The sequence below is a fragment of the Pongo abelii genome, chromosome 13 (genome assembly GCF_028885655.2).
Source record: "Pongo abelii isolate AG06213 chromosome 13, NHGRI_mPonAbe1-v2.0_pri, whole genome shotgun sequence".
Lineage (NCBI taxonomy): Eukaryota > Metazoa > Chordata > Mammalia > Primates > Hominidae > Pongo > Pongo abelii.
This window is the reverse complement of record NC_071998.2, coordinates 26,550,192-26,622,280: the sequence shown is the minus strand read 5'-3', so window position 1 is coordinate 26,622,280 and position 72,089 is coordinate 26,550,192. Positions and strand designations below refer to the sequence as shown.

The 72,089-nt window shown below is 34.5% G+C and overlaps 1 long non-coding RNA gene across 1 annotated transcript; it reads right to left on the bottom strand.

Annotated features, from left to right (window-relative positions):
* Window positions 1–24,029: 24,029 nt before the first annotated feature.
* Window positions 24,030–33,594, bottom strand: LOC112134882 (uncharacterized). The gene is made up of 2 exons (XR_002916219.2): window positions 33,463–33,594; window positions 24,030–24,617 (listed from the first exon to the last, which is right to left on the bottom strand). It is a non-coding gene; the product is annotated as an uncharacterized LOC112134882 (long non-coding RNA).
* Between the last annotated feature and the right edge of the window lie 38,495 nt (window positions 33,595–72,089).

The window sequence follows — 72,089 nt, the reverse complement described above, 5'->3', positions numbered from 1 at the left end:
CTCCTAACATGGAAAAATATTTGACATTACCTCAGAAGACTGATACTCTGTTTTAATTTTTTCTTTTATTTATAAATTAATCTATGCTCACTCTATACTTTGTATAGTTTTATTAATGTATCTTAAATTCTCTAAGCCATTTTTTCTTCTGTGACAAGTCTGATGTTACCCTATCCGAGCAACACTATTTAAGATTTTAAAAAATTCTTAGTTGAAGAAAATACATTTGGTTCTTTTATAAAATTTTAAAATTTCTGTGAAAATAATAATCTCCTATTCTCAGCCATCTGTTAAAATGACCAATACTTTCATTGATTTTGTCCACTTTTCTCTCTGATTTTTCTATCTTATTTGTAATTATTTTTATAAAGCGTTTTTTCTAACACTTAGGTCATTTGCTGTTCTGTTCCCATTTTCTTATTTAACTGTTGAATATGAATATAAATTTTATGGTTTTTTGCCCCTTATGTAAATGTTTTTTATATACCAAATATTGTGTTCAAAACACATTGTAATACGACCAAATACTATTATATTTTTCTCCTTTGATATACATTTACACGCAGGGGACAATAGTTTAATCCTTTCAGGGCTGAGCTGAGTTGTTTGGCCTGTTTGTTTTTGATGCTGAGTTAGTTTCAGTTTCCTTTTAGCTTCATGTTCTTAAGAATAACATGTGGTTCCGTACATCTAGCAGGATGTTGTGATATAAGTACAGCAGGACTTCAAAGACTTATTTCTGCTTTTCGATCCATCCTCCAGCCTTCAATTCTATTATGCTTTCAGAAAATGTCCTGTAAAAAAGAACTGGCAGGCAGGAAAAACTTAGCTGTGTATTTGGGATCCCACATACTTGAATCTATCACATCAGCTCAAATGGTTGCTATCCATTCCGCTGGTTTCTCCTTATCCCATAACAGTCCCTTTAAGTTTGGCAGGCTTGATCCTCTACCCACCCATGGCCAAGGATTAACATATGCCTGAGAGAAGGAAGAGGTCACTGGTTTCTGTTTTTCTAGAAACTTCTGGTACTTCTCTGGAACATAATCGTTAAGAGTCTTTTGAATCACCAACACTTTTTGCCTTTAAAAACATAGGACTTTTAATTTATCTAGGAAACAATTTCCAAAAAATGGAAACAATTTTTTCTTATGAATTCTACATTCTAGCTACAGCAGGATATCTGGAGACAAAGAGCTTTAGTTCAGTATAATAGTGATGACTGTTAATGTTTATTGAATACTGCTGGTTGTAAAGTTCGACACTAATCACTTTAAATACAGTATCTCACTTAATACTTGAATGTATTTAGTTATCTCATTTTAAATCAAGGAAAAAAAGAATCATAGATGTTAATATTTTTCTGAATATCAAATGTTGAAAAAGGTGTGCCACAATGAACTTTGAATTTGGATGTAATTCCCTCAAGAGATGACATATTATGTTGGCTTTGCTTGATGTAGACAACATATAGCATAGTGACTTCAACCTGGAACCTATTAAAAAAAACTTATGGGGAGAGTATAGTACTACATAGGCTTGGAGAGGGACAGCTGTTGGTTAGTATTCATGTAAACACACATACACTGCCTCCTGGCACACCTGAGATGGGAAAGCCAACTGTCTTAAAGTTTCAGTGATGCTGAAAGCATTCTCAGTGTTCTGATGAGAATAATATTCACTGAATCAGAAGTCAAAGAAATCAACTTCACATGCTATAAGCTTTTACCCCCTGCAGCTAGACAGATAAGAGACAGACAGTGATGGTCAAAAGATGCTGAAAATTAACGATTGATTCTAGCATTCTACAGATGATTACTAATTTGTGAGTGTTAAAGAAGTATACTGATTTACCTTTTAGAGGTCAGTATTAAAAGTGTGGAAAAAACCTTCCACAGGATCTAAAGATTACAGCAACAATTGAGAGGCACTTTGAAATTTGTCAAAATGGGAAAGGATATAAGCATTTAGTTTGGTAAAATAGATTCAATCCAAACAACCGTGCTATCATTATAAACATGAAACAATGTAATAATCTGAATAAGAAGACTCTGTTTTAAAAAACAGTTGCTAAAGTGTTATGATAACCTCAGAAATATCCCAAGAGGAATGAAACTCTAAAAAGAAAACAGGAATTCAAATATTTTTCTCTGAATCGATATTTTATAGTGGGAGAATGATACTTCTCCAAATTGACATTCAGATTTTCAAACTAAAATGTTAATCTTTACCTTTCTGTCATTCATTATCTCTTCTCTGAGCCAAACTCATAAAGACAAAGGTAACATATGTTAGAAATGGAAATGATCATTCGGGCAATGCTTACAATATCCTGCAGCTCAAGTAAAATTATTTCAGTTTTAGTTGTTTTACTCACATTGGTGTAAATCCTCCCAGGGTGGGGAGAGTGGAAAGCATATTACTTCAAATCTTCAAGAAGATTTTCTTTAAACTAAGACAATTTGCACACACATTGTTTCCTAAGTGGGAGCTGAACATTTTTACACATGGACAAGAAGATGGGAACAATACACACTGGGGGCTACTGGGGTTGGGGGAAGAAAGGGGAGGGTTGAGGGTTGAAAAACTACCTATTGGATATATACTCACTACCTGAGTGATGGAATCATTCATATCCCAAGTCTCAGTGTCACACAACATACTCATGTAACAAACCTGCACACGCAACCCCTGAATCTAAAATAAAAGTTGAAATAAATTGGACTATAAATTTCTCATTTTAATTATAAACCAATTCCAATTTATTTATTTCTCAATTTGCTGTTAGTATTTAATTAGTAACTGTGATGAACCAAAATATAAACATTTTACACTAAAAATTATACAGCAAATATTAGTTGACTTAACCACTATGTCCTTAAGTTCCCCTTTATCCACTCTTCTATTCCACTATCTCTGTTTCAATAATGTCAAGATCCTCCAGATGTGCTTCTTCATTCCTGCCAGTATGAGACGTGTAACTTATGTTTAAGTAACAATTTAAATGAGTGAACTACTTCTTACAATAGCAAGGAATGTACTACTCCTGGCTTTCAAATTATGATGTAAAGCAATTGTAGTCATTGATCCGCAGGGACAAGGATAGAGATGGTGCCTTATCTTGTGAACCCTGTTTGTGAGCTCCGTAACTTAGGGGAGGTTCTTACAGACTCTGTGGGCCAGGGGAGGCTGATTTCACCCTGACAAAAGGGAGGAAACTGCACTTTCTATCCTGTAAAGTCAGAAAGAATCCAGTGTTTAGAGATTTTTCAGGTTTTTCTGCCAAAATGGCTATACTCTAGGTCATAAAATCCCATTCTTTCTCTACCAGGGTGCTGAAATTGGCCAAGAACACCTGTGGAGACCATGCCTTCAGTCTCCTCTGAAACTGTGCCCTGCAGTTACAGAAGAAAAGGTGCTCTTTGTACACTGCCATGGAGCGCCTTGAGTTAATAGTTGATTAACGTAAACTTATTTTTTCTTTTTCAAGGCTTCAAAGACTGCTAACTAAATCCAGCTAACTCCACAGTCCTTAAAAATACCATTGCCTGCTTTAAAATGTATTAGGAGAATAGGCTGGGCACAGTGGCTCATGCCTGTAATCCCAGCACTTTAGGAGGCAGAGGCGAGCGGGTCACTGGAGGTCAGGAGTTCAAGACCAGCCTGGCCAACATGGTGAAACCCCATCTCTACTAAAAATACAAAAATTAGCTGGGTGTTGTGGTGGGTGCCTATAATCCCGGCCACTCAGGAGGCTGAGGCAGGAGAATTGCTTGAACCCAGGAGGGTTGCAGTGAGTGGAGATCTTGCCACTGCACTCCAGCCTAGGCAACAGAGCAAGATTGCATCTTAAAAAAAAATAAAATAGATAAAATATATTAGGAGGATAGGTTAAATGAAAACTGATCTTACCTCGGGTGAGGAATAGGAGGCATAAAAGAGGAAAGGATAGTTTTAGTGATGATAGATATGTTTAGTATATTGATTGTGGTGGTTGTATAATGAGTGTATACATAAATCCATATACATTAAATGTAGACATTAAATATGCACATTTTTGTATATAAACTATGCCACAATAAAGCTACAAAAATACCATTGCTCAATATTTCAGTGCCACCACTATTACAGAAGCCAGAGTTTCAGATTTCACCTATGCAGGATTCCAATCTACCACAAATGATTCTCAATAATATTACAACTTTATAGAGACTTTTTAATGCTGCCTTAGGTCAGGGGTTGTCACCTTCCCACTTTCCAGATACAGAGTTGTTATCAATGTGACCAAGGAAAGGTTCAGATCCTGAATCCCATCCTGATGGTTTGCTTTCTATGGCCTTTACCCACATTCTCTTAACCTGGACTTTCCTAAAAAGGTGAGATTTAGACAAGTACTTGCAGGCAGATTGCTTATCTTGGGAACTGATCCCTAAGAATAAAAATCAATGGACACTAAAAGAGTGAGTTAAAGGGAGGAAAGCAAAATCAAGCTGTGTTATTGAATGTATTATGATTGCAGGAAAATCGGGCATGATTCCACTCAAGACACTCTTAAGAGCACTGGAAAATTAACCTGAAGTCTTAATCTGAGACAAAAAGAGGAGAATATTTTACCCACCAACATTCATATACCACTAATTAAGTCTTACCTTAAAAAATATCAGGTTTGTGCATGTATCAAAATCACTTGGTAGAGTCCCACAATTATTACAAAAGCAGAAACAGAATATTTCCAGTGCAAAAGAGAGATGAAAGTCCCACTGGAATGAGATGCTATCAGGTTACAGCTGCATATGGCTGATTCCTGCATCAATGGCTGGAGCTTAATAATAATGGGAAGGTGACTCGAGTCTTGAGGCAGTTTATTGAAGGTATATATTTTATACTCCATAAATCCAATATGAGTGTCAGGGGCTGAATTAAGTGGTTTAAACTACACTGACTATCTATCTTCATTTTTGGATTAATAATAGTTAGCTTGTTATTTCTGCTTCTTAAGCTCAATTAAAACAACAAACAAAAGCAAAAAATATTTTCTATTCAGGTACTTCTTGCCAGTTACTTCTTTTTCCAGGTACTATGTCAGGTGCCAGAAGTCTGAGATATATTACTGCAAGCCTCTTCTATGGAGGATATTACAACTGAACTAGAAGAAAGGCATGTACTCAAATTGAAATCATAATGCAGAAAGAGTACAGAGTTTGACACCATTTAAGCTTAAAGAGTGTCAACATCTATATTTAGATTGTTTCATAGTGATTAAAAATTATATGAGCATTTTAAAAATGAAAAATACTATTTTATAATGAACAAAATTAGTTGTAAAATATTTTAACAGAGCAGAAGAAAGAAAACCTGTTTTCTTATACCAAGTGTCAAGTATTTCTCTGGATGGTTGTCATACATTATAATATTTCATTCTTACATGAGAATATCAAACTATCAAAATAAGTATAATGGTATGCATGCTGTCTTCTAAGTGAGGAAACAGATCAATATCATTTGGTCAGGTTGTTAGAAGCCACACAATTATTATGTGGTATTTTTTTTTTCAGTGTATCATGTTTCCAACATACTAAACAATCTATTACTTTTCTATTTTTTGACTTTCTACTGTCAACTACTGGAGAGTACATTTATATACTATTATGGCTATTACTTTTGCTACTCCTACTATTACTTTCTATTTGTTTCTATTGCTCTCCTACTGCTTCCATTTGTCTTGTTATTGCTGCCATTACTACTACTATGAAAACTAGCACCGTCACAAAACAAGCAACTGCAATTTTTCACTGAGCACGTAATGAATTTGTCATATCTAAATGTTTACATCTACCTCCTGTAATCCATATGACACTGTTGTTCAAAATATATATTAATAAACATAAGTGAGACAGGTCAGGCTTAAATCCTGGTTGTGTTGCATATTTATTTATTTTTGCCTTTGAAAGGTATTACCTTATAATAATCCACAAAATTACGTGAAGAAAATCTGCTCATAAAATACATACAATTTCATCATTTAGAGATATATGTGTTAATATCCTTATGTATTTATTCATTTTCTTCCTGGTATGTGTGTTAAGAAAATGGTATCTTGCTGTAAAGATGTAAAGGTAATTCTTGTATTTGTGCTCCTTCCTTCCTCCCTCCCTCCCTCCTAACTTTCCTTCCTTCCTTCCTTCCTTCCTTCCCTCCTTCCTTCCTTCTTCTTGACAGAGTTTCGCGCTTATCACCCAGGCTGGAATGCAGCGGTGCGATCTTGGCTCACTGCAACATCCCTTTCCTGAGTCCAGGCGATTCTCCTGCCTCAGCCTCCCAAGTAGCTGGGACTATAGATGTGTGCCACCACACCCGGCTAATTTTTTGTATTTTTAGTGGAGACAGGTTTTCATCATGTTGGCCAGGGTGGTCTTAAACTCCTGACTTCAGGTAATCCGCCTACCTCAACTTCCCAAAGTGTTGGAATTACAGGCGTGACCACGGTGCCTGGCCAGCATATTTATTTATATATTTGCCTAGAGTATCATTGTTTCCTACGTTGTAAAATTGATTAAAAGTAACATACCTTATATTTATTTAACATGTCTTCAAATATTACAAAGTTCAAATATGTTTCAGTTAAATTTCTTTGACAATTTGTTTATATGTTTGTTTGTCATTAATATATTATTTTCTAATTTTCACATTTTATTCTTAATATTGTAAAAATGCTTTTATTGTTATGATATTGACCCTTATTTTTCTAATACCCTGGAGACGTTTATTTTCATTTGTCTTCTCTTTCATTTGATTTCGATGTTTGCTGTTTTCTTTGTTCACATCAGTTTTATTGTTTTTATGATTTCTTACATAACTTTTATGGTTATAAATCCTTTGCCTTTTTATTTTTAATTAATATTTATTTATATGTTGCTCTAGTTGTTAGAAGATTTTATTAGTAAAACATAATATTTGGAATCCTTGAGTTTATTATCTGGTGCATATTGTGAGAACAGAAAATAATATTTTATTACTGTTTTTCTAAATCACCACTTGGCCTAAAAATATTATTCTTTTTCAGATGAGTTCATGTTCTTTAAAGGGACATGGATGAAGCTGGAAACCATCATTCTCAGCAAACTATCACAAGGTCAGAAAACCAAACACCACATGTTGTCACTCATAAGTGGGAGTTGAACAATGAGAACACATGGACACAGGGAGGGGAACATCACATGCCGGGGCCTGTCAGGGGATGCGGGGGTAGTGGAAGGATAACATTAGGAGAAATACCTAATGTAGGTGACTGGTTGATTGGTGCAGCAAACCACCATGGCACGTGTATACTTATGTAACAAAGATGCACGTTCTGCACATGTAACCCAGAACTTAAAGTATAATAAAACAAAACAAAACAAAACAAAACAAGCTAAAAACAGGAAAAAAAAAGAATATTCTTCCTTTTCTACATGAAAAATCCCACCTTAATTATATGGTAATTATTCTTACATTAGTATATTCAGATTTACTTCCAAGATTTCAATTAGCCTGTCTATACAGGATAACAGATATTGAAATAATTACTTAATATATTTTATTTAGTTTTAATATAATTATGTTATTCTCACTCACTCCTCTTTTTCTCCCAAAATGTTCATAGATATCAATATTTTAAATTAATGGATGGAGTCATCATCAATTTACTAGACTTCCTCTTCCAATTCATTGAGAATAGGGTTCTTATGAGGACAGACCATTAACTTTGTGACCCTAGGCAATTGATACAGCTTTTCTAATTCTTTTTTCATCTGCAAAAATAGGTAATACTTAGTATTTCTTTAATGGTGTTGATGTCAATACTTCATTAGATAAAACATGGAGGTACTTTAAATAGTGCTTGAGATGACCTTGGAGCCAACTATTACATTTTCTATGATTATCATAATGATGATGAATATCCAGCTTTCACATGCTAGCAAAGCCCATTACCTTTAAAACAACTTTCATTTCTGTCTCTTTTGCCAGCAAACATGCAACGACCAATTAAAGTGCTCTTGAATTCTATACTCTTTTCTCTGAGTCTCAAAACTGGCACTTCCCAACAAATTAAACGCAAACTTATTATTTTTTCCTACTAATCAGACATTCATTCTGCTGTTTACGATTACCCCCACTTATTTCCTTTTCTATGTGGAAAGGCTGAAGCCTTTTTTCAGCATTCCTCAAATCCTATCCAGGTTTAATGAATTCCCACAACCAGAATTCCATTTTTACATTAGCCTTTTGTTCAGATTTACTACATTCTTAGGATCATTGCAGACAACATAGTGATTCCATACATATTGTTTACAATTAGTCACTGAAATATGTCCATTCTTCTTATAAACTCATTACCTATTTGAGAGGAAGTAAAACAATGTTCATCTTTTCTCAATATTGCTTATCATGGTAGACAGAAACAAATTCCTATCTATGAAAGACAGAGAAATTACTCTAGCTCTGACAGATGAGTTGCACAACTTCTAAGATGAGATAACTACTCTTAATATGTTCTCTTGCTATCTCATAATTTCTAGTGACTACTATAGGAGAGTAAATATTTTAATTGAATAAAAACAATTTCTTCAAAGATTGTCATTTCCATTGGAAAGCAAAGATAGAGAGAGCAAATAGTAAAATTAAAGGATTTCATAATAGCTGGTGTTCTTTAATTTAAATGAGAATTCTCCAAATTGATTCGTGTTGGGTAGACTACATTCTACACAATCTACCTAAACATTATCTGTAGTTTTAAAAAGGTTTTTGGCACATAAAAGCATTCCACCGAGGCAGTGAAGCAATTAAAGGAATAATTCAAAGGCAGATCCAAGAGAATACAGAGAATAAGAGCACCACGTTAAATATCTTTTTTTACATTAATGGTTTGATACTAGTATTTTAAGTAAAAGAAAAGTAGCTATTCAATCAACATAAACAACATCTACATTCCTTTTTTATGCTCTCCATTAATAATGTCATGTTTCATCATTACTTTCCTTGACCACAGGTGTGAAATTAGTGGAATGTTATTGTGTTTACAAATTATAAAGAGAGTTATATCTGCAAATACTATTTTATTAGACAAAGAATTTCAGAAATGTATCCAGTGAAGGTCACTATTTACACAGATGTATTCATTTGCAAGAACACACATAACAAATCTGTTCCATTGTGTATTAACAAAGTAATTTCATGGTTGAATGAATTTATGTAATTAGGTATCATGTTTTAGCATAATAGTGCCATTATACTTAGTGGTGAGTCATATTTAAATGGATAATTCTGATATGCAGCCTACAAATAACACAGTAGCAAGTGTTTCTTATTAATAGTAAGATGTCTGTATACCACATTGTGGTTTACAAGGCACTTTCACATGTATTATCTAACTTCAAAATGTTCAGAAAATCATGTATTTAGGGTGGGAGTTCTATTGCTAATAAACAGATGAAGAAAATGAATAGGAATATGAACGACATATTTCCTCAAAGTCACTATTTGCAGGATTAGAACTACAACACACTTATCCTGATTCCTAATTCCTAAAAGTATGTTACTTTTCTTACCAAGTATTTTTTTTCTTTTTTATGCCCTAGGTTTTATTAACTACAATACATAATAAATCCAATAGCACTCTGACTTATTTTCTGTCTTGTGAATAAAGTGAAACCCCCTCCTCACCATTGTACATCCTTATTTAGAATTCTAAACTGTCCACTGTTTTAAATCCTATCCAAAAGTTTTGGATTACATTGACTCCATTCAACAACAGTGTCTAGTTTCAATAAATATTATTGATATTGTTGGTTGTTTAAATTATGTTGGGATTTAATTCTTACATATCCAAATGTGGCTCCCTGCTTTGCCTCTAAAAATCTAGTAAATATGACAAGAGTGAGCAATACCTTTTGCCATATTTGCTGTTGTAGTGTTAATTTGTCTGCTGTGTTTATAAAAGCTCTTCTTTCTGCAGTGATAATGATATATTATACAATAAGAATTTTTCTACTTGTCACGTAAACCTGAAATAATACTTTCAGTCTCAAATTGAAAGTATTAACTCATTTAGAAGATTTTATTGTAAAAATGGCAACATCATTACCATTTTAGGCATTATCTCATCTCCTGTCAATAAAAATAATGTTTAGGTATAAAAGTTAAATTACATTCATTACTATCATAATAATGGTACAACTTTGTACTAAAAACTTTAGCAGGTTTATGTTTGTTACTAAGCAACAACAAGTAGGTAAGCCTAATACTTTTCAATGAATATGTGGTCAAATACAAGGTATAAGGCATGTTAAGGGACAGATTACTTGTCCAGAAGAGGGTTGTGTTCAGAGGGCCAGGTGATTTTTGTTGCTTTGATTTATTTGGTCATTGATGTTATGCCTATTAATCTATTTGATTAATTTAATTTTAAGCAATGTATCTTTGAAGTTACATATGGTAAATGTACTGACTATGAGAAGTCTGATAATTTTTAATATTTAAGAATTATTTACCTATGTATGCTTACATAGAGAACATACCATACATATGGTAAATATACTGACCATGAAAAGTCTAATAATTTTTAATACTTAAGAGTTATTTACTTATGTATGCTTACATAGAGAACATGCTAACCAATTTTTAAATATTATGTGCAATTGCATTATACCTATCATTTAAATTATCTGTAAAAACAAGTTAGAATCCATCTTGAAAGACATTAGACTAGACATGATCATATGATCATTATATGGTGGGCGTGAACAATATGAAGCATTAACTCTTTTTCTACTAAATAGAGTAGATTCATAAAAAATTGATGTTTTAATATATTACCTTTGAAAATGTTTCAGATAAACAAAAATTGGCTTTATTTATTTTATGTTCGTATATTGCCTGCTACAATCATCACTAATGTGTAAAAGAGAATCGATCCATATATGTGAAAACATCTACACATAATGCAAGGAGTAATTCTAGTATTAATAATGATAAAAATAATGGTAATCAAGATTCGAATTCAACTATCCTGATGTGTTTTACACTAATTAGCCTTTCCCTCTTATAAATCTTCCTTATTAAAATACTTAAAACACACAATATTAATTGCTTTTTGAAATGGGCTTTTGATGTATAGAGAGAAATAATATGGAAGAAGTATAAAATTTTATAGTGTCTCACCTGAAAAATGTATATCTTTTATACCACTACCCCTGTATTAGTCTGTTTTCATGCTGCTGATAAAGACATACCCGAGACTGGGCAGTTTAAAAAAGAAAGAGGTTTAATTGGACTTACAGTTCCAAGTGGCTGGGGAAGCCTCACAATCATGGTGAAGGCAAGGAAGAGCAAATCACGTATTACATGAATGGCAGCAGGCAAAGAGAGCTTGTGCAGGAAAACTCCCCCTTATAATAACCATCAGATGTCGTGAGACTTACTCACTATCACGAGAACAGCCAGAAAAGATCTGCCCCCGTGATTCAATTATGTCCCACCATGTCCCTCCCACAACACGTGGGAATTCAAGATGAGATTTGGGTGGGGATACAGCCAAACCATATCAACCCCTTTCAATCCTTTATTCTTCAACTCTCCTTGGAGAAGTTTGGCATTTTGTTTTCTATTTCAAAGCAAATGCTAAAGCAGCCTCCCTCTACTAGCCTTCTTCCTTTGAACTTGTTAAAAATCCAGGATTATGATCTCTTTCTTTACTACATATCATTTTTCACACTATCCAGCAATCTCCAAGCCACTCTAACATTGACCCACAAAGATTTTAGCACATGACTCAAAGTTCTTTTTTCTCTGGACAATACACTTGTATCTTCTGAGTAGATTTTCTCATTCACATAGTCTCTGTTTTAGTGACCTAGTCCACTTTTAATGGCTTTGTGACCCTTATGTCCTCAGAAGATCAGCAAATAACTCCCATAGTACCCTCTTTAAAGTTACCAGTTTCAAGAGGCAACGTGATTTTTGGAAGATGGATTTTGAAGGTACAAGGTCTCGTTCTGATCACTAGTCTTACATTAGTTAGTTTACATTAATTGGTTATTGACAATGTATGTAAGGATAAATAGGGCTTTCACATTTTCCTATAAAATGGAAATACAGCTAACATCCAGAGATGATGGAAGAAGTGAGTCAATGCACACACAAAGTATCAGATGAAATAGATCATGATCAATCCTTGACTCAAAAAAGGTTTGCAAAATATGGAGACAAAATTCAATAATATTTTTTTCTGATGCTATTTTCTAATTCTGGGAAGTAATTCTTCCTATTGTCTTTCTTTTGGAACTGAAATCCTACTCATGGGTATCTTTCCTATGAGAATTATTTCCTGTTCCTCTGAGCCATAAACAATGGTTTCTACTTCAGTACTTTAGGCCTGTTTCATTACTTAAAACTGCATTATATTTACTTTACTTTATGCTACTGTATTAAGAATCTTAAAATCAGTGGTTATGTTTCATTTACTTATAAATCTCCCATACAGATTTTTCATTTCTCACTTAAATGATAGGTGCCCAAAGAGTGAGCCTTTCTTAAATAAATACATGAATGATGGATTTAGCAAAGCTTTCCTAGTTGTTTGGAAAGAGGAGGGTTGGAAAATAGCATCAGTTAAAAAATATATACCTAATTGAAAATATACTTAGTGTCCCTGGTGAGACCAAATGGCATGAATGCTATTTTTATTATCTTGCCTGCCTACTGTTTACCCAGATTATATTTAGAGTTCAATGCTCCCTGAATCACAGAATATGGAGAACCAGCTTGTGTAGGAAAACAAAACAATACAAAAGGAAAGAACTTCCTCTACCTTATGTTTAGATAGACACATAATCTAGTATCTCCAAAGGCAAGAAAGAATTATTTTATTTACTGAACCCAAAGTGCATAGTTGGGAATGTAAAATTCACACCTTTGATGTTAGATTTCCATTCTTTCATTTTCATGTTAAAAGTTGGAGTATGAGAGGGGATTTTCATCAAGCTTCAAGCCAGTAACACTTGTTAAATGAGTCTTGGATGCAGATATTAAGGATAGGCTTCGACATATAAATAGAGAAAAAAAATCAGAAGTAATTCCATTCAGTTATACAGTCACTAGGTACATCTCTTTTCCTATTATACAGAGATATTTAAATTTATTTTTTCTCTCATATAGTGCTGGATCTCTTCCACATCAAGTTATTATAAGAAATAAATAACTACAATTTGTATAAATTTATTGCTTTGTACATTAAATGTGAATGTGCAATTTAATGAAGCTTTCAGATTGTCTGGATCTTGTCTTATATTTTAATTTTATTTAACAATGATTTGTCAGACTACTAGGCTGAACAAGGACAATGGAGAGCTGTAGTAGTAAAAGTATGGCTTTGAATTAAACTACAGTAAATAGATAAATAAATAAATAAGTAAAAAGCTTTTACCATGTTAATGGATGTTTTCCTTGGTACAAATTGATATATTATTTAAAGAAAATTTATTTTCACAGTTGTTATCTGTCTTCTAAAAACCTCACAAAATATTTTACCAGTATAATTTCTCTCTTAGGGTATTGGTAACTCTAATTATTGTCCGTTTTGTATTCAAAATTTTGAAATGGTGAAAAACATGATACATGACGAGAAGCATTTCTGACAAGAGAAGGTGTGCTGGCTGGCTTCAAAGACACTTCATCTTAGTGAGTACGATTATCTTAATTTTCTAAAAGCTGTATCGTGTCACAACACCAAAGGACAATGAGAATTTAGGGATAAATTTATTACAATTAAATTAACTGATTGCAATTAATTGTCATTCATAAAAAAAGAACCCTGAATCTTTTCAGTTATAGGGATGCTTACATTCCCGTGAAGTGAGTTCCTTTTTTGGTGTGAATGAATTTGGAAAAACAATTAATGATGATGACATTGCGTGGTATATTGTAATAAGAGAATAATAGGTAGACAGATATCAAGTGACACTTAATTCAGAACATGAGGAAGTTGACATGATATCTGGATTCATTATAAAGGATTTGTGGAGATCTTTGTCTTTTTTTCCACCCAACACAATTTCTATGCTCATTAATTATGCATTCTTTTTCAGTTAATAACTACCTATTATAAAAGCAAGGTTTTTCTACATAATAATTCCTGATATGTCTATAGTTGATCAAATTCACTTATAAAGGATAGGCTTTATTTACATATTTTCAAGTTATTACAGAATATTTCACATTGTTTCTAACTTGTGCATATCCATATAACTGGTTTTGAATGTTGGTCTAACACTTACTAAATACATAATCATAAATATTTATTTTTAAATCACTGTAATAGCTTTGATATTGTCATCATTGTGTTGAAATGACGTGAAATAAAGCAGTATTTAAAGTAACTAAACTGAACACATTTCAGGGTTTTTTTTTCTAATTTAGGATATATATTATATATATATATACTAAATTACATATATATTCTACACAGAATAAATAATGACTCATTGTTAATATTCATTAGAACAAAGACTGGATCTGAAATTACAACCCATGATATTAACTATTTTATTTGCAACAAAACTTTATTTTCCATACCAGGAAATTTTCCTTACACTAGATTTTTTACTTGCTGTGTCTGTCTGCCATCCCTTACTGTTTGTGTTGTGCACAAGCCATCCAGTGGTCCAAATAAATGGAAGTTATTAACTACAATTATTTTCTGTATAACTTTACTAGACAAAACCTAATTATTATTTCTAGTCAAAAATACATGTTTTAATTGTTACAATTTAAGACCCATGAGCTAGCAAAAGTATTGTATTCAAAAAAAAAATGTATTGAAATGACTCCCATTCAATCCCAATTTCCACTGACTTAAATGAAATTTATAGATGGTTTTTAGGCAAACATTTTCCAAATGTAATTCATTAGCTTGTTAAACATAGTTACATGGTATTAGCTAGTCCTTACATCATCTTTGATTTCTAAAATCATTCTTCATTTACAAACTACCAAGAAGAAAATGTAGAAAGATGTGTGCATATAATTATTCATTGCATCCTTGTTTATAACATTAAAAATTGAGAAACCGCCACTATTTTCCATAGGAGCTTGTTAAATAAGTTATGGTATAATCATCTTTTAATGTTGTAGTTATTAAAAGTGCTTGAGAAAAAAATGACGTCTGTGAATAAAAATATCTGGATACACACAACAGCATATTTACATATGACATGTTGGCCTACATAGTTACTAAGAGGATCAGAATTGACATATAACCATAATTCCTTTTAGTAATTAATTGATATTATATAATCTAATGTTTAAGAGTTTCTTAAGAACTAAAGATATTTTGAGCTAAATGATTTAAATGCAGATCTTTTACTTGGTTATAATGTTTACATTTTATCTTGATTGCATTTAGTTCTTTCTATTAACTACTTGCAAGCATTTTATTATCAGAACACACATGAAATATGAAGTAAATATCTAAACACTGGATTGAATTCCCTTGCTTTTCTCCTTGATCAAAACCAGGTCCAAAGATTTTTTTCTAAACTGAAACAAAATAAAATAAAACAACAACAACATAAAACTACTTTCTTAATAGAATGGTATATAATAATGTTTCTAAGATATCCATGTATAAGATAATAGAATGACAAAGTCACAAATCACAATAATTAAGTGAGAGGACAGAATAGGGCAGGCTAAGTGCTTGGTATCTAGTCTTATTTGATATTTCGAATATATAATGTCAAATATAAAATAACCACTTCAGAAAACATCTCCACTGTGCTTCTACAGTTATCAGTAATAACATTCAGATGTCCATTTCTTAGTTATAACTTTGTTAATCTTACATTTAAGCAAGGAAGACAGATAACTAAACCAGTAATAAAAACAGAGTGATGGGTGTGCAGTGTGCCACGGGAGAATACACAGGAATACAGTCTAATCCTTAATAAAACATTAGCGAAACAAAATAGGCCGGGCACAGTGGCTCATGCCTGTAATCCCAGCACTTTGGGAGGCCCGAGGCGGACGGATCACGAGGTCAGGAGATCGAGACCATCCTGGCTAACACGGTGAAACCCCGTCTCTACTAAATATACAAAAAATTAGCCAGGCGTGGTGGCGGGCGCCTGTAGTCCCAGCTACTCGGGAGGCTGAGGCAGGAGAATGGCGTGAACCTGGAAGGCGGAGCTTGCAGTGAGCCGAGATCGCGCCACTGCACTCCAGCCTGGGAGACAGAGCAAGATTCCGTCTCAAAAAATAAATTAATTAATTAATAAATAAAAATAAATAAATTGCTGACTAATGGGAGCAATTTTTAACTACAAGGAAGATAGATCCAAGAATGTTAAAATGATACAATAAAACATTTTAATGCAAACCATCAATAAAACCAGTAAAAAGTAAAACTTAACAGATGCATTAAAAGCTTCCAATGTCATTTTACATGCATATTTTGTAAAAGCATTAGAAAGCCAGAAACATAGACATATTTTCTCAACATATGAGGAAGAAAAGATGTCAGGGCAAGTACCATTTCAGTTTACAAAGAAACTACTTAGGGAAAAAGCATACCATATATATGTAATTTCTAATATATATAATTTAGCTCAGATTCCCTAAAAAAGGTAAGATATAGCAGTGGGGATGAAAAGGAGGGAATGTTCATTGAGAGAAAATGGTGTATATTCAAGTACTTCATTAATTGATATTGTAATAATATAAAATAGAAAATAATACTTTAAAGGTGGAAAACACCTAATTAAGTAATATTTTGCTAATAGACGATAGTGCAGATTCATTTCTGGACTTCGATGGAGAGGAAGATTTGGAGATCAGATGGAAACATTCTGTCAGAGGTCATAAATGTCAAAGTCAAATCAGATAGATACACATAGGGTTTGGTTAGAGAAGAAGATTAATTTACCTATGTCAGCGAATATATGTTAGGCTGCAGTAAAAATGGGATTGGAAATATAAGGTGTGTGAATTTTAGTAGAAATTTGAAAGTCAGAGTTTAAGCTTAATTGTGTAGACAATAATATCATAGCACCACAGTATGTAATGCTGAATGGGATTTCAGATATTCACTCCAGTTTTGTGAATTTTTTAAAAATTATGCTTTAAGTTCTGGGGTACATGTGCAGAATGTGCAGGTTTGTTACATAGGTATAAGTGTGGCATGGTGGTTTGCTGCACCCATCAACCCATCATCTACATTAAGTATTTCTCCTAATGTTATTGAGAAAACTGATGCTCTTAAAACTTTAAATGACTCGATTGTAATGATAGTATCAAGCCCTGAATTCAAATCATATTCTCCTTAACAAAGAAACAGTGTTGAGGAGAGTGAGTCAAACAGTGGGTTCTTGCAATAATAATTCATTTTAGAAACAGTAATCTCTGAATTATATTGAGAAAATATTTGCATAATTGATGGAAGTAAGATTATTAAATAAAAACATCAAAGAGCACTTCTGAAGAAATGTGTAAACATAGAAAATGAAAATATCATTTGGAAATGAGAGTGAGGTGTGAGTACTAACGAATTTTCAAAGGAAGATGTGACAGAATTTAGTGAACATAAAATTGAAAAGTGAAGAATAAGCCATCAATTCTGGATTTCTGAGCTAGAAGACTTTGGGGCAATTAGGCATTATTCAAAGCTAAACTGTTGAGAAAATATGCCATATTTAGTGAAAACAAACCTACAGACTAGTTATTATGAGGGAATAATAAATTTAATAACTGTAAATTTAAGTTAACCCTTCAGAGATGTACGTGGAATCAAAATAATTTTTTTGCACTATTTCTGTAAACATTAACTTTCGTCTAAATAGGAGTTTATTTTCCCCAAAATTTTGAGTTATGCATATATAAGAAAGAGAATCCTGAGCTTCTAAGGATACATTTTGGAGCATTCAGTTTGTTTATTTGTTCCCTGGAATTAGAAACCTTCCAAGGAAAAAAGATGAAATGGCAATTACTATTAATGCCTTTGGGTCTTCACTCCAAAATCCGGACCAAATATCAAACAAATTATGATTTTTTTTCAGAAGATATAAAATTCTCTCTCTCTCATCTTGCTTCCTCCCCCACCTCTCTCCTCTCTCCTTTCCCTCCTTCATTTTATCCTCTTTCGTACATACACACTGGTAGCAGGAGTTTGGTACACAAAGTAAATATATTAGCCTGGAAGTAAATATTTGGTTGACATGCTGCAGTTAAGTAATTTACAAAATATAACTTACTAAATTCAAATTTGCAATGTACTCAGGTTTTTCACCTTTATTTTCCTCTTCATCAACTCGTAATTAATTCTTGTTCTTCTAAGTGCCCAAGACATAAAATTATCTATTTTCTTTCATCTACCTTGATCTCTGTGGAAATCTAGTGCTCTTATTCTGGTTTCTTGAGGTCTTGCCTTTATGTTCAGGATGAACTTCATGCAAAATAGCCTCTGACATTGCATGATGTCACTCTCATTTGTCTTTTGTCATGGGTTTCTCCTTTTTCTAGCTATGTTATATGTGTTACCATTTCCCCTACAACTTTTCTAACTGATTTTTTTTCTATTTCTTCTTTCTCAGGTAAAGACTGATTTAATTAAGAGTAACTGTGGTACCTTCTTTGATAGCAGAGTAATGTTGTATGTATGTGTGCATCTATAGAAAGTACGGGCACTCACATCACGATGTATAATTTAAAAGTTATACAATAAAAATCAGATGGAGAAAGGAAGCAAAAACCACAATGAATATTTACCTATTATTTCACCAATCTTTAAGTAAAATACCTCAAGGAAATTTTCAAGTCATTTAAAAATGTGTGGAATATGTGAATATATTCTGAAAAATGACCAAAGCCTATCCATATTTGTTTAAATTTGCATTTGCTTTTCTATTTTACTTACTTTGAAATCCTCTATTGATTATTTATTTTTACTCTGAAAAATGGTTAATCATATAAAGTCGTCATTCAAAAAATACAGTGCAAAATAGAATCTATATTAGCTTTTACAGGAACAATAAAAGTGTCCATAAATGAATTATAAATTGCATCACAAAAAACATCAGAATAATTTTTAAGGTAAGTGGAATGTGACTCACTTCTCTATCAGAAAACTAGAGCAAAACAATATTTTGACATATAAAATAATTACTTTCTGTTTGGGAGGTAAAATATAGTTGTTATCAAGTATAAATTGATCCTTAAAACACTAATATTTCTTCTAGAATAGCCATAAATTTTCAATTTTTATTATTTTATTTGAGGGAATAAGTGTTTTTAATAAGTAATGTTCAAAATAAACATTAACGCTTACTGAAAATCATATACAAAAATTACCTCAAAATGGATCATAGACCCAGATTTAAAACCCAAAATTATAACATGTGTAGAAGAAAATATAGGAGAAAAATCTTTGTTACCTTTGAGTAGGCAAGGATTTCTTAGACAGAACACAAAAAGCATAAACTCTATTTTAAAAAACTAATAAACTGAACTTCAGTTTTTAAACACATACTTTTTTATCAGTATATGGCAGTGTATATCTTATCTAAACTATTAGTAAACTTGAACAACATGAGCCAAATGGAAAAAAACTCCTCTTTTATTTGACAATATTGCTCATTTATCCAATTGTTTTTGGATTTTAGAGTTCAAACAATACTTTTAAAACATGCACAATTCTATATTAATTACAACATTGTTTTTAACCTCCCACCCAAAGATAAAATAAGACATTGATGGAGGGACTTTGCTAACAATAGAAGTCTTAACTTTTTGTATATTAATCCTACTAGAAATAATAAAATCTTACATGTTATAGCAAAGATTGTGGAGGCACATTAAGGTTTTTTTTACAGCTCCTTCTGATTCCAAGATAGGGCTGATGACCCATTCTGTCTAATAGGCTAATAATAGGGATGTCGTATGTCTATTGTGTATCAAAACATTGAAGAGTTAGCATGATCCCTTCAGAGTGTCTTCCCTTGATATAGCAACTAGGAGGCTGAATGATCCAGCTGGTGCAGTTATTAGACATTGGAGTTTCCATCAGCCTGGATCCCTGAGTGACAGTGCAGACAAAGAACACCGAGAAAATGTAGCATGAATGAGAGATAAACTTTTGTTTTGTTAAGCCACTCATATTTGGGAATGTTTGTTATCACTGCATATCCTAACCTAACAAATATGTACTTTTTAATTAACACTTTCAATATACCAATGTCAAGAACTCTTATTTATCAACTCATGTTAAAATTTGTATAATATGTGAATTTTACTTACTCATAATCTATTTGCCTTTATTATATTCAGTCATTTAAATTTGTAACATCAACATATTTCTGTTTTTATTTTCTGTCTTGCCATAGCTTAGAAAATGCATTTTAGTCATAAGAACATGTGCACCCAAAGAGCTTTTGAACCCAGAAGAGGCATAAAGTTATATGAGCCAGAGCTGTCATTTTACTGAAACCCTTGGGGTTACGCTGGGCCAACTTCTATGTAATAATTCTGGCAGAGCAAATGAGTGACTTGCAGTGGTAAAGAGTAAGAAAGATATGAATTTTTACATGTGTATCATAGAAAGTTTTCTAATGTATAATGGTATAAAGATCATTTACATTTAGTACACTTGAATGTAATATGGATGTTTCATTTTCATAATTATTAATTTCCAGTATTTTAAATAAAATGGTGAACAAAATATCTAAAAAAAAGATCAGGGAGACAAGCAGCATTTGACAGATGAAGGTATGTGAATAGTCTCAAACCTATGGACAAATGTTCAACTTATCAGAAACAAAATACATATATTAATAAAATAGAGTAGTAATAAAACACAGATTGGCCTATCTTATTGGTAAACACTAAAAAGAACTACAGAAAATAAAGTTGACATGATATGAGGAAATTCACTAAAATGGTGTTTTGGAATGAAGAGTGCTGCAAATTTTGTAGGGAAATATTGATAATTTATATTAAGATAAAGCAAATATTTTCAAGAAAATTCTAAGTATGATGGAAACAAAGCAGCTACAAAGTTCAAAATAGAAGATCAACAGAATTTGATATACAATATAAATAAGTCAACTAATTGAATTTTAATGCATTTAAATACAAGGAAATGTGTTCATTTTTAACAAATATGTGTTTGTCTTCTAAATTATCCTATAATTGTGTCACAATGTTTCTAGTCTCCAAGGACGCAGTGGAGAACGGAGAGACACATCCCTGTTCAAAGTACGACATAAAAGTTGGGTGCAGTGACTTACCTCTATAATCTCAGCACTTTGGGAGGATGAGGTGGAAGCATCGTTTGAGAACAAGAGTTCAAGACCAGCCTGAGCAAAATAATGAGAACCCTTTCTGCAAAATAACAAAAACAAAAATAGCAAGGTGTGGTGATGAGCACCTGTAGTACCAACTACCTGGGAGAGTGAGGCAGGAGGATCCCTTGAGCCCAGGAGTTTGAAGCTGCAGTGAGCCTGGGCAACAGAGGAGACCCTCTCTCAAAAAACAAACAAACAAAAACAAAACACAGCATAAAATCAAACAGTGATAAACGAGACTAACGAAGAATGGAAATCTGGATGATGTAACAGGCTGTGTTGGGATAGGGTGGAAGAGCAGGGGGGCATTTATAGTGGGCAGTGAGATGAGGCCTTACTGCCAAAGTGCCATTTAACCTGAAAGCTCAAAGACAAGAAACAGCTGAAGGAAAGGCAAGCTAGATGAACAAACACAGAGGCTGTAGGATAAAGATGAGCTTGGTGTTTGAAGAAAAGAAATATACCACGGGTTTGAGCCTGGTAGGTCAGAGGAAGAGTGCTGTGGAATAAATTTAAAATTAGATAGTAAAGTCTTTTGCTACTTGGAGGCCAAGGTAAGGGAAATTGATTTTATTTCAGGTGCTGTGGTTAAGAGGCAGAGGACTTTCACCAAGAAGAGTAATCTGCATTTGTTTACATTTTACAGATCATTCTTGTTTCTGTATGGAAAACAGACAGTTCAGGGAGCTGGAGATAAAACAGTGCAACTTCTAAAGTGAGAGTTGTAGTATTAAGGAAAGAAATAAAGAAGTCTGGGCCAGGACAGTAGCTGTGAGGCTCGAAAGAAGTGAAGTAATTCAATAACTGTGTGATTATTGAAGTCCTAGATTTTGGGGGTTTTGAATAGAGCTACTAGATGGTTTTATTTGTTGAAATAGGGAAGACTAGAAGGAGAATACATTAGTGGTCAGTAGAAAGGGAGAAATCATGAGCTCATCTTTGTCATTGTGACTCTAAGATGGAATTTTAAGCAAGCCTACTTACTGCGTATATAAATTTGGATCTCAGTGGATAAGGCAGAGCCCTTTTCATGGAAGTGGTTTTATAAGTCAAACTAGTAGATGACAGCACTAAGGGAGACATTGCAGATAGAGGTAAGAGCAAAGAAATCTTTTGGAAGTCCCTTTATCTGGTTTCCCTTTAAATCTATGCCGCCTAACACTCACCATAATAGGAAGCACATTTTTCTCTCTCTTCAGAAAAATATGAAACTAGAACCATGTTATTTAATAAGTTACAGGAAGTTCTGCAGTGCCACATTTCATATAAAAACTATTCACCCACATTTCAGATTTAAATATTTTTATTATAAATTAACAAATTACAGTTGCATATATTTATGCAGTACAAAGTGATGTTATGATTTATAAATACAATGTGTAATAATTAAAACAAGCTCACATATCCATCACTTCAAATATTTATGCTTTTGTGGTGCGAATGTTTGAAATTTAGTCTTAGTAATTTAAAAATGTATAATTATTAACTATATTCACCACACTGTGCGATAAATCTAAAAAAAAAATCTTATTCCTCCTGTATAACTGAGGCTATGTGCTCTTTGACCATCATCTCCCCATTCTCTCATCCCCCGCCCCATTCTGCTCTCTGCTTCTATGAGTTTGGATGTTTCAGATTCCACATATGAGTGGGAACATGTGGTATTTCTGTTTCTTTGTCCAGTATATATCACATAGCATAATTTTCTTCAATTCCATTCATTTTGTTAAAAATGACAGAACATATTTCTTTTGTAAGGTGGTGTGGTATTGCATTGTGAATATATACCATTTTCTGTTTGTCCATTCATCTGTTGATGGACACTTAGGTTGGTTCCATAATTTTGCTATTGTGATTATTGCTGCAATGAATGCTGGAGTGTAGGCATCTCTTCAACATATTGATTGTAAATCTTTTGGGTAAATACCCAGAAGTGAGATTGCCGAATCATATAGTAATTCTATTTTTGTTTTTTTGAGGGACCACCATACAGTTTTTCATAAATGACTATACAAACTTATCTATCCACCAACAATGTACAAGGGTTGCCTTTTCTCCACATCTTCACCAACCCTTGTTATGTTTTATTTTTTTACAATAGTATTTCTGAAAGATATGATGTGTTATATCATTGTGATTTTAATTTGCATTTCACTAATTATTAGTGATGTTGAGCATTTTTCCTACATCTGCTGTCCATTTGTATGTCTTCTTTTGAGAAATGTATATTCAGAACCTTTAACCAGTTTTAAATTGGATTATTTGTTTCTTTTCTATAGAATTGTTTGAATTCCTTATATAATTTGGATATTAATCTCTAACAGATCTACAGTTTGCAAACATTGTCTCCCATAATGTTGGTTGTATATTCACTGTGTTGTTTCCTTTGTTATGAAGAAGTTTTTATTTAGATATAATCCAGTTTGTCTATTTTTGCTTTTGTTGCCTGTGCTCTTGGTGTCAAATCTAAAACAAATCATTTCCCAGATGAATGTTGTGTAGTTTTTCCCCTGTGTTTTCATCTAGTATTGCTCTTTCTGCTTTCTACTAGGATAGTAGAAGTCTAATAGAATTCTTTCCAGGTTTTGTTTCAAGGACTATGCTGCATAAAGCTAATTTGAATTTGCCAATATTAAAGTTACTAAACCATCACTCCCTTTGTGAGCAAAAGTTACTCCTTTTTTAACTTTATTTGAAAAATTGAATGGTAACACTCATTTGGGTGCAAAGAACAGCTGCATTTTTATTGTCTAAAGTAATTCAATTAGTGGTCATTCTTTAATACTTTCATGATTTCTCTTGACTATTTTCCTTATCAGAATGCAGACATGAAAAGCACATGTATCTTTTTGAGAAAACAAATCTTGCTTTTATGAAGAAAACATAAAACGAATAGTGGAAGAAGAATGTGGATGGGTTGAGGTGCCTCAGGCCTGGACTCATCTGTCTCACTAAGTGTGTCTCCCCACAACTTACCTCCAGTTTCTGCCTTTCCTGAACACACACATTTTTATGTTTTCTGCATTAAAGTTGAATCATTAGATTCTACTAAAATCCTCTGGGAAAGACATTATATCTTTCAAACACTCATATAAATCAGAACACCACCTAGGCAAAATAAGCATTAGCTGACACCCAAAGTTAGAAATGGCTTTGGTAATTAAGGTAGTACTGTGTTCCTGCTGTCACTTCCTATATTTTTTTAATCAACACATTTCTTAGTTCCAATGTTTTTTATGCCTGAGAGTTCTAGAAAAAGAGAAAACAAGATAGCATCATTGTAGAGACTGACCTGGGAGCATGCGTGTGACTTTATCTTTTTCTTTGCTATTACTATATTTAAACATGGTTTATTACTTAATATGGAGAAAAATAAAATGAAAGTAAAGAAAGGGTAATAGAAACACAAACACTGAATTAAAATTATGCCTTTCAATGCAATATGACCAGAAAATTTAGTCATATTTCTGTATTTTTACCAAATATATCAACATAGAAATAAGCAAAGCTTTATTATCAGAAAGACATGGTATCCTTATATGTGAAACTCTGAGAACATAAACTGCTCATGATCCTTTTCCTTATCATATTGCCAGTACTCCTGTGTTTAACTCCATTTAGGCATCCCAGGAAACTGTAAACAGTATCACAGTTACCACTAAAACAAACATTAAAAATAACCGTATTAGGGATATCATTGATTATTTGGTCCAGACAGTAAATTCTAAAGCCATTTGTGTACACACACATATTGTATCCTGGCATTTATAATTTCACATTCTTGTAAGTGATTTCAAAACCCATCTGATCCGTGCTATTCTAGAATATCAACATGAATATTTATTATTTTGTAATGGACACTAAAACTTTCCTTCGTAAGTCTAAAGTCTAGTCTTTCTCCTTTAAGGCAGATACTGCTGAATGAAGCCAGACATCTTGATCTTTTTCAGGTTTACGTAAAATGAAGGATGAAGAACATAAGTAGTCATGGGAATCTCAAGGGCGCTAAGTCTCTGTTATGAAATATGCCCTCTGCCTAGTCAGAAATGACTCAGTACTCCTTTTCTGCTCCATTGCCTGGGAATATTCAGAGCAAGGTGAATTGTTGGCAAACTGTCATGCTATAAACCTCACAATCAATGCACTCGTCAGAATGGACACCTTTCATTCAGTGGTAGAAAGAAGCAATAATAACATTTTAGAGGCTGCTTATTGAAATAATATTCTGGATGCAAGCACTTAAAAGGACTTGAAGTATTATCTGGTGACCTCTGGAAGAAAACTGCCTGCTTAGGGAACTGAAGGTCTTTCTCATTGTGCCTTTCCAATACATTGAGAAGTAACTTGAGATTGAGATGTACTTGAATGACTATGAGATTGTCTAGCAAATATTAATTTTTTCTAGATATTAATTCTTTCTGGAATCTCCCTAATTATAAGTGAACGGGCCACCTCAAAAAGACCTATCAGAGTATTTCAGTCATTGACACTCATGCCCAGAAGAATGACTAATAAGCTATGGTTTTGTTGCTCTCCTGGTCTGTCAAAATCTAAAAGTTTTTCTTTTTAATTTTTTTTATTATACTTTAAGTTCTAGGCTACATGTGCACAACGTGCAGGTTTGTTACATATATATATAACATGTGCCATGTTGGTGTGCTGCACACCCATTAACTCGTCATTAACATTAGGTATATCTCCTAATGATATCCCTCCCCCTACACCACCCTACCCCATGACAGGTCCTGGTGTGTGATGTACCCCTTCCTGTGTCCAAGTGTTCTCATTGTTCAATTCCTACCTATAAGTAAGAACATGCAGTGTTTGGTTTTTTGTCCTTGTGATAGTTTGCTGAGAATGATGGTTTCCAGCTTCATCCATGATCCTACAAAGGACATGAACTCATCATTTTTTATGGCTGCATAGTATTCCATGGTGTATATGTGCCACATTTGCTTAATCCAGTCTATCACTGATGGACATTTGGGTTGGTTCCAAGTCTTTGCTATTGTGAATAGTGCCACAATAAACATATGTGTGCATGTGTCTTTATAGAAGCATGACTTAAAATCCTCTGGGTATATACCCAGTAATGGGATGGCTGGGTCAAATGGTATTTCTAGTTCTAGATCCTTGAGGAATTGCCACACTGTTTTCCACAATGGTTGAACTAGTTTACAGTCCCACCAACAGTGTAAAAGTGTTCCTATTTCTCCACATCCTCTCCAGCACCTGTTGTTTCCTGACTTTTTAATGATCACCATTCTAACTGGTGTGAGATGGTATCTCATTGTGGTTTTGATTTGCATTTCCCTGATGGCCAGTGATGATGAGCATTTTTTCGTGTGTCTTTTGGCTGCATAAATGTCTTCTTGTGAGAAGTGTCTGTTCATATCCTTCGCCCACTTTTTGATGGGGTTGATTTTTTCTTGTAAATTTGTTTGAGTTCTTTGTAGATTCTGGATATTAGCCCTTTGTCAGATGAGTAGATTGCAAAAATTTTCTCCCATTCTGTAGGTTGCCTATTCACTCTGATAGTAGTTTCTTTTGCTGTGCAGAAGCTCTTTAGTTTAATTAGATCCCATTTGTCAATTTTGGCTTTTGTTGCCATTGCTTTTGGTGTTTTAGTCATGAAGTCCTTGCCCATGCCTATGTCCTGAATGGTATTGCCTAGGTTTTCTTCTAGGTTTTTTATGGTTTTAAGTCTAACATTTAAGTCTTTAATCTACCTTGAATTAATTTTTGTATAAGGTGTGAGGAAGGGATCCAGTTTCAGCTTTCTACGTATGGCTAGCCGGTTTTCCCAGCACCATTTATTAAATAGGGAATCATTTCCCCGTTTCTTGTTTTTGTCAGGTTTGTCAAAGATCAGATGGTTGCAGATGTGTGGTATTATTTCTGAGGGCTCTGTTCTGTTCCACTGGTCTATATCTCTGTTTTGGTACCAGTACCATACTGTTTTGGTTACTGTGGCCTTGTAGTATAGTTTGAAGTCAGGTAGCGTGATGCCTCCAGCTTTGTTCTTTTGGCTTAGGATTGACTTGGTGATGCAGGCTCTTTTTTGGTTCCATATGAACTTTAAAGTAGTTTTTTCCAATTCCGTGAAGAAAGTCATTGGTAGCTTGATGGGGATGGCATTGAGTCTATGAATTACCTTGGGCAGTATGGCCATTATCATGATATTGATTCTTCCTGTCCATGAGCATGGAATGTTCTTCCATTTGTTTGTGTCCTCTAGAGAAGCAAGAGCAAACACATTCAAAAGCTAGCAGAAGGCAAGAAATAACTAAGATCAGAGCAGAACTGAAGGAGATAGGGACTCAAAACATCAGTGAATCCAGGAGCTGGTTTTTTGAAAAGATCAACAAAATTGATATACCACTAGAAAGACTCATAAAGAATAAAAGAGAGAAGAATAAAATAGACGCAATAAAAAATGATAAAGGGGATATCACCACCGATCCCACAGATCGGTGAATACTATACAGTATCAGAGAATACTATAAACACCTCCATACAAATAAACTAGAAAATCTAGAAGAAATGGATAAATTCCTTGACACATACACTCTCCCAAGACTAAACCAGGAAGAAGTTGAATCTCTGAATAGACCAGTAACAGGCTCTGAAATTCAGGCAATAATTAATAGCTTACCAACCAAAAAGAGTCCAGGACAAGACGGATTCACAGCCAAATTCTACCAGAGGTACAAGGAGGAGCTGGTACCATTCCTTCTGAAACTATTCCAATCAATAGAAAAAGAGGGAGTCCTCCCTAACTCATTTTATGAGGCCAGCATCATCCTGATACCAAAGCCTGGCAGAGACACAACAAAAAAAGAGAATTTTAGACCAATATCCCTGATATTCAACATGGATGCAAAAATCCTCAATAAAATACTGGCAAACCAAATCCAGCAGCACATCAAAAAGCTTATCCACCATGATCAAGTGGGCTTCATTCCTGGGATGCAAGGCTGGTTCAACATATGCAAATCAATAAACGTAATCCAGCATATAAACAGAACCAAAGACAAAAACCACATGATTATCTCAATAGATGCAGAAAAAGCCTTTGACAAAATTCAACAGCCCTTCATGCTAAAAACGCTCAATAAATTAGGTATTGATGGGACGTATCTCAAAATAACCAGAGCTATTTATGACAAACCCACGCCAGTATCACACTGAATGGGCAAAAACTGGAAGCATTCCCTTTGAAAACTGGCACAAGACAGGGATGCCCTCTCTCACCACTCCTATTCAACATAGTGTTGGAAGTTCTGGCCAGGGCAATCGGGCAGGAGAAAGAAATAAAGTGTATTCAATTAGGAAAAAGGAAGTCAAATTGTCCCTGTTTGCAGATGACATGATTGCATATTTAGAAAACCCCACCGTCTCAGCCCAAAATCTCCTTAAGCTGATAAGCAACTTCAGCAAAGTCTCAGTATACAAAATCAATGTGCAAAAATCACAAGCATTCTTATACACCAATAACAGACAGACAGAGAGCCAAATCATGAGTGAACTCCCATTCACAACTGCTTCAAAGAGAATCAAATACCTAGGAATCCAACTTACAAGGGATGTGAAGGACCTCTTCAAGGAGAACTACAAACCACTGCTCAACGAAATAAAAGAGGACACAAACAAGATTTGAAAGTTTAAAATTTCTGTTACCAGAAAACAAACTTGTATCCCCTCTAAAGAATCTATTAGCAAGTTGGAGGCTTCAGGTGATAAAACTTTACTATTAAAAAATATAGGCTGGGCGCGATGGCTCATGCCTGTAATCCCAGCATCTTGGGAGGCCGAGGCGGGTGGATCACTTGAGGTCAGGAGTTTGAGACCAGCCTGACTAACATGGTGAAACCCCGTCTCTACTAAAAATACAAAAATTAGCCAGTTGTTGTGGTGTGCACCTGTAATCTCAGCTACTCCAGAGGCTGAGGCAGGAGAATCGCTTGAACCTGGGAGGCAGAAGTTGCGGTGAGATGAGACTGGGCCATTGCACTACAGCCTGGGCAACAAGACGGAAATTCCATTTCAAAAAAATAAAAATAAAATAAATAAATAAATAAATAAATATTATGTTACCAGTGCAAGCTAACTCGAACTGGTTTTTGATAACTCCTTTTTTGCAAGGTACAGGGCAGATTATAATCGTCCTGTTATCTTTTATTACTACATGGGTTTTAATGGACTTTCTGTGTATTGATTTCTCCTCCTAAATAATCATCCTTGAAGGGATGCATAGTGCTGCTTGTGCTAAATAATTGATAGCATGTAGAGTTACTGGGAAAGCTGTGACAAGCTAGAGGATGTCGCAGAAAGAGGCCTAGTAGCACAGCGATAAATATAATAAGAGGCCAGTGCTGTCAGGAGAGGAATAACATATGATTAATTGCTCTATTACTTTTTCTTGGTCTTCAGAAAACCAAGAGGATATTGAAAAGGAAGTAGAAAATAAAGCACTTTGTTGAGTGTCGCTTCTTCTTATTCATTCATTGGGGTAGAGGGTGAAAGAAAATGCTTTAGTTTCTGTTACATCTTTATTTATGGAAAGCTAATGCAACAATAGATTCTGTTCAAATTGTATGGAAAAACATTCTTCCATAATGATGGGTTAATTATTTTAATTTTACAGGAGTATTCAGAAAGAATGTCTATTTCCAATGAATTAGCTATTATTTTGAATGTGGATTATTGAAGGAAACTGGAAATGCCATAACTGTTAGTACAGTAAACATGAACTGCATCAGAAACAGTCCTGGTGCCCAAAGGAAACGGGGATTTGTACGTTTGTTTTTAATTATTGACAAATATTATATCAAAAATTTCCTTACTTAGGAGTGTGTGGTTATAAACTTATACTGTAACATTTTACACACACACACATACACACACATATAGACATGTCTTGATGGCTTCAATAGAAATAAAAATCGGTTTCACATTGTATTAAAGCACATAACTTCAAAACTATCATGAATTTTGCAAACTTATCTTTATGTAATTATACAATAATTTGTTAAAAGTATGCGTCTTGCAAATAAAAATACAATTTTTTAAAATTCTACTGTAATTTTATTTCTCAAAATGTACATCCTAAATTTTAATTTGATATTATCAAGTTTCCAAAAATCACCAGAGTGCTAGGCTGGATATATATGTGTATCATGGAGCCCAGACAGATGGATATATATTGAAGCCATATGTAAGAGAATACATTTTAGAACTTTTATTGCCAAAAAGTGAACTTGGTACCTTGGTTCTGATAGGATGAGTAGGGCAGGGGTGGAGGTTAATACACATATCTTCTGTAGTCAACTTTGGTATTTTGGTTTCTCTCTATCTACTACCTTCTAATGTGTGCAAATTTTTTACCACCAAAACTACCCCTAATTATGTAACTGCTTACAGGCTGATTTTTTTGTGCGTTTTTTGTTTGTTTGTTTGTTGTTTTTTGTTTTGAGATGGAGTCTTGCACTGTCACCCAGGCTGGAGTGGAGTGGCACGATCTTGGCTCACTGCAAACTCCACCTCCCAGGTTCAAGCGATTCTCCTGCTTCAGTCTCTCGAGTAGCTGGGATTACAGGAGCCTGCCACCATGCCCAGCTACTTTTTTGTATTTTTAGTAGAGACGGGGTTTCACCACGTTGGCGAGGCTGGTCTCGAACTCCTGACCTTGTGATTCGCCCAACTCAGCTTCCCAAAGTGCTAGGATTACGGGCTTGAGCCACCGTGCCTGGCCTACAGGCTGATCCTTTGAGCAGAATATATTACAACAGAAATCTCCACAGTTTATCTGTTTAGCACAGTGTATGCCATAAACACGGATCATTCTCTCCCATTCATCAAAATAGTGTATATGTTGATAAGATATTGTTTCTTTCATCCAGCTCCTGCCATTTCTATGAATTTTAATCTATAGATACCAAAATAAACCTTGTAAAATTGTTACCATATCCCTATAAATTTAAACAATAGCTCTAGCTTTGAAACAATAGCATAGTGTATGATTTATTTTCTTCTTTAGCTTTAAAAACATGATGACATATCCCATATACTAGGATTTGTTAAAAATATATTTACACACATTGTTCATATTCGTATTTGAACCTTTGAGTAAATGCCAAATGTCAGAATTATCTCTACTGAAGGAAGAATGTAGTTCTTATTTAAAACAAATAATTAAGTTCATCCAATTTTTCTTAGCTTTTCAGTATCAGTTCCAAAATCTCATACTGGATTATTTTCAAAACTTAAATATATTAATTTACAAAGAGTATTTTGCTAAGTAACATAGGACTTTTAATTAAATTACTAATTTAGGACTTAACAGCCAACGTCATGATAGGTGCTATGGAGAACAGAAAGCTACAGTTTATTATCCACAAAGCAGCCAGATGTTACTTTTAAACATAAATCAGATTATTTCCTTTCTCTACTTAGCTTTCCTTGGCAATTTGCACAAAGTTCAGAACCTACAACAGGGTAAATCAGACAATAAATAAGCCAACAAATCTGGAGTCTTACTAACTCTCCAACCTCATGAAATGCTACTTTCCCCTTAGCTCTCTAGGACCTAGCCCATTTGCCTTCTTTCTATTCTCCCACCTTGGACTTTTACATTAGCTTTGCCTTTACTGGGAATTATCTGCCTACATCACTTTGCAAGGTGATCTCTATTTGTCAGAAGCCTCAGTTTAAACGTCCCTTCCTTAGTGAGGCCTTCTCTTACACACAAGTTGCAAATCATTCACTATTGTATCACTCTTTTACAGACTTTTATAGTATATATCAGTGTCCGAAAGTGTCTATTTTGCTTAATTATTTAATTAATTAATTTGCTTCTTCCCAGCATTTACCTATTGTGATAGGCAGAAAAATGGCCTTCCAAAGATGTCAACATTCTCAAATGTGAAATTTGAAATACGTTACCTAACATGAAAAAAGGGATGTGGTTCTAGATGTGGTTAAATTTAAGGACCTTGAGATGGAGCGATTATCCTAGATTGGACAGGTATGCCTAATCTAATCACAGGAACCCTTACAAGTAGAGAAACTTTCCTGACTGTAGTCATTCAGATAGACATGTGATTACGGAAGAAAATCACAGATGGGTGCAACACTGTTGGTTTTCAAAATGGAAGAAAGGAATCACAAGTCAAGGAATGTGGGTGATCTCTAGAGCATAGAAAATGCAAGGAAGCTGATTCTCCCCTAGACCTTTCAGAAAGACATGCAGGCCTGCCAACACCTGGATTTAAGCCCAATGAGTCCCATATTGAATTTCTGACTTAAGAATTACAAGATATTATTTTTGTACTGGTTAAGCCATCAATATTATGGAACTTTGTTAAGGCAGTGGTAGAAGACTAATACAACCATGAAAACCTCAAGATCAGAAACCCCATTCATCTGTTTCATTCTCTATGGCCAGAGCCTAGAAATGGGTGTGGTGCACAGATGGCACTCAATAAATCACTGTTAATACACAAACTTATGTTGAAATTAACCAGAAATAAACATATCCTTAAAGGTATGTATTGGATAAGACACATATTCTTTTTAAATACAATTAAATAATATTTTATCAGCTAATATATATTCTCCAAATTTCTCTAGACATTACATATTATAATAACATAATTATAAGTAAAAGAGTACATTATTGCTAAAAATATCCCCTATATGCTTAATGAAATAAATGACTGAAAAAGCCTCCCCTGAAATGTGTGCAAAAGTCAAGAGAACAGTAGAACGAACACCGTGTACTCATCTCCCAGCCATACAATTTATCAACTCATTATCAGTCTTGCTTCATCTCAACCCATCCATTTCCTTTTCTTTATAATATTTTGAAGCAAATTCAAGACCTCATGTAATTTCAACAGCAAATATCTCAATATGTATCTTTAAAAGGTAAGGATGGAATATATCCTAATTAACAATTTCCAAAGTTACAACAAGTCATTTTTGCCCCCTTGATTCTGTTACACCATCTATATGATTTGATTTGGTCAATGAGGCATTAGTTGATGGGATACGGAGATGCTTGAACAAGTTAGTGTGCATTTCCTCTACTTACCCTTTCTCTGTGCCATTACTGTGAGAACATTCCCAGTATAGCCCACTAGAGGATGAGAAACATGTGGAATGAGCCAAGTCACCCCAGTTATCAAAGCTAAAGGCATCCTATTTCAGCTTCCTGACAGTGACTCTAGGCTTGTGAGTGAGCCTAGATGAAATCACTCCCCTATAGACCCGAGCTAAACAAATGCTCATTGTTCTATGTCACTGAGTTTTGAGGGTTATTAGCATGAAAGTGGCAATAGATAAGTCATACAAGGGTTCTACGTTATAAATTAGTGATCGGTTTAGCAGAGATCTTTAATCTCATTTTTTCCCCCCGGGATAAGGATTTAGGTTTGAGGAGACCAAAATCTTATGAAAGTTGGAGAGCTCTATTTGAGAAAAAGAATGACACAGAACAAATACACAATGAGGCATGAAAGTGAACATATTTTCAGAATGAAAAAAAATATGTAGTAGCCTTGGTAATCTAGGTACCTGTGTTGTCAGGTTTGTTTAGCCAAATAATTGCAATCCGGCTTCCGATCTCTACCCAAAACATTCAATAAACTCCAGCACTCACAGAGGCCCGAGAGCTTAAAGAAGCACCAGTTCCATTAGTTTTACAATAACTCTGACTCTCCTCTTACTTAATGGTATAATTTATGTAAAGAGAAGGTCAAATGAAGTACTATTAAAATAAGATAACAATTTTAACCATTTTTTTTTCTAGTGCCTCACACGGGGTGCCTTTGGGATAAGGAGTAAGTAGCCAAAATTCCTGGGCATATGGAGAACTGTCAGGTTCATGCTGGAAACTGTGTTGCTCATATTTCAGAAGTGCTGCAGAGTACTAAGGCAGTGTAGAGACACACTTGTCATGGCATTATTCCTTTTTCTCATATCTTTCCAGACTTCTGATAGTTTCATAGTTTTTGCTTGTTTAAGGAAGAACTCCATTCGAGTAGCAAACTAAGTAGTCATATTGCTTAAGACCTGCCAGGGCCATGAGGAGTATCTCCTGATTGGACCTTGACAGTGTGCTAATTATTTGTGACATTTTTGTAATAAGGGAATTGTGCTTATAAAAATAAATAAATCCAAGATATTCTTCTTACAGATTGTGTTATTAATCTCAATTGTATGTATCATCTGGGGTAGGATGAATTTATTCATGTCACAGAAACCACTTCATTCCTAAATATGCTGAAATTATTGGCTGAATTTTCATTAGAAAATGGGAGTACAAAGCTGGGTCTTTGTTGATTAGAATATCAGTAATTTGAACGCTAATTACATTAAGCTTTTAATCTCCACATCTTGGATTTAAAAGCATCTAAGATTTTTTTTTTTTGGTAGTTTCAGTTCTTTTATTAATTATTATACTATAAGTTCGGGGATACATGTGCAGAATGTGCAGGTTTGGTACATAGATATACACGTCCCATGGTGGTTTGCTGCACCCATTATTCCGTCAACTGCATTAGGTAGTTCTCCTAATGCTATCCCTCCCCTAGCTCCCCATCCCCCAACAGGCCCCGGTGTGTGATTCTCCCACACCCTGTGTCCATGTGTTCTCATTGTTCAACTCCCACTTATGAGTGAGAACATGCGGTGTTTGGTTTTCTGTTTCTGTGTTAGTTTGCTGAGAATGATGGTTTCCAGCTTCATCCATGTCCCTGCAAAGGACATGAATTCATCCTTTTGTATGGCTGCATAGCATTCCATGGTGTATATTTGCCACACTTTCTTTATCCAGTCTATCACTGATGGGCATTTGGGTTGGTTCCAAGTCTTTTCTTTCAACCTTTTGCTGTGGATAGCAAAACGCGATTCAAAAATTTGGTTATGTAAAAATAAATTTTGAATAATGTTTCTATGGAATCCTTTTGTTTTAGCCTTTATTTTTTCTTGTATATAGAAAAACAGATATATCCTATTAAAATAAATGTGTTTCAGATACATGAAACAAAGAAGGTGAAAGTTCCCAATATTTCAACCCTTGCTCCATCCGTCCTGTTCATGACTAGAACTGTGCTAAATTTATTGGTGTCTTGAAAATTTTAATGATCCTTCTGTTTCCTTGGCACATATGTATTTAGTAAGATGGGCAATAGAAACCCTTATAAAATTCTCTTGTAAATTTTTAAAAGTGAATTAAAATGAAGTACCTAATTAGAATCTCAGGAGATTTCTGTTTATTACAAAGGTCATTTAGATATTTATTATTGTTTTTTCTGGTAAAACAGATTGACCATTAATTATATTAACTATTAAAAGAGTCATTATGTTCTCTTTGTTACAGTTATGTTGTGTGTTTACAATTCTGACTATGTCTTCTCTTACCTTTTAACTTATGTTTACATAGGTTCAATTTCATTACTATCCCAGAAGTGTAAAGAGCAACTATGAACTAATTTGTAGTGGTTAACAACAACCCCACTTTCAGTGAATTTGACTTAAAAAGCTTAATTTCTTATTCACACTACATGTGAAACATCAGTTTCAGGAGCTTTGTGTGCTGTGGCCACTCTGAAATTAGGCTGACATGGGCACAACCAGGTTATATCCTACAACCCAATCAACCTGGGCCTCAAGGTTGGCTATGGCAGGCAAGGGGACTAAGAATTACATGATAGGTACATGGCACATGCAACCATGAGAATCAGGTAGTGGAACTACCTGATTAAAATAAAAATATATATACATATACATATATATGTAAACATACATACATATATATATATATATATATATATATATATATATATATATATAACCTAGAGATTATACACAGATAGATAGCTTTCTTTTCAAACTTGGAAGATACATGAGACTCATATTCACGTCATTGTTCTAAAGTAAAATGACATATTCAAATGACATTAATTATTGCTTTCCTGTCCAATAAATAATGTAATTGGACTGTTATACAAGATATATTTTTTAAATGTATGCACGATTATGTTACATAGAAAAATGATGAATTTGCTATAAAAAGGAGGACCATGGTACCAGGTTAAGGCTATAATTGAACAATATTAACAATTATTCCATAGGTAATACAATTAAAGATATTGTACCTATAAATGTTAAGCATTTAACTCAATCAGACCTGCTTTATAATAAAGTTTATTTCTGGTAGAATTTATCTAGTTTACATCTCAAAGTTGATTTCCACTTGATCCCCTCTGTATCTTAACATGGATGGAATTGATATTGGGGTACTGGAACAAAGACAATTTCTACCCAATGCTACATAAATTTATCTAGATTGGAAAAAAGAGATAATGACAATCATCCACTTACATTATATATTTGCTATTTTTCTGAAGTTTATTATATTTGTCAACTAATTTTTATAAGATTATGGGCTTTGATAATCTGATCAGTCTTTGTCTGATAGTATAAATGGTTTAGGTTCTCCCTATAGGAAGATAGAGACAACAATAACTGTAGGCTCTAAGAATAAGGGGGAGGATTTGGTCACTGAAAAACTCAAGTATTACTAATCTGTGTTCCATTTTGGTAATATGTAAATCGGCTCATTTTTTGGTATCAAATTAAAATCAACACCCTGAAAGAGATGAGGTTATTAACCCTTGTTCTCTGGCCTTTTCATATTAAGATAATTGTACTTTGCTGCAGAGCTAAATTCTCCCAGTAATTTCATTTTGAAAAATAAAACTAGACAGCAGATCCTGGCACTGTCATCCAAATTGCAGTTCTCTAAGTGTACTACTCAGCAGCTGCTATGTTCCACCCCTTAAGTGGTTATGTTCCAATTTTTCCAAAATATTCTTTTGTAAAAATAATGCATCTCATTTACATACAGCTTTCCATTTCATAATGTCAATATTATTTTTATTCAACCCACATAAACAATGTCAGTATGAGACTGAGGATAATTTCACAGTCAATGAAACAAAGACATGCAGGAAAGAGAAAGGAAAGGGCACATGGTGAACTATAGCTCTACCTCTTTTTAAAATGATTTAAGCACTTTACCAGGATGTTTTTACTTGCCCACAGTGTTTCTCTTCATGATCAAATCTCTACACAGAATGAAAAGAGTCAGTTTCATTACAGGGCAGGGAAAATTGGAAATATAAGATATATAGAAAATAGGAACAAATATGTTCAAGAAATATCCAAGAATAAAACCAGTCTTCCAATGTGTCTCAGTATCCATGAGTAAATTGGCAATTCTAAAATAAGTAAATGATATGCCTTTAAACTAAATGCTACAAAGTGAATAAAAGCCACTTGATAGCAACAAGAAAGCCACGCAATTATGCAAGTTAGGTACAATGATGGATAAAGGCCAAGGTTGCTATCACAGTAGACTACATGCCTAAATATGATATTCTCTTATCCTCTATCCCTTTCAGATCGTTCAGTGTACCACGATATTGGTACTTCAGTATTGATAACACCAAATATTATTAATACTCATATCCACGTTGTCAAAGGGAAAAATAAATCCAATAGTCTGGGTCATCTCTTTCTCCCTAATAAAATAAATACAAATTTGCTCTTTTTCTTTTCAAGTTTTATGACTCTAATAGTTTTCGTTTGCCTAATTTCATTGGCTAACACTTTGAAAACATGTAAAGTAGTAGCAGTAACATAAGTCACCCTTCTCTTGGAATTAGATGTAGACATCTAATAATTTCTATAAAGTATAGAGTTTTGAACTAGCTGGCTTATATTTTATCATGTAAAAAAAAATCCATGTTTCTATATCTGTTTCTACTTTATTGAGTACATTAAGGAATGGATTTTAAATTATGTCAAATTCCCTTTCAGCTTCTAGTAGGATGATCATGAGATTTTTCTATTATATCAATTAACATAAGATCTGTCAACAGACTTACTGATGTTGAATAATGTTTTATAATTTTATACATAATGTAAAACATAATGTATTACAGTCTTAATATCCTCTTGGATTCTTTCTAATTAAACGATAGTTCAAATGTTTACCTTATCAACAGTTTTCTTTTTTGTATTTAACCTTTTCAGCTTTTAGTATCGTAGTTATATCTACTATATAAAATTTTTGGAAGTTTTATTTATTTTTTAATGCCTTCTAATAGTTTAAGTAGCATTTGAATAATAAAATCTTTTAATATACTTGTGAATATGCATGTGAAGTTCTCCGGGCCTGGTGCTTTCGTGCAGAAGAGAGCTTTTTGTCACATTTTTCTGTTTCTTCTATGAAAATTATTCTGTTTAAACTCTGTCTGCAATGAGCTTGGGGATATTTTATTTATCTAGAAAATTATGCACTTACTCTAGATTTTAAAATATATTTGCACGAAATTGTGCACAAAATCTCTTGTAATTTTTGTAATATCCTTGCTTTTGATGGCCATTTCCTCCTTGTTAAGTCTTTTTATTTAATTTTAGAGATACATTGTTCTCATTTTGCTGCCCAAGTTTGAGTGCAGTAGCTAATCACAGGCACAGTCATAGTCTACTATAGACTTAGACTCATGGGCTCAAGTGACCGTCTCACCTCAGCCTCCCAAGAACTTAGGTTTAGCTAGGAAGAACTTAGGTTTTATGTACCTGTTATCTCCCCTTTGTTTATATAACTGGTTTATTCAGCTCATTTGTTTATTAGTTCTATTTTTTCCTCAACAACTCACTGAATTCTGTTTTTATAATAGTTTCTTCTCTCCACTTTTTTGATTCCAATTTCTCTAGAATCTTGATCTCTTTGTGCTTGATATTATTTTTGAATTCTTATTGCATAAGTGTTTTATTTGGTAACAGATTCTAATTTTATTGCATTGTGTTCAGATAATTTTTGTACCATTTCTGTATTTTGGAATTTGTGGAGATTTTCTTTGTAGCTTAATGTATCGCCAGCGTTTGTGAATGTTCCCCGTGCTTCTATAAGATCTACCTTATTGATAATGTGTCACTGTATCTTTCATCCCTAACACTGATTCTGTCTCACTTTGCAAGCTATGTCCTAAATTATCTTATAATTGTTGAGATTCTTTCTGATTCTTCTTATATCTTATTAGATTTTTAATGGAAAATTGCTGTATTTTTAGTAAATAGATATCCACAATTTTTCTTTGTCTTTAGCATTGTAAGGTCTTCTTTATATAAAATAATACTGTTTTGGTTTGATTTATATAAGACTGATAAGATAATGGCCACAATGATTTTCTATGTGCCTTTGATTTTTAACCTTTCTGAACCTCTCTTTTTTTAGGTGCTCATTAAAATAAAGGCTTTTCTTATGGGGCAAAGAGATGTGGGGGTTTTTTGCTATAAAGTCTTTCACTGTGTGTTTACTCTTTATTTTTTTCATTTAGGAAAACTTGTATCTTTTTTTCTAAAATTTACTTTATATCTATGACAGCATATTTATATGTGTAAACTGTACTAAAAGAACAAAAATATTGAGTTCAATACATACTAGTTAACTTAATTTACATATTTATTTAATGATATAGAAGAGGTGGATTCTACTTTAGAATGCCCACTTTTAAAATAGGATCTAACATCAACATTATTTTTTCTGTTTTAATCCATACCTACCTGTCCCTAGTAAAAAGGTATAATATACTGAAAAGCTGAGGGGCCGGTGCTATGTTCTGTATTTTACAAATTGAAATTCTAAGCATGTTTTGAATTTAAGATTAGTTATTTAAATGTATTACGCATTTGAAAACTAGTGCTCTAGGAAGAAACACTATAAAATGTAATTAATAACTATGTAATAGGTAACATGTAATAAATAAATAATAAAGTTACATATATTGTGTATATGTATATAATTTATAAACCCTTTGCATGTTTTAAAAATTAAGTAATAAAGCAAAAATAAGCAATGAGTGAATAAGTTTGTTAAATTATAAACTCTGTATGAACACCAGAAGACAGAATAGCAAAAATATATTTAAAACATTATAAAAAAGAAAAAATCTTAAATATTTTATCTTGTTATTTGTTCCACATATCTGAAATTCTGTAAGTTTACTCTTCAGAAAGTAAGAAAAGGTCAGCTAAATTAATGCCATATGTCAAAGTAGAAACACCTGTGAGTTCCCAGGTATATGCGTGCACATACATGTTTACATAAATACTCGCTTGACATGCCATTTTTCTGTGCCTAAATTCTATAGAATGTTTCAACTAAATCACACTTATTGGTGATATATTTATTCTTGCTGTCCCCTAAAGCAATGAAAGAATGAGAATCAAAAGTTGCCTTCAAGCTACATTTGTATAATCATGCTGATAATAGCTTCTTGCCTCCTCCCAGAAACTTAGATACTGTGTGACCTAATCTGGACAACCCCCAGAGGTGAGTCACAAAAATCACATGCATTCTTGCTATACAAAATATAAATAGCATCTTATTATTTTTCCTATTTTAATTTCTATTGTGCTAAACTCAAAAAAGAAAATGTTCTACTTCTTTAAACCCATTATTTACAGCAGGGCATCAATTTTAAGAAATAAGATGAAGGTTATAAATGATCCCATATTCACTTCATAAATTTTGCCTACAATGTGAATATAAGTCATCTGCAAACATATGTAGATTAGTTTTATTTAAATACTCAGGAAAACAAAGTAATTCAGCACTGTCCATGGCTTGAAAACGTACTCCAATTCCATAACCTTGAATGTCCTCTGCTGACCTTCTTATTGCCTTACTCATCTTTTGTTCTTCAGGCTTTTAGACACTACTTCTTGAAACCGAAATAGCATTTTAAATACATACCACAGAAATGCTTCACCTTGACCACTTTGAACTAGGTCAATTTGCATTAATAACTTGGAGGGGAAAGATTCTAAAACCTATTAATCTCTAAAGGTCCCAAATGCCCTCTTGCCTTTATTCTTGCTTTCTTATTTTGTATGTAAGTCACATATCTGACAAGTAGATGCCAAAAAGGTTGGCTTGACTGTGCTGTCCATGGCACTCTTTCCTTTCAAGAGAAAAATGAAATTCATCAAAAAGAGAATTTTATGCTTCATTATGAGCACCAAAACAGGCATTCCCCAAAAGGAAGATAAGGACACCAGATAAAATGAGTTGATCTGAAAGGGCAAAGGACTGTCTCTACTTCCATTGTATCGCTTTGTCATTTCTGTGGATTTCTTTTTGTTTTTAACAAAAAGACAGAAATTTTGGAGTAATGAATAGCTCTAGTTAGCCATATCTGATGGCTAAGGATTAAACTTTTAGAAAGAGATCATATAATTACAATTTGAATAGAAATATTCTAATGTACATTATAAAAATGCATGCTCTTTTAGAAAGATAAGCCTGAAGATAATATTATTTACCAAAAGTTTAAACAAATACTTTTGATCATCAATATGTGTCAGCACTATTCTAGGAAATTAATTTAGAGTATGAATAAAAATAAATCCTTACCCTTACTGAGCTTACATATTAGTAGGGCATAATATAGGATAGGAACTGAGAGTTCTCATCGAATATCACCTTGTCAGAGAAAGCTACCTCAGATTAATTAGCATCACCCTCAAGCATCTTATCTTTCCTTAATTTTCTTCATGAAAATTATAATTGTGACATATATAATGTTCATATGCTTGCTTTTATCTCTGTCTCTCTTTCTCTTTATTTCTTTTTTACTGATTAGATTTCCCAGATAACAGCCATTTGCAGATCATTGCAGGTGAGCTATGCAGTTAAAAATAAGGTTCACCCTGACCCGAGAATCTCTGATTTATTCTGACTTTATGAGTTGAGGAAATGACACATAATACTCATCCCTCCAACCAACCACCTACCTTCCTTTGGCAGTTAACTTTGCAAAAGTTGTACATTCCCAGAAGAGGGAAATATATCAAGCTGTTTTGTGGGACCTACAAAGCAGAAATGGCTCAATGGGCTGATGTAAATACCAGAGAAAAGTCTCTTCAGTGCAAGACAGTCACAGCAGGTGCTTCTGCCCATGGCAGCTAACCAGTGACAATTTAGAAGTGGGGAAGGCAAATTACTTGCTAGTCATGAGAGCTGTGTGACTTTGAGTCAGAGAAAAGGGAAATACAGATCAAGTAATCAGAGAGGTGTCTTTCTAGAGTTTGATGATTGGTAAATCTTCAGAAGGTTGAGATTCGTGACCTTCCACACAGAAGGCTTTCAGGTATATCGAAACTCTGGACCATCTTTCTTGCCTCTTGTGTAGTTGATTACAGAATCCTAGCTTCCTGTCTTTTTCTATAAAAGGTCCACGGCCTTCTGTCAACTATCTGTCACTCAGGGACAGCTCTTTGGCTGCCTGCCGTTTCTCACACTGAATGCATCCATCTTCCTAAACAATTTCACTTTTGTGTATCAAAGGCACTGCTGAGAGCTGAGAGAAATGGTTCATCAAGAATCTGGGAAAGACATATGACAGGAAGTAAAACATACTGAGCAAGAGGCAGAAACGGAGAAGGAAGAGCTAAAAACAGTAAAAGGAGAGTTCTAACAACAACAAAATTATGATACCTGTTCCACTCTTCATTTCATTCTCTGTAGTTCTAACCACATTGTAATATTTCTGAAATGCAGTATTAGAGAGAGAGGAGGAAAAATCAACATTTTAGAGGTACAGGGGAAAGGCAACTAACTGCTTTCTGAAATCAATTTCTGGCATTTTGTTCTAGCAGTTTTTCGCTATTCGTGAGGTTCCAATTAGCATTTAGTGCTGGGGATTTAGTGCTGATTGTAAATTAAAGATCTTCATTTATTCTCTCCTGTTGTTTTATTTTATAGTTATCATTCTATTTTGTAATACAAGAACGTAAACATCACAGCTTCCAAAATAATTCATAATTTATGGATATTAATGTAGACTTAGCTGTCTTTGAGTGAGCTTTCATTATATTGAAAGCATTGTAAAGGCCAACATATTTTAATTTAGCAGCTGTTTATATAGTGTCTGTTTATAAAATACAGCATGTTTGACTTATCCTTTAATATTAATATTCAAAAAAGCAAAAACAAAAACAGCCTTTTTCCCTAAAATGAAACTACCAAAATGGAACAGTTGTATTTACTATACAGATTTTTAAAATGATGTATAGGTTATATTTCATAAAAGATATGTATTAGCTGTATATTATGTGGGAGAGAAATATTATGACACTGAAAACACAATAGTGAACAAAACAGACAAAACTCTCCGTGCTCTAAGGGCTTATCTTCTAGTTAGGGGAGGCTGATGTAAAACACAATAAGAACAACATAGCATGTGCCGGGGGCTGTTGAGGACAAAGAAGAAAAAAACTTAAGGTGGGGAGAGGAGTCAGGAATTTTAGGTTGAAGCAATTTGAAAATTTTCTCTTAAGGAGGAGACATATGAGTTCCAACCTAAAATGGTGAAGATAATCATAAGGCATTTTGAAAGAAGAGTACTCCACAAAATGCTAAAAGATACTGCCAAGTCTGGATTCAAGAAACTGGTGGCTGGAATCGAGCAAGGGTGAAGGAATTATTAGGCAAGGAGGAAGAGAAGTACACGGGGACAGATTGTACAGCTTCTTGTTGGTCATTCTATGTATTGAAAAATATTTTGTATCAGACATATTTTGTCATGTGAGCTACTGGTTTTTTTGTTGTTGTTATTTTGTTTTGTTGTTTTTGTTTTTTTTAGACGGGGTCTCACTGTCGCCCAGGCTGGAGTGCAGTGGCACAATCTCGGCTCACTGCAACCTCCACCTCCCGGGTTCACGGCATTCTCCTGCCTCAGCCTCCTGAGTAGCTGGGACTACAGGTGCCCGCCACCACGCCCGGCTAATTTTTGTATTTTTAGTAGAGACAGGGTTTCACCGTGTTAGCCAGGATGGTCTCCATCTCCTGATCTCGTGATCCACCCACCTCGGCTTCCCAAAGTGCTGGAATTACAGGCGTGAGCCACCACGCCTGGCCCTTACCGTTTTCCTTTCTAAGATAAACATCCTAATTGCTTCATTGAAATGGGAAATTAGTGGAAGCTTTAATCCCTTTGTATATTAAAAGGTTTTTTCATATAAATAATCATTTTGTTTTCCAAGAAATATGTTTTTCAAATTTATTGAGAGCCCAGTCTCTCAATAACACCTGTTTTGTAAATTATCTTTTAAATGTGTAGTTTCTAGAGTTCCACATCCTGCTTAAATGGTTTGACATAATTGTCTGGGCTGGAGCAAGTATCACCTAAAATCCAACACTGCTTTATATCCATACCGGTTAATTTCCTTCAGCAAACCCACCATTTATTTTCCCATTGCATCACTTTTACTCCACTTACTTGAGTGAAAATCCTGCTCTTAGTGTGATGTCAAGAACATTCTTTCATAATGTAAATTATTCACAAATCATCCTACATTCTCTTGGCATAAAGAGAACAGGGCCTATCCACTGAAAAGGTGTACATCCCAAAAGGTGAGATGAACATAGAGTGACAAAGAAATCCAAAGAAATCTCTGCTCATCTTGCTATATTGTATTCCCTAATCCACAGCACTATTCCAAATATGAAAGCAATAAATGAATAAACACATACTTAGTTTAATTATTACTAGTTGCTTTGTTATTAAACCCATCAAAGTCATTGTTTTATTCTATTAAGGCAATCTATGATTCTACTCGATTATGAATCGATTGCCACACTTTACTTTGGGCTTATAATAGATTTGAAGTCAGTTGCATTAAAATCTAGCCGATGCTTTACATCTTCAGACTTTTTGTTAATAAATGTGCTACTCTTTATATTCATTCATAATGCAATTTATCTGGTTTTACTTCCTCTAATGTTACAGCCCCCTGAAGTTATCTTAGATCCTGAATATCTCAATTCATGTGGCCTTTATCACTCTAGTTTCCTGTAATCTGATAATTTGTTGTGTCATGTAAGCCCTCATTCACAGTAATGATAAAAAATGCTTAACATGTGATGCAACAAGCAATCAAATCCTACCACATAAAACTAGATTCTTTCCTGTCCATTGTGGTTGACTTCCATTCTTAAAGCACTTCACTAGATGAGATCATTTAATCATGTTATAATTCTCTGCAAAGCATCTCATAAATAAGTCTCAAATATTTTTTTCACAAGGACTTACTTAGAATTTTTGTCACATATCTTTCTGAAATCCAAATATTTTTTTTCCAGTATTTCTCTGATATAACAGCCTAGTTGCTGCCATTAAGGACATTAAATCCAGAAGGTGCACATTATTGCAATAAACCTAGCTCTTTTTGAACCTGTGTTCACTGTTGGCAGTCACCACTCTCCTCTATATGCAGTAACAATCAATAAGATTTTCCTGCTATGCATTGATAGTTGACAAATATTTTTAGTTTGTCTTCTACATAATTTTGTGATTGTGATTGGTGCTTCTTGAGACATAATTTTATTACATGTAAGTGGAGAAATCTTCCTTGCTACCTACTCATCTCAGAGGCCCAGTAATATTAACTAGGCTCTTTGTGAGATCTATGGGGAAAGGGCATTGCTCTAACAACCTGCTATTATTGTTACAGCCTCTTAATAATTCATTCCGTTGAAGGGTGCTGTAATTTGGATGTTCCCCAGCTCCTTAAATACCCATAACAGCTGCATAGCCACATCTTCTAATAAACGTGCTAAGAACTTAAAAGCTATCACATGTTTCAAAATCTTTAGTTTACAGCTATTCTACTGATATAGTGCAAAATTATGTCAAGTGGCTCATTTCAGGGGAGTCCCAGGAGCCTTCCAAGTAGCTTTATTTAGAAAACCCTTGATGCTAGCAAGTACATTTTCTTGGACTTATGTCAAATTATTTACAAGAGCATGGCTCTGTTCCAGTTTCAGGGATTATGTGTTACAATTACCACATTGTGAACTCTACTGTAGTTTCTGTATCAGTTAAAGAAGGTGATATCTCAGGACTTGCAGAAGACCCTGAAAATTAAGGCACTATGGTCTTCATATCTGACGACATGTTTGGTGAGAGTCACTTTTATTATTTTGATATCTACTGTGGTCAACACACTTATTTTTAGATTAATAACAATTTTTATTACAATGTTTGAATATAAATGTTGCTTTTGGCTTTACCTCCTCAGCAAAAAGAAATGTGAGAAGAAAATAGAATTGTCAATTTCTTAGCACAAACAGATAAGCTATTTTCACCAATCGTATACATATGTGTAACTATAAAAGTATCTGATCTAAAATTAGTATTATGATCTATATATAAATTTAGATTGTACCTCTTTTCTTAATATTATTTATAATAATCTCTTTTCCAACAGTATAAGATATCCTACAAAAGTTGACTTTAATGGTTATGTTATACGTTAACATTTTCCTATCTCAAAACTTAACTAAACATTGCTAATGGTTAAATACTTTGGTTGTTGCCCATTTTTCAACACTGCAACTACTTTAAAAAGAAAAATATTAGTACATAAAACATTCTAAGCATGTCTCAATATTTTTGTAAGATAAAACAGAAAAAAGTTACTTTGATAACTATTTTTTAAGTTATTTGTATAAAACTATTATATTAACTTCTGAAAGTGTGCACAATTTTATGTCTTTATTGATTACAGGTAAGTTTTCATATGCTCTAAAACTAAAATAGCCATGTTAATTTTAATTATAATTAAGAATTTGCCTCAGTTTGCCTTTTTATTGATTACTGGTAAGATTTAAAATATTTGTAGTTTATTATAAATTTGTATTTCTTCTTTGTGAGTTTTTTTAAACTACTTTTGTTTTAGATTGAAGTTATTTTCTTCTCTTTGCAGATTTTAATCTGTCCTGTACCAAATTACTTTTTTTTTTTTCTGTGATTTATAATACCACCCACTACTTGGGAGGCTGAGGCAGGAGGATTTCTTGAGCCCAGGACATCAGGTCTGCAGTGAGCCATGATTGTGTCACTGCACTCCAGCCTGGGCAACAGAGCGAGACTGTATCTATTTGATAACAAAATAATCATCATCATCATCATTGTATTTTACTTTTAATATTTTCTCATTCCTAATTGAGTTCAATTTTCATCCATTTTATGAGTTCTAACTTTTGATATCTTGCTCATGCTGTCAGTTGATTTTTTTTTTTTTTTTTTGAGATGGAGTCTCCCTCTGTCACCCAGTCTGGAGTGCAGTGGCGCGATCTCTGCTCACTGCAAGCTCCGCCTCGCGGGTTCACGCCATTCTCCTGCCTCAGCATCCCGAGTAGCTGGGACTACAGGCGCCCGCTACCACGCCCGGCTAATTTTTTGTATATTTAGTAGAGACGGGGTTTCACCGTGTTAGCCAGGATGGTCTCGATCTCCTGACCTCGTGATCCACCCGCCTCGGCCTCCCAAAGTGCTGGGATTACAGGCGTGAGCCACCGTGCCAGGCCCAGTTGATTCCTTTTTATCTAGGGACTAAATAGCTGTACTTTTTTTCTTGTTATTACCTTTAAATTATGACTATATAAACTTATATTTCTCTATTAAAGTAAAAAGGAAGCATACCTATTAAAACCAGTTCTGTAGCTTGAACATTTTAGCATTTCAGAATGTGTTGCTTTCTCTGTCTCATCTTACCATTCAGTGTTTCCTAGCTTTAAGATATCTTTGATATTTATATTTTTATTAATTTTAACTACCTCAGTATTCTCTCATCAATTATTTTTGACATTCACTTTAATGTTCCTACTAAGCCTAAGAGCAAAGTTTTCTGCTTTCCTTATATTGCCATTTATTTTATTTCATCTCTTTCTCATTCTTATTTTCTACCTTGTACTCATTTCTGAGTCACCTGACATACTTCTTTTTTTTTTTTTTTGAGACGGAGTCTCGCTCTTTCGGCCAGGCTGGAGTGCAGTGGTGCTATTCCGGCTCACTGCAAGCTCCGCCTCCCGGGTTCACACCATTCTCCTGCCTCAGCCTCCCGAGTAGCTGGGACTACAGGCGCCCGCCACTGCGCCTGGCTAATTTTTTGTGTTTTTAGTAGAGACTGGGTTTCATCGTCTTAGCCAGGATGGTCTCGATCTCCTGACCTCGTGATCCGCCCGCCTTGGCCTCCAAAAGTGCTGGGATTACAGGCGTGAGCCACCGCGCCCGGCCAACATACCTCTGATAAATCAGAAATGACACTGTGGAGGCATATTTTTATAGTCCTTCTATATCTTTGTTGTATTTCTATTGACTTTACATATCACTGATAACTTTTCCAAATGGACTTCTCAATTTAAAATTTTCCTCAATCTCATCTTTCTAGAAATAATTGTGAGCATATCCCCTTCTGGTTCCCACATTTCATGGAACAAGGTCTAGTTTACTTGCTTTGTTCCTTTGTAGATAAACTTATTTTGTGTGTGTGTTCATGCTTATTGAATTTTAGGAACAGGGAAATGTTTACAAGCTTAGTTTCTGTAATAAGGCATGCATGAGTTTGAAGCTTGTCTCTGCCTCTTGTTAATTATCAATTATGCTAAGTTTCAGTTTTTTCTGAGGCAAAGGGAAGATCATAATTGGGCTATTCTATACAATTATTTAAAGAAAAAATAACAGAAAGAAAAGAAGTAGAGGGAAAAAAACGAAGAGGAAGAGAGAGAGAGAGCACAAAGAACTTAGACTAGTGCTCAGCAAATAGTAAATACACAATGAATATGACCTTTCACTAAATCTTGAAGTGGGGTTAGTTTCATTAATTGCATTTATAATTAGTGAACTCATTCCATCAAGATAGTCCAGGTTATCTTTAACTTAGTAATATTATTTTCTATTACATCTTCTCCTTGAATTTAGCACATGTGTGTACATACATACACACAATTATTTCAGGCTGGTCTTTTAATTCAATTTTTTTGTTTGTTTTTGTGTTTTTAGTATCTCACCTGCAGTTCACCCCTTCTTTTCTGTTTTGAATTTGGCAATTCAGTTTTTCATTAAAAAAATCAAGATTCCTTTAATATATCTTCCCAAATAGAGCACCCACTTCTTTATTTTCTTACTCTTCTTTGTAGCCACAAAGCATCTTATAAATTTGTCTATTGCCTACTTACACTCTTTGCAGTAGAACTCTGTTGCTTTGTTTATTGCTGCACTCTCAGTGTCTAGAATAGCTTCTGGTATCAATTGGTAATTCATTAAGTATTTGCTAACAAATGAAGAAAATCAGTAAATGAATGAAAACTCTTAACTATTAGAATCACAACAATTAACTAATTTTCTATTGCTTCTTGTTTGTTCCACTGAAATTTGCTTTAACTCTTCTGTTTTATCCATCTCTTTTAGGTTTCCTGTAGCTTCAGTTTGACAATTAGTTACTACATTAGCCTTTGCCATAAGAAAAGTAACTTCATTGATCTGCACATAATTTTTTTGCTTGTTTCAAGGGAACCTTGGTGATAGCTAAGGAACTTTCCTGCTTCTTTCATTGACATTTTTGTCCTTATCAGGAAACCACCGTGAAAGTGCTATTGCTTTATGTGGTACCCAGGTTGCTAGGGATCAATATTTTATATTCTCAATATATTACTTCCAGGTATGCTTTCCACAGTCACATATCTAGTTCTTATACAGTCAAGATATACAATTGCATAATGCCCAATAGCTTGATCTAAACGATAGTTTGTAGCACACAAAACCAGATGAGCTTGAAATAACTTGTTTTTTCTCTAGTCCCCATATGTTTTCATTATAATGAATTACAGCTTAGTATTTCTTTCTCAAATATAGATTCACTAGAGGATATCTTTCAAGAAAAAAATCAGAATTTTCATTGATATACCAAAATTGTACATATTTTGAGGGCACATGTGATTTATCATAAATGTGTACAATGTGTAATAATTTAATCAGGGTCATTGGGTACCCATCACCTCACACATTTACCTTTAGAGTTGAGAACATTACAGTTCTTCTTTTCTAGCTCCTTTGAACTACGCCATAAATTATTGTTACCTATATTTTCCCTATTGTACTGTCAAACACTAGACGTTATTTCTTCTATCTGTATATTTGTATCCATTAACCAACTTCTCTTCATCTCCTCCTCACTCTTTTGCTTCCCCCACCATTCTTCTTTCCACCTTAAGGTCTTCTTTTTTTGCTTCCACATGTAAGTGACTACATGCAATATTTGTCTTTCTTTGCCTGGCTTATTTCACTTAACATAATGACTTCCAGTTTCATCCATATTGCTGCAAATGACAGAATGTCATTCTATTATATGGCTGAATAATATTCCAATGGGTATATATACCACATTATCTTTATCAGTTCATCTTTTGATGGACACTTAGGTTGATTTCATATCTTTGCTATTGCAAATAGTACTTCAAGAAACTGAAGCTTCAATATATTGATTTCTTTTCTTTTGGATATATACCCAGCAGTGGGATTGCTGATTACATGCTAGTTCTGTTTTTAGTGTCTTGAGGAATCTCCATACTGTTTTCCATAATGGCTGTACTAATTTACATTTCCATCAGGAGACTTAAGAGTTTTATTTTCTCCACATCCTAGTCAGCATCTGTTATTTTTTGTCTTTTTAATAACAGCCATTCTAACCTGGGTGTGTCGATATCTCATTGCGGTTTTGATTTGTATTTCGCTGATGATTAGTGATGCTGATCTTTTTCGTATGCCTGTTGGACATTTGTATGTCTTCTTTTGAGAAATGTCTATTCAGGTCTTTTGCTCATTTTTAATAGGGTTATTTGGCTTTTTGCTACGAAGTTAAGTTCCTTATATAATCTGCTTATTAATACATTGTCAGATGAATAGTTTACAAATATTTTCTACCATTCTGTAGGTTGTCTCTTCACTTTGTCAATTGTTTCTTTGCTGTGCAGAAACTTTTTAATTTGATGTAATCTCATTTGTCTATTTTTACTTTTCTTGTCTGTGCTTTTGAGGTCTTAGCACAAAACTTCTTTGCCTGGGTCAATGTCCTATAAGGTTTCCCCAGTGTTTCTTCTAATGATTTCATAGTTTCAAATCTTGCTTTTAAGGCTTTAATCCATTTTGTGTCAATTTTTGCATGTGATAGAAGATGACGTTCTAGTTTTATTCTTCTGCATATGGATATCCAGTTTTCTCAGCACCATTCATTAAAGAGACTGTCCTTTCCCTGCTGTATGTTCTTGGTACTTTTGTTGAATTGAGTTGTCTGTAAGTGCTTGGCTTTATTTCTGCACTCTCTATCCTGTTATATGTGTCTATGTGTCTGTTTTTACGCCAGTACCATTTTGGTTTTGGTTACTATTGCTTTGTATTACAATTTGAAATCAGTAGTGTGCTGCCTCCAGTTTTGTTTTTTGTTTCATTGTTGTTGTTGTTGTTCAGGATTGCATTAACTATTCAGGATCTTTTGTGGTCCCATACAAATGTTAGTATTTTTCTTTAATTTCTGTGAAGAATGTCTTTGGTATTTTGCATTGAATCTGTAGATTGCTTGACCAGTATAGATATTTTAACAATAGAATGTTTCATTTCACTGGCTTACAAAAGTTATTCTTCCCTGTTTCAAGTACCAATGCACATTTTCTTCCTTGTGGGGGGTATTTCTTTCATGATTTCAATTGAAATGGGATGGGGATTAGTGATAGTAATTAAAATTAAATGTTTAGACCAAACTACTGATTATAAACAAGTAACTTATAACCAAAGTATTCTTAATGGTTTGTATTGATTAATATAGCTAATCTAATAATTCAAGCATATTCATCTTACACATTTTGTTAAAATTTTAATATATCCACAAGACATATTTTACTATAGAAATCACATCCATTTCAAAGTTTTTACTACCCAATACATTGATCACATGTGGCCATCATTAAGTTGGTTATGTAAGACAGCAGCTCTCCACTACTAATGGAAATAAAAGAAAGATGTTTTATTTTTTGCGTTCATGCTTCTTGAATTTTAGGAACAGGGAAATGTTTTCAAGGTTAGTTTCTGTAATAAGACATGCATGAGTTTGAAGCTTGTCTCTGCCTCTTGTTAATTATCCATTATGCTTAGCTTCAGTTTTCTCTGAGGCAAAAAGAAGATCATAATTGAGCTATTCTATAGAATTTTATATATATATATATATAGTTTGTTTGTTTGTTTGTTTGTTTTTGAGACGGAGTCTCACTTTGTCACCCAGGCTGGAGTGCAGTGGCACAATCTCGGCTCACTGCAACCTCCGCCTCCCGGTTCACGCCATTCTCCTGCCTCAGACTCCCAAGTAGCTGAGACTAAAGGCACCTGCCACCAAGCCAGGCTAATTTTTTGTATTTTTAGTAGAGATGGGGTTTCACTGTGTTAACCAGGATGGTCTCGATCTCCTGACCTCATGATCCACCCACCTCGGCCTCCCAAAGTGCTGGGATTACAGGCGTGAGCCACCGCGCTTAGCCTCAATAGAATTATTAAAAAAAAAAAAAAGGAAAGAAAAGAAATAGAGGGAGAATATAATAGTAATTGTGCTCTGTTTGCACTTATGAATGTTACCCATAATGTGTTCTGAGTGTTATCCATAATGTGTTTCTCATTCTTACTTATAGCTAAGAAGCTGTGGCACACATTCCCAGTGTGTCATCTTTCTGCACATGGAGAGATGAGAAGATTGGGGACCAGTTGATTGGACTGCTACAAAAGCAAAGTTTTTCTGGCATCTCATGATTTTACTCTTCCTTGCATGTCAGGGTTTTATCTAAAATAATTTATCTAATTTTTGATTAAGAATGTGCCGTCTCACTTTGGGAAGCCGAGGTGGGCAGATCACGAGGTCAGGAGATGGAGGCCATCCTGGCTAACATGGTGAAACCCCATCTCTACTAAAAATTAGCTGGGTGTGGTGGCACATGCCTGTAATCCCAGCTACTCAGGAGGCTGAGGCAGGAGAATCCCTTGAACCCGAGAGGCAAAGGTTGCAGTGAGCCGAGATCATGCTACTGCACTCCAACCTAGGCAACAGAGCAAGACTCCCTCTCAAAAAAAAAAAAAAAAAAAAAAAGAATGGACCTTCTATTTTTATTGTTCAATGATACTCTGAGAACCATTTCCCCAGGAAGAAAGAAAAACAAATGAAGTATCATCTGACTCAAATATAAGCAAACGATCCTGAATTTTCACAAAACAAGTCCCTCATTCTCTATGGAAAATAAGGCAGGGACTGAAGGAAAGTAACCAAAAACAGAAGGGTTAATACACAAGAGAGAAAGGACAGAACAAGAAAGAAGAGGAATATTTGAAATGAACAGAAGTTGTTTTATTCAGTGTTCTCTTTAGAAACTGAATGAATAGGAGATATATATATATTACAGATTGATAATCAGAGATTTACTATGAGGCATTAAATGGCTCACATGATTACAGAGACTGAGGAATCTCATGATCTTGCACCTGTAAGCTGGAGGCTCAGGAAAGCCAGTGGTGTCGTTTCAGTCCAAACCCAAAGGCCTGAGAACCAGGGAAGCCAACGGTGTAAGTCCTAGTCCAAACCTGAAAATCCAAGCACCAGAAGCACCAATGTTCAAGGACAGAAAAAAGATGGAAGTCTCAATCTAAAAGAAGGAAATTTGTTCTTCCTCACCCTTGTGTTCTATTCAGGTCCTCAATGGATTGGAAGAAATGATGCCTGCCCAAATTGGTGAGGTAAATCTTCTTTATTCAGCCTAATGACTCCAGTTCTAATCTTTTCTGGATACAGTCTCACAAAACTTTCTCCAGAATATTTTACCAGCTATCTGGGCATCTCTTACCCCAGGCAAGTTGACATATGAAATTCACCATCACTGAAGGGAGTACTGTTCAACTTGATGATCATTGGTAGAATGAAAACAACTCTGAAAAGTAAGGTTTCTCAAATGTGAACTCTGACCAGCAGCACTGTCAAATAACCATGGAGGACTTGTCAGTGTACACGTCACCAACCCTCACCCTTTCAAACAAAAATATCTGAAGCCTTATACACTTTGTGTATAATGGGACATGAATTGAGAAACACCTCATGGAACAGAAGAGAAATAAGAAAAACAACTGTTCATTTCCCTCTGAGTCGAACAGTCGGTACTCTGTACACTGCTACTGTAATGGACTTTTATTGTGTAAGCACTCCTTTCCTATCGCTTCTGTTTGAAAAGGAAAAACTGATGATAACCATTAGTTAACATTCTACATGCTCCATGAGGAGGCAGGTATAAATACCAGGTACAAGTACTAAAATACACTCAATATTACCACTTCAGCTTCATTGACTCAATTAAATGTATTAAATATTAATGTGTCAAGCAAGTTGTGTTGACTTTTTGATTTTCAGATCTGATTCTACGCTGGGCCTTGCCTCACACACTTGGTCTCTCTTCTTGTTCTTTGGCTGTAAGTGTACAAATTCTATAATCTGGAAGAAATCTTAAAATTTTCTTGTTCTTTGCTTATGCCCTGCTGGTGGGAACGTAAATTAGTTCAGCTATTTCAGAAAGCAATTTGGCAATTTATGAAAGAACTTAAAACAAAATTACCATTTGACCTATCAATCCCATTATTGGGTATATACCCAGAGGAAAATAAATCATTTTACCATAAAGACACATGCACACATATGTTCACTGCAGCATTATTCACAAAAGCAAAAACATGGAATCAACCTAAATGCCCATCAGCAGCAGACTGGATAAAAAAAACGTGGTATATATAAACCATGGAATACCATGCAGCCATAAAAAATAATAAGATCATGTCCTTTATAGCAACATGGATAAATCTGGAGGCCATTATCCTAAGCAAACTAACACAGGAACAGAAAACCAAACACCACATGTTCTCACTTATAAGTGGGAGCTAAACATTGAGTACATATAGACAAAAAAAGGGGGAGGAACACCAGACACTGGGGCCTACTTGAGGGCTGAGACTGGGAAGAAGGTGAGGATCTTGTACAAGTACTAAAACTTACCTATTGGGTGCTATGCTTATTACCTAGGTGATGAAATAATTTGTATATCAAATCCACGCGACATGCAGGTTACCTATATAACAAACCTGCACATGTACCCCTGAACTTAAAATAAGTTTAGAAAAAATTCTTGTTCTGGCATAGTCAGAATATCCCTATTTTTATTCTTATATGAATCATAGCTAAAATAGAAAATTTCTTTATGATCTTAGATCCAGTGCAGCAATTATGCTTTTAACTATTAAAGAACAGAAACTTAATACCTAGAAGTCTAGGTGTATGCTCTGGCTTCCTCTAAGATTTCAGTGATATAGAGTGTTGTCACTGAATTTTAGACAAATATTCTGCTTTGGACAATATTGGAAACCAGACAATATAGAAAATGTTGATAGTTAAAAAGAATCTGCACATACTAGGAAAACATAATATACATAGTATAATCTGAATAGTAGCTCTTGTAAGTCAGAAACAGAGTTCATTGTTCATAAGGCCAGAGTATTTTATATAGGAATAATCTTCCCAAAGATAATAAAATAATAAAATAAAAGTTTGGACAAAATATAAAAATTATTTGAAGCACTGTAAAATTATGAAAACTAAACAGAAAACCATGTAAGGGGGTTGTCTTAAAAAGAAGGGAATGTGTTTTCTATTGTTATATAACAAATTACCAAAAACTTAGCAGCTAAAAACAATATCCATTTATCATCTCACATTTCTGGAGGTCAGAGTTCTGGGCAAAACATGACTCGTTCTCTGTTCAGGTTTTCACAAGACTGATCTCAAGACATCAGCCAGCTATGTTCTCTCCTGGAGGTCAGTGCCCTCTTTCAGGCCTATGTTGATACCATTCCATTTCTTGCTAGTTGTCATCTGAAAATTGCTGTGAGCTTTAAATGCTGCCTTATGTCCCTTCCACATAAATCACTCCATCTTGAAGACAAACAATTGAGAACTTTTTGTACATAAAATCCTACCTATGCTTCAAATCTCTTTCTCTAGGAAAAGCTCTAGTCTTTTTTAAAGGCTCATCTGATTAGGTCAGGCCCTCCAACATTAATAATCCTTTCTTAAAGTTAGCAATAGCATATGCCATAACCTAAGCACAGAAGTGATATCCCATGATATTCTCAGTCCCGGGAATAATGCAGGGCATATACACCATGGGGAAAGAATCTTGGGAGCCATCTCAAAAGTCTGCCTACCATAGAACCACTCTGGGTAAATGCTCATTTATACAGCTCTATTTTTTTTTCCCATGAAAGTAATGTGTAGAACCCAAGAATATTGGGTGGTTATATCTCAAGTAGAAAACCAGACATTTTATTAGCTTGAAGTATGAAAGAACAGATTTCAGAACTCTTCGAACAGCTAGAAATTGAGGAGGTAATTTTCAGGAAAAAAAAAAAGAGCCACAAAAAGGAACAAAATATCTACATATAAACTCCTGTGAAATTTTTAGTTGACCCTTTATTTTGTCTGTTGATATGGTGAACAGCATTGACTGATTTTTTAAATGTTGAATCATCCTTGCGTCCCTGCGATAGACTTTACTTGATCATAATGTATTATCAAGTTCATATATTTCTGAATTTGATTTAATAATATTGTGTTGAGGAGTTTTATGTGCATGTTCATGAGGGACATTGATCTATAGTTTTCTTGAAAAATCATATCTCATTTGCTATTATGGTAATATTAACCTCATAAAATGAGTTAGGAATTGCTTCCTCTTCATCCATTGTCTAGAAAAGATTATGAATAATTGGTGTCATTTCTTTCTTAAATGCTTGACAGAATGTGCTAGTGAAGTCATATTGATCTTCAGTTTTCTTTTATAAAAAAAGATTTTTGGCTGGGCACAGTGGCTCACACCTGTAATCCCAGCACTTTGGGAGCCTGCAGTGGGTGGATCACGAGGTCAGGAGTTCAAGCCCAGCCTGGCCAACATGGTGAAGCCCCGTCTCTACTAAAAATACAAAAATTAGCCGGGCATGGTGGCAGGCACCTGTAACCCAGCTGCTTGGGAGGATGAGGCAGAGAATTGCTTGAACCTGGGAGGCGGAGGTTGCAGTGAGCCAAGATTGCGCCACTGCACTCCAGCCTGGGAAACAGAGTGAGACTTTGTCTCAAAAAAAAAAAAAAAAAAAAGATTTTTAACTACAAGTTCATTCTGAATGCCTCACATATTTAATCAGTTCTCTCAACTCTGGCTGGTTGAAAATCAAATAACTTCCAGCACTGAGCCACCTGTTGTAATTGTTTAGTTTACAATTCCTCGGTTCTTGTTTCTTCCCCAGTCTGATAGAGTCCCACACACCCAGCTTAGAATTCAGTCAACTACTCAAGGAGATCCAGATTGAAATTTCTGGGGCTCGTTATTTGTGTAACATTCTATTTTCTGACACTCTGCTTCATTAATTTCAAACACCTCAGGCTCTTCAAATTCTCAACTTTGTCTCTTCAGCTCAGCAAGGCCTCCATACTCTACTTGGGATCACTTTGCTAAGGTTGGGCTTCAGTAGTTGCTTCCAGGTAAAAACCATGAGCCATTTTCAGGCATCATATTTCTTAGTTGCTTGTTGCTCAATGTCTGAAAATAGCTGTTTCATGTAGTTTGTCCAGAGATTTAGCTGTTTACATAAAGAGCTTTAATACAGTTCCAATTGCTGATGGCCAGAAGAGAAATTCTCTTACTGATTTATAATATTTTCAAATAGCCTAATCTGACTATTAATATAGCATTTGATAATTTTAGTTATAGCATTAAATTTAAATTAATATCAAGTGGTAGTCCCACACACTGAATTGAGCTGCCCCTCCTCTGGGCTAAACATTGAACTTTCCATATTCACAGCAAGGTCAATATCCTCTTGATCAAAACCCTCATTTGGCATAATCCAGAAAAAAATTCCTAAAACTTGAACCTAAGACCATTCTTTTTCAGTCCTTATGTACATCTTCTATTGTCCAAGACTATACACTACCATGGTCAACAGGCAGCATTTGGAGGGAAACCACTCATCGCATAGACTCCACATCTGAGAAAGCTCCCAGCTTCCATTAGTCCCTGCTCTGCCAACATTAGCACCAGTGTTATTACTATCTGCTTTGAAATTTGCAGGATTAATCCATTCATACCCTGCCTTTCTGTTTATAAATTACCCCCATGAAACCCCAAACTCCCTTATCAGTCAGTCCTCTTTCCCTATATTCTAATCCTCATGTGATTCTGTAGACTGTCTTTTCTGATTCATCTCTTACTCTTTGACAACTACTGAAACCTGTCTTTCATATTCTCTGGAACTCACAGTTCATCATTGACAAAACCACCCATATTCTTACCTTAATTTCTCTATGATTCATTTAGCTTTTTATGTTACCTGAGAGCTAAGTGTTTCTTGAAGATACTGTTTCCACTATAGCCCTGCTAAGTATTGAATATTTTTATTTCCATACCACATTTTCTCACTATTTCTTAAGGTAGGAATGTGTATTATTACTCCTTAGCCTCATTTTTAGATCACTTTATTACCTTCCTTTCTGAAAACTTTCATAGCTTTGAATTTCATGTCACAGGATTGAGATAACCAAATACTTCTAATTTTGGTCATCATTAGAATTTAAGGCCATTCTCCTCCTCATTTCTTAAATATATTAACTCCTAAATTACTGTCACTGTCTCCTACATGACACCAGTTCTATTTCTCAGAGATATCAATAAACGTCTAGATGATCTGTTCAATACTCTGGCCTATTGATCCTTGAACTTCTCTCCTCCAGTGATTTTATTCTCCACCTAATTTCAGCCCTTACTTTCATGATCATTCATAGAAGGTATCATTTCCAATATCTTCAATGATTTCACAACCTCAATTTCCAACATTAAATTATGTGAGCACCACCTCCTTAATTTAATGTTACTATCTCAGTAGTAACACTCTGAGATACTATCTCAGTAGTAACACTCAACTCTACTGAAACCTGCAATATATTGATATCACCAACTTTTAATTCCCCCTCATCCCCTTATTTCCTCCACCTTACACAATTAAATTCAATAGTTAAATATTTCAAGCTTTTTGCAAATACAGTAGTACCCACCTCACCGCCCGCCCCCACCCCATATTCACAGAGGATACTTGTTGAAGTCTGAATAGGCTCAATGCTTTCTAATGCAACACGATGCTGTCAATTGGAACACATTTCTGTTCATGCCTTCCACCCGCTAATTTAATGTCTTTACCATCTTAATTAAGCACTTACTACACACTGTGACCATAATGTTTGCAGTTTAGGGTGCACCAGCAAAACTAACACAGATTTATTTTTCCTTCTTCACGATTTAATGAATGCATTTGTTCTAACTGTAGAGCTTAGCAATCTCAACACAAGATTTTTTTTCTTAGTAAGTCAAGAACTTTCACAATTTCACTTAAAGAAAGCACTTCACTCAGCTTCTCTTTGGCATATCCAAATTGCAGAAGTCACTACTCTTGTGATTTGAGGCCATTATTAGGTAAAATACAGGTTACTGGAACATAAACACTGCAATATCACAACAGTTGATCTCACCAAGACAGCTACTAAGTGACAAAGTGAGTAGCATAGACAGTGTGGATCTGCTAGACAAAGGGAGGATTCACGTCCTGCGTAAGACAGAAAAGGATGGTGTGAGATTTTGTTACATTACTCATAATGGTGCACAATTTAAACTTTATGAATTGTTTATCTATTGAATTTTCCATTGAAAATTTTTAGACCACTGTTACGGGTAAATGGAACTGGAAAGTTAAACCAGACATAAGGGGGAACTACTCTATCCTCAATTCTCTCACCCTTCCCTTTCTTCATATAACTGTGCTGATAAAACCACTTCTTTGGTTAAATCCAAATCACCACACCATTGTAGCCAAATATAGCTGGGGAAAAGCCAAAATCATATTGACTAGCCTTGCTTTTGGTTCATGAACATGGCCTTTATTGATAATTACTGTAGGAATGTCAGGACCACCAAAGGTAAATTGGCTCTGTCCTGGGCAAATTGGGATGTATGGTCACGCAAATTTTTGATGATTTGTCCATGCTATTGCCTGGGTCAACTAGGCCTCTTTTGTGTAATTAACCTCACTTACTCAAGGTATTCACTGAAATAATCCCTATTCCCTTCCTGGTAATTTTCCCTCTACAGAGGACTGTTGTTTCCAATGACCTTACGTTAGTAAATCTGATGACCAGTTATCACTGTTCTTATAGCTGTACTTCTCAGCAGCATTTGACACATTTGGCCATTCTCCTTTTTGAAACACTTTTTTTCACATGACAACCTGAACACTGCACACTTACGGATGTCTCCCTACTTCACTAGCTACATTTTTTTTCAGAATCATTTGCTGGTTTCTCTTCCCAGACTTCTCCAGTTTCGGAGAAGTCTGCCCTATGGTCCTCTTACTTTCTGTACCAACATGCCAACATTTCATGACTTCATTCTGGTTCTTGGTGTTAAGCATGATCTAGATGTTGACAATTTCACATTGGTGTCTCCAGATAAGCTCTGTCTCCTCAAAACCAAAACATTCATATCTACTTGGATTCAAAAGGGCATCAAAATTTAACATTAATATTTTCAAATCCGAACTCTTGATCTTCTCCTCAAAACTGTTACTAGCTCAATCAGTTCCTGTCTTTGTTAATAGAAATCTTTTATTTTTTCACACCAAAAACTTAGTGTTTAACTTTCCTTTTCCCTTTCATTCTATTTAAAAATCCATCACAAAGTCATATTCATTCTAACTTCAAAATATATCAAGAGTGCGACCACATATTCCCACTCCCACCGTTACTATCCTGTCCTAACTCAGCATCATTTCTAGTCCGGACATACCAATAGTTCAGCCTGCTGCCTTCCTTCTTCAAAATATGGTTTATTCAACATGGCATCTTCACAAATTTTTAAACCTAAAATATTGTCAATAGCCTGCTCAATATCTTTTGAAGGATTCCTTTTTGACTCAGAGCAAAAGTTAAAATCCTTAGGATGCCCAACCAATTCCTTCAGTGGCCTTGATGCCACCTGCCATTACCTCTCTGACATCATTAATGTTCCCCAGATCTTCTACTTCAGTTACAATTGCTGTTTCCCAAACATATTCAGAATTTTTCTCCTTCAGAGTGCTTGCACTTGCTCTTCCTTTTACAAGGAATCATTTTCTTCCAGATATCCACAGACTTTATTTTTAAAATCACCTTCACATCTTTGCTTACATTTCACTTTTTTAGGAGATACATTTATTGTATTTCCATCCATTAAAAATGTAGTTTCCTTAATAGAAATTTTTTTGAATTTTTCTCTTTCCAGTACCTAGTGAGTTATTAATAAATATTCATTGAAAAAATAAATGAGTTAATTAATTCAACATTTTTCTGCCTCACAGAAGACCCTGATAGCTTCATGATCTTACCATATAAAACAACAGTTGATCTTATAATAGTCAACAACATAGTCTAAATTTAGCCCAAAATAACTGAAACAAACATGTAGTTCAAAGTCCAAACAAAAATATGTTTTATTGGCTATATGGGCTCTTTTTTGGTTCCATATGAAATTGAAAGTAGTTTTTTTCTAATTCTGTGAAGAAAGTCAATGGTAGCTTGATAGGAATAGCTTTGAATCTATAGATTACTTTGGGTAGTATGGCCATTTTCATGATATTGATTCTTTCCATCCATGAGCATGGAATGTTTTTCCATTTGTTTGTGTCCTCCTATTTCCTTGAGCAGTGGTTTGTAGTTCTCCTTGAAGAGGTCCTTCACATCCGTTGTAAGTTGTATTCCTAGGTATTTCATTCTGTTTGTAGCAATTGTGAATGGGAGTTTACTCATGATTTGGCTCTCTATTATCGGTGTATAGGAATGCTTTTGATTTTTGCACACTGATTTTGTATTCTGAGACTTTGATGAAGTTGCTTATCAGCTTAAGGAGTTTGGGGGCTGAGACAATGGGGTTTTCTAAATATACAATTGTCATCTGCAAACAGAGACAGTTTGACTTCCTCTCTTCCTATTTGAATACCCTTTATTTCTTTCTCTTGCATAATTTCCCTGACCAGAACTTCCAATACTGTGTTGAATAGGAGTGGTGAGAGAGGGTGTCCTTGTCTTCTGCTGGTTTTCAATGGGAATGCTTCCAGCTTTTGCCCATTCAGTATGATTTTGGCTGCGGTTTGCCATAAATCACTTTTATTATTTTGAGAAAACGTTCCATAAATAACTAGTTTATTGAGTGTTTTTAGCTTGAATTATATCGAAGGCCTTTTCTGCATCTATTGAGATAATCATGTGTTTCTTGTCATTGGTTCTGTTTAAGTGATGGATGACATTTGCAATCCTAAGCAAAAAGAACAAAGCTGGAGGCATCATGCTACCTGACTTCAAACTATGTTACAAGGCTACAGTAACCAAAACAGCGTGGTAGTGGTACCAAAACAGATATATAGACGAATGGAACAGAACAGAGGCCTCAGAAGTAGCACCACACATCTACAACCATCTTTGACAAACCTGACAAAAATAAGCAATGGGGAAAGGGTTCCCTGTTTAATAAATGGTGTTGGGAAAACTGGCCAGCCATATGCAGAAAACTGAAACTGGCCCCCTTCCTTAAATGTCATACAAAAATTAACTCAAGATAGATTAAAGATTCAAACATCAGACTTAAAACCATAAAAACCCTAGAAAAAATGCCTAGGCAATACCATTCAAGGCATTGGGCAAAGACTTCATGACTAAAACACCAAAAGCATGGCAACAAAAGCCAAAATTGATAAATGGGATCTAATTAAACTAAAGAGCTTCTGCACCGCTAAAGAAACTATCATCAGAGTGAACAGGCAACCTACAAAATGGAGGAAAAATTTTGCAATCTATCCATCTGACAAAGGGCTAATATCCAGAATCTACAAGTAATTTAAACAAATTTACAAGAAAAAACCAACAACCCCATCAAAAAGTGGGTGAAGGATATGAACAGACACTTCTCAAAGGAAGATATTTATGTAGACAACAAACATGAAAAAAAAGTTCATCATCACTGGTCATTAGAGAAATGCAAATCAAAACCACAAGGAGATACCATCTCATGCCAGTTAGAATGGCAATCATTAAAAAGTCAGGAAACAACATATACTGAAGAGGATGTGGAGAAATAGGAATGCTTTTACACTGTTGGCAGGAGTGTAAATTAGTTCAACCATTGTGGAAGACAGACAGTGTGGCAATTCCTCAAGGATTTAGAACCTGAAACACCATTTGATCCAGCAATCCTATTACTGGGTAGATACCCAAAGGATTATAAATCATTCTACTATAAAGACACATGCACATGTATGTTTACTGCAACACTATTCACAATAGCAAAAACTTGGAATCAACCCAAATGCTCATCAATGATAGACTAGATAAAGAAAATGTGGCAAATATACACCATGGAATACTACGCAGCCATAAAAAAGATGAGTTCATGTCCTTTGCAGGGACATGGATGCAGCTGGAAACCATCATTCTCAGCAAACTAACATACCGCAGGTTCTCACTCATAAGTGGGAGTTGAACAATTAGAACATAAGGGCACAGGGAGGGGAACATTGCACATGGGGGCCTGCCGGGTGGTGGGGTGCAAGGGGAGGGATAGCATTAGGAGAAATATCTAATGTAGATGACGGGTTGATGCCATGGCAAACCGCCATGGCACGTGTATACCTATGTAACAAACCTCCATGTTCTGCACATGTATCCCAGGACTTAAAGCATAATTAAAAAAAAAAAAAAAGAACATAATGCAAAAAAGAAACATATGGGCTTTGTATATAAGACCATGAACTTAATGAATCTCAGAAAATAGTAACTTTTTAAATTAATAAATATTTTTCTCCTTCAAAAATATGTTTTATTTTTGGAGGGATTAGAACAAAGAAATCCTTAATGGAGGTGACAGTTTATTGTTTCACACAGTTCCTACTTGTTTTCTCCTACTGTCACACAGATACAAAATCAAGGGCCAAATTTCAAATATAAGGTCTATACCCAATGCAAATCAGATCTGAAGATTTTGTTTATTCCATTTTAAGTTCTGAACCAAAATTTAATGAATAAAACATTTACTTATATTTCATGAAATGCCAGATTAGGCAACCACAATGGCAGGCATTCTTATTGTTAATTGCACAAGAATCCTTTCTTTGGTTATTCAAAATGCAGATTCTCTGACACCACCGCTAGAGAATTTACTCAGTTTTAAGCAGGGACCAGTAATTTACATTTCTAACAATCAACTCAGTTACTTATGATCAGCCAAGTAGTATAACATATTGAGAAAGTCTGACATAAGGGTTTGAAAACAGAACCCACTATCAATATATAGTGATTATTTATTGAGTATGCCTGTTATTTTTCTAAAGAATTCATGGTTAAAGCACACAGCAAGTTAAAGACAAATAAATTGTTATCTCATCCTTGTACTTTTTATTAAGGACATGTTTAAAAATAACATGATACATAATTACCAAGGAAAATGTAAATTGTGTTAATTATCAACTATTTATTTAATTATTGATGATAATTAGAAATTAAAATCAACCCACCTTTCTAAAGTTGATATTTCTATATAGCAACTCCACTCAAAAGTACATCACTTACTTTAAAGCACAACAAGCCATATCCCATCCAGTCATCCATAGGGGTAACATTACACTCAATTAGAAAGCAGGATATTATTAATAATCAAAAAGATTGTTTTGGAATAGTAAACTATTGAGAATCAATATGGAATATCAAAAGGAATAAGGAACTTCAATTAATAGTGTTCGTTCTGACACTGACATTTTCTCTGTTTGTAAAATCAATAAGCTCGACTAAATATTTTCTAAGATTCTCTCCTTATTCAAGGATTTATCTTCAATATAATGTGTTTACAAATCAAGGAAAGAAATTCTTGCAAAATTTTATCAAAATTTTAAAATAAACACTGGTACAAAGAAGAAATAGTTTTAGAAATCTGGAGGATTAATTTCTCAGGAAGTTTCATTTCATTCCTTATAATTCTGAGTACAGAAGATCTCATGATATATTTATACAAACAAATTAATAGTATAAGTTCATATTCTTCATAATCATAGACATTTTCCAGAGAAATAAAATGTATTCATAAAACATATCATGACCTCTCTGATATTGTCAGCAACCTAGCTGACAAACCTAGCTGTTTGTGGTCTCAGAGACCACAAACAGTTTGAATCCAAATGTTTAAATTTTTTTCACTTCAGAACCAAATCAGTCTCAGTTTATTTTAGAAGGCCTAATCTGTGTACTTGACCTTTAGATAAGAACTTGTAAAAATCTGTTCAATTGATTGCATTAAAAAATAAAACAGAGGAAAATCAACAACCCTAACTGCCTCAAACCTGGTTTGCCATATAGTTTGTACTAATATGATTCCTACATGTATACAGAACATTAAGTTTAAGAAAATCTCTATATGAGCCTCCTTAAAATAATATACTGCATTTTTATTGTTCACTTCTAAATTCCTAGTGACTATACTGGACAATTATTAATGGTGATTATGCATTAATGAATTACTATCCAATAACCACCAACGACCATTATTTTGCCTTTTTTGAAACAATTTTTGGCAGAAATGTCAGAATTTATAGATGTATTGAAGCTTTCCTTCTCTCAGGAGTCTCTGACATATCAGTTGGCAAGGTGATCTGGAAATATTTGGAACTTGATATCTAAAAACTATAAAAACTATAAGACATCAAATACATGCTCCCAAAGTATAATATTTGTAACAATTTGTAAAAGTAGTGCTGAATTGGCTGGGTGCAGTGTTTCATGCCTGTGATCGCAGCACTTTGGGAGGCTGAGGTGGGCAGATCACGAGGTCAAGAGATCGAGACCATCCTGGTCAACATGGTGAAACCCCATCTCTACCAAAAATACAAAAATCAGCTTGGCATGGGGGCACGCACCTGTAGTCCCAGCTATTCGGGAGGCTGAGGCAGGAGACTTGCTTGAACCTGGGACGTGGAGGTTGCAGTGAGCCAAGACTGCGCCACTGCACTCCAGCCTGGCAACAGAGTTAGACTCTGTAAAAAAAAAAAAAATTGGAAATCATCATTCTCAGTAAACTATCGCAAGAACAAAAAACCAAACACCGCATATTCTCACTCATAGGTGGGAATTGAACAATGAGAACACATGGACACAGGAAGGGGAACATCACACTTCAGGGACTGTTGTGGGGTGGGGGGAGGGGGGAGGGATAGCATTGGGAGATATACCTAATGCTAGATGACGAGTTGGTGGGTGCAGTGCACCAGCATGGCACATGTATACATATGTAACTTACTGCACATTGGGCACATGTACCATAAAACCTAAAGTATAATAATAATAATAATAATAATAATTACAATAAAAGAAAAAAAAAAATTGAAAAAAAAAAAAAAAAAAAAGGCAGTGCTGAGTTAATCGATGTAGCCCTAATTGTTTCATGATCTCCTTTAGAGTTCTCTAAAGCAATTTGGAAACTATGGTGAATTTAAAGAACTCATCTTTCCATGAGTTCTCTGAACCTTTGCTATCCATTCCAGATGCCAAAAGCTGTTCCTGGGGTCCTGACAGCAATGTGCTTCATTATCCATGAGGCTTCCTCATTTCTGGTGCAACTGGATTATCATTCAGTAATTAAACAGATATTGATCATACTGTAATTGAGATGCCCATAACATAAGTAAGGGTTAACTCTGATACTTACAATCAAGGAAGCATGATTAGATTTTTATCATAAATTATATAATACAATACTATGTCTCAAAAGATTGCTTCAAATGAATTCATTGCTAGTTTAGAGATAGGAATTACATATTTCTCTTGGAATATTCGCCTAAGGCATAGCAAGAATTTGACTCAGGTCTTAAAACATGAGTACATTTTGAACTCATCAGAATGGGGTGGGAAGTAGGCCAAAAAGAATAGAGATCAAAGTAGAAAGATAAGAGAATGTAGAGCAGTTATGTATAGAAGAATAGAAAAAAAAATAAGGAAAATCATGACAATGCAGTGCAATTTAAGTTGAATCGTTTGAAAGAGATTGAAAAGTCCTATCAGGGCAACATCAGAGAAGTTCCTTGAATGGCAGAGTAAGAAGAAACTTAGAAACAGAGTAAGAAGAAACTTGTGCAATTAGTGACCTGAGATTTAACAATTTGTGGCTAAATTCAAGTGGCCTGTTTATCCCATATGTCCCTATTTTTTTGCTTCTTGTCATTATGAAGAATCAAACCAAGATATGTCAGTTTGTCATGATTACAACTGCGGCAAACGATTTGGCCTATTTACTTGGCTGTCATGTCAAAACTTAGACACACTGATTTGCTTTATAAACATCCACTGAAAAATGGAAAAGGTGAAAAATACAGAATTGATAGTTTTCAGTTTCTCATCCTTCTTGTAGCTCAAGAGCAGCTTGTTCTTTTTTTTTTTTTTTTTGAAACATTTGCTTCATGCTGTGAACTGACAGCCAGTCTTCAAAGTGCAATTCTTCTTAGATGAGGACAGTTCAAGATATTTCTCCTTTTGGCAAGGAATCAATAGTGCATTAAATTCTAGAATGTGCTTTCTGTTAGGAAACCATTACATTTTATTGTACTAATTTGGTTTTATGGCAATATCTAAAATTTGCAGGGATGTGGAGATGACTTCTGTCTTAAATTAGGCAAAATTAAGAGATCTAATCTAGCTTTAGAAATAGATAATCCTGTTCTTAGTTTTCCCTAGCTCTGAAAATTCTGGAAATTCCAGAGATCATTAATAAGCTACCTCAGGATTTGTGTGTGTGTGTGTGTGTGTGTGTGTCTGTGTGTGTGTGTACCTTAATCTAGGAAGAAAAAAATTACTAATAAAATAAAATAGAAAAAAAATTGAGATATCTATTTGTGTATTTTACTTGCTGAATGAGGAGGTATGGAAGGACAGGCAGGCCTTTAGTATCTAAGTCTCTTGTTACAGGTGACAGAGAAAGGAGGTTTTCTTAACAGAAACTTTGTATTTTAGGTGCTGTCTTGAAAAGAAACCTTACTCAGACTATTTAGGTAAGAGAGAGACATTGAGAAAATAAGGGCACAGGCCAGGCGCGGTGGCTCACACCTGTAATCCCAGCACTTTGGGAGGCTGAGGCAGGTGGATCACTTGAGGTCAGGAGTTCGAGACCAGCCTGGCCAACATGGAAAAACCCTGTCTCTACTAAAAACACAAACATTAGCCGGGTGTGGTGGTAGGCACCTGTAATCCCAGCTACTCAAGAGGCTGAGGCAAAAGAATCACTTGAACCCAGGAGGCAGAGATTGCAGTGAGCCGAGATTGCGCCATTGCACTACAGCCTGGGGGTGAAGAAGCGAGACTCCATCTCAAAAAAAAAAAGGGGGGGCGGCATAGAGAGCGGCTCTTTGAGGTCAAAGCTAGAGTAAATCAAAACTAGAAAAAGGAAATATTCATAGAAGTGAAACAGACTTTCAGAGAATTGGAGAAGACAGTAATTACATGTTTAACTTACTGTAAGTGGGAAAGATAAATGTGAAGTGCTGCTGCGGTACCCATTGTAGACACTTGGGTGATGGTGTGAATGAGGATTTATAGGGGGATTATGAGCCAATGTCTGATTGGCGAGGTTAAATATTTGGGTATATCACACTTGCCACTGTCCTTCCCTTTCATTCTCTTTCATATGAGCATGGTGAAGAAGGGATGTTATAGTCTGTATGCAGAATAATAGGGTACAATACTATAGATAAAATAAATTAGATCAACAGTTGTTTAAAATGGAATGAAAATGTACTAAAACTCTAGATTGACTATATATTTCATGTCCACATAGGGGACTCTCACATTTTTTTACTCCTTTTCAATTTTCATGTTAGTTAAGAAACTTCTCACCTAATGTTTATTTTATTGTTTTTAGTTCTTTTGTTTTCTGTTGAGAAAATGCATGCGTGTAGGTCAATAATTTGTTAGTTTCTGGGCAATATACTGATCTTTTTATTTGATATTTTTGTTGTCTTTGTTTGTCTTCCAATATTCACTCATGTACTTGCATAACATTTTCTGGAGTAAATGAATATGCTCTAACAAGGGTTTAATTTGATCTATGCTAAATAATAGTTTGGGCAGTTTATCTGCTTGAACTCAAAGTGAACCTAAACCTTTAAAGCTGTTGTTGAGAACATATTGCTGATGAAAGTAGAAATATGCATCTCTTGCTACTCATTAAAACCAAGAACATTTTTTAAAATCATAACTAGAAATTCATGATCATAAAGCTCATTAAAATCCCTATGTATAGAGTCAACATGACTATTAACGGTATGATATCCTAAAAGTTCAAGTAATTTAAAAAAGACCACACTGCTTCACAGATAGAGTAACTTAGAAAAAAAAGGATCTTTTACAATTAGAAATAAGTTCATTACAAAACTTTTACACAGGGTAATTTCTGTAATTAAATCCTATTGTTTCTAATTTTTTTTAATGGATCCACATACGAAGAGAAAAAGAACTGTAACTTAAAAACGTATAGTTCTGGTAATGGTGGAATAGCTATTATTAGGCTAATAGCCCTTCATACGGCAATTAGGTACTTGGAAGGGAAGTTTCTTTGAAGCCACCAGAGAGTAAACAAAAGCAGATAGAAATTGGAGGAAATTTCAATCAGGGAAAAGGAACCACACTTCAAAAAGACATATTTACATAAATTTTTCCATTGAGGGAAACCATAATGTCTATAGGGTATTTTAGCCACAGAATTCAAATAAATGGCTGCAGTCATATTGGACTCTTACATCAGAGGACATTGGGACTGTCTGAAAATTGGAACTGGGTAAATCAGGATGAGAACAAAGCCATAGCGCATAGCTAGCTTAAACTATCATCGTATCACTAGAATAGTTAACACCTGAAATCATAATACTTAATATTAAAGTAGAATCTTACCATCACAGGTAATTTGTTGCAAATTCCATTAAAAATGGAAGTATTAAAATTAGGAGCTGAAGTGACACATGACATTCTGTGGACATAGCTACTGTGCACTAATAAAAGCCACATTAGTGTAAAATTCAGAATCACCACCCCTTCTTGATATAAATTCACATGAAAATATAGAGTAATATAATGTCTCTTAATTTGTTTCATTCCAGTTTCTACTGGCATGAAATTACACTAGTCCATCAGGGAAACAGCTAGCTTATTTACATAATCACTCACTTAGATAAAAATTCAAAAGTGGCAGAAATGATTAAGTATAACTGTCATACACTTCTTTGTTAAAGATACTGACTTTCAATACCCCTTTGAACAACTGTGATTAGGATATGGTCTTTTACATGCTATTCCTTTAATACATGGTAGGAAAAAGCAAAATTTCCAATCTTCTCAAATGAGTAAAATTATTAGTGCATAAAATACACAGTTCCCACATTTAATAATAAATAGAAAGCTACTTAAAATTATCTAATGAGTAAAGAGGACACATATAAACCTTATTCTAGTAAAAATCATCTCGTAAATCAAAAACATGATTTTTATTCTTTCTGTTAATTACTTCAGAAGCTCAGTGACTCCATCTTAGATAACTGTCTACAGCAGGAAAATTACAGTTTAACTGCTCACTCTCAAACATACAAAATATGTATTCCATTTGCTTTCTACAGCAACATATTTTAATAATTATGGAATAGTTTCAAAAACTCTTAGATTATTTTCTCATAGTCCACATATAAGCAATATGACATTTCATAGCTCAAAGTTACGTTCTATTACACACAAGGTTGCTTAAATTTGCTTTCATTTTTGGTTAAACCATAAAAACAGTGAGCTGAAGTAGGCCAACTTTTTAGGGAATGTAAGGATCTACATTAACTTTCAGTTGTAATATTTATGTTGCATCTACCCTTAAAAATAGGTGGTAATGAGAAAATAATATATTTATTAAACAAACATGCCAGGGATATGAGTAACCTTATCATTTCTATACATTGCTCTTCTTTTAAAAAGTCCATATTTTTACAGACCTTATATCATATAATTGTTTTATGTGTATGTAATTAATTTATTGTGCACTGATAGGAGTTTCATTAACATATTAAGTAAAGAAGGGAGACAGAGCCAAGAAAGGATAGGTAAATACAGAGTGTATATTGCTAGTGATAGAGACAGGAGGCAGAGAAACTCTAGGCAGAGAGGGGCGGGTCCCTGGCGAAACCCCACCTTTGAGCCAAAATGCCTGAAACCTGCAGCCCAAAGTGAGAACTTCCACCCATGTGTGTCCACTCTCTCCTGAGCAATTCTTTCTGAATAATTTCTTTTTAAAAATTGAATATTGCCTTTTCCAAAACTATCTATGGCCTGCCCTGCCCCGCTGTGCCTATAAATACCCTAGACTCAGAGTAGCTAGACAAGAATAAGTGGCTTGACTCCAGAGACAACAGCTGGACATCGGAGAGAGGCAACCTTACTTCAGCAGAGAGCGACCTTTCCTTCCCGTCTCCTTTCCAGTTCCCCTATCTGCTGAGAGCCACTTTCATCACTCAATGAAATTCTCCACATTCACCATCTTTCAATTTGTTCACATGACCTCATTCTTCTTGGGCATTAGACAAGAATTTGGGACCCACCAAG